Source organism: Papio anubis, chromosome 12, assembly GCF_008728515.1.
Source record: "Papio anubis isolate 15944 chromosome 12, Panubis1.0, whole genome shotgun sequence".
NCBI classification, from domain to species: Eukaryota; Metazoa; Chordata; class Mammalia; order Primates; family Cercopithecidae; genus Papio; species Papio anubis.
The window spans coordinates 18,392,772-18,464,860 of NC_044987.1; the positions used below are offsets into that span (position 1 = coordinate 18,392,772).

General features: G+C 43.8%; 1 long non-coding RNA gene across 7 annotated transcripts; it reads left to right on the forward strand.

The window, feature by feature from the left end:
• The first annotated feature begins 12,708 nt into the window (after nucleotides 1-12,708).
• On the forward strand, nucleotides 12,709-60,125 carry LOC103877933. 7 transcript variants are annotated; one of them, XR_004177340.1, is made up of 7 exons: nucleotides 12,709-15,523; nucleotides 37,670-37,752; nucleotides 51,811-52,512; nucleotides 55,174-56,395; nucleotides 57,597-57,690; nucleotides 59,566-59,717; nucleotides 60,058-60,125. It is a non-coding gene; the product is annotated as an uncharacterized LOC103877933 (long non-coding RNA). The 7 variants fall into 7 exon arrangements; XR_004177341.1 differs by lacking the exon at nucleotides 12,709-15,523 and adding an exon at nucleotides 33,278-33,460; XR_002517232.2 differs by lacking the exon at nucleotides 12,709-15,523 and having other exon boundaries at nucleotides 34,927-37,752; nucleotides 55,174-55,247; nucleotides 56,277-56,395.
• Nucleotides 60,126-72,089: the final 11,964 nt, after the last annotated feature.

A 72,089-nucleotide genomic window follows, 5' to 3' on the forward strand; every position in this document is an offset into this window, starting at 1 on the left:
TAACCTCGTGATCCACCCGCCTTGGCCTCCCAAAGTGCTGAGATTACAGGTGTGAGCCACCATGCCCAGACAACCTATTTCTTCTTTAGTGAGAGTTGGTAATTTGAATTTTTTAGTTTATCAATTTTATCTAAATTCCTAAATTTATTTGCATGTATTGGCATATTGTTTATAATATGCCTTCATTACTCTGTAACAAGTGTGGAATTTGTACAGTTGCAATGTCTCTCGTTATTTATATTGTTAATCTGTCTAATCTCTAGTTTTATTAATCAGCCTGGTTAAATTTTATCAATTTTATTGATGTTCTTAAATAAGCAGATCTTGATTTTATTGATTCTCTCTACCATTTTTCTGTTTTCTATTTCATTGATTTCTAATTTTTATTAATAGTTTTTTTCTACTGCTTACTTTGGGTTGAATGTACTCTTTGTTTTTAAGTTTCTTAAGGTGAAAGCTAAGTTCTCTGATTAGATACTTTCCTTTTTCCTTCTTTCCTAATGTAGACATTTATTGCTGTAAATATTATACCTTCCCCCTCCACTACCACCAAGTATTGCTTTAATAGCTTCCCACAGTTTGGTTAGATTGCATTTTACTTTTATTCAGTTCAAAATATTTTCTAATTTCCTTCTTAAGTTACCTGTAACTCACAGGTTATGTAGAAGTATGTTATTTAGTTTATAAATATTTGGGGGACATTCTAGAGATATTTCTGTTATTAATTTTTAATTTAATCCAATTAAATTGATAACACATATTTTGTATGACTTGAGCTCCTTTATATTTATTGATCTTTGTTTGTGGTACAGAATACGTTCCATCTGAAACAATCTTGCACTTGAAAAAAATTGCCTTCTACTGTATTTAGGTAAGTATTCCTATATAGCGTTAATTGGAGTCCAGTTTGTTTGAGAGTAATGCTTCTCTCAAATGTCTATACCACCTTTTGCTTATGACTTTCTGTCTACTTTTTCTTTTCCTTTCTTTCTTTGCTTTTTTTTTTTTTTTTTTTTTTGGGATGGGTCTCACTCTGTCCTTGGGCTGGATTGATGTGCAGTCTCGGTTTTGCACTGCAACCTCTCTTGCCTCCTGGGACAGGTGATTCTCCTGCCTCAGCCTCCTGGGGTAGCTGGGATTGTAGAGGCGTGTGCCACCCAGCCCGGTGGAACCCACAGCATCTGCCTAAATAAAGGCGGGGTTTCCTATATGCATAAGATAGTCTCCTCCTGACCTTGATCCGCCCGCCTCAGCCTCCCCAAAGTCTTTTAGGATTACAGGAATTATAAGCCACGGGCCCAGCCAGCTATATCCTACTTCCTTCCAGATGCTGGGAAAGTGTTGGATCGATATAAATTATGAATATGCCCAGTACTTCTTGTAGTTTTATCAGTGAACATGTCCATGGGGCACATTTTCTTAGTACATAAACATTTAGGATTATTAGGTTATCTTAATGAATTGACCCGCTTTCCATTATGAAATATACTTAAAGGAAAATAGCCCTGGTAATATTTTTTGCACTGAAATTTACTTTGTCTAATATAATACAATCACTCCAGCTTTCGTTCTTTTTCACAGCTTTATAGAGACATGTTATACAGCATAAATTCACACACTTCAAGTGTACAATTCAATATTTAATATATTTACAGAGTTGTGTAGCCATCGCCATTATCTAATATTAGGACATTTTCATTATCCCCCAAAGACACCTAGTACTCATCTAGCAGCCACCCATATTCACTTCTCTTCCCACCCTCAGCCTTAGGCAACCATTTCCAATTTATATAATTTGCCTATTTGGGACATTTCATATACATAGAATCATACAATATATGGTCTTTGTATTTGGGGTTTTAAACATTGTTTTTTAATTAAAATTTTTATTTTGGGCCGGGCGCGGTGGCTCAAGCCTGTAATCCCAGCACTTTGGGAGGCCGAGACGGGCGGATCACAAGGTCAGGAGATCGAGACCATCCTGGCTAACCCGGTGAAACCCCGTCTCTACTAAAAAATACAAAAAACTAGCCGGGCGAGGTGGCGGGCGCCTGTAGTCCCAGCTACTCTGGAGGCTGAGGCAGGAGAATGGCGTGAACCCGGGAGGCGGAGCTTGCAGTGAGCTGAGATCCGGCCACTGCACTCCAGCCTGGGCGACAGAGCGAGACTCCGTCTCAAAAAAAAAAAAAAAAAAAAAAAAAAAAAATTTTTATTTTGATATAATTGTAGATTCACATGTATTTGTAAGAAATAGTACAGACAGATCACAGGTACCCTTTAACCAGTTTCCCCCAGTGATAATATCTTGCAAAACATTAGTACACTATCACAATCAGACTGTGTACATTGATATAATCAACATACAGAAATTTTCATCACCAAAAGGATACTTTGTGTTGCCCTTTTGTGGCCATGTCCAACTCTATCCCCACCTCACCTTAACCTTTGGCAACCACAAATCTCTTCTCCATTTCAATAATTCTATCATTTCAATAATATTATATGAATGAAATTATGCAATGTGTAACCTTTTATGATTAGAATTTTTTTTCACTCACCGTAATTCTTTGGAGATACATGCAGGTTGTTGCATGTAGGAATAGTCTTGTTTTTTTAAAATTCCAGAGTAATATTCTATGATACAGATGTACCACCGTTTAACTATGTAACCATTGAGGGACATCTTGGTTCATTCTGATTTGGGGCTATTATGAATAAGGTTGCTATACACATTCATGTATAGGTTTTTGTGTGAGCATAACTCTTAATTTCTCTGCGATAAATATTCAGAAGGTCCAGTTGCTGGGTTGTGTGGTAATTGTCAGTTAGTTTTTCAAAAAACTGCTAAAGAGCTTTCCTGAGTGTCGGTGCCTTTTTACATACACACCGATAATGTACAAGTGATCTGGTATTTCTACATTCTCATCAGCATTTGATGTTGTATTAGTCCATTTGCATTAATGTAAAGGAATACCAAAGATTGAGTAATTTATGAAGAAAAGAGGTTTAATTGGTTGTCTGTTCTGCAGAGTGTACAGGAAGTGTGATGTCAGCATCTGCATCTGCTGAGGGCCTCAGGAAGCTTACAGTCATGTAAGGGAAAGGGCAGGAAGTCCAGGCTTTTAAACAACCAGATCTCTCATGAGCTAATAGAGTGAGAACTCACTTATGCTCAAGGAGATGGTATTAAATCATTCATATGGGGTCCACCCCCATGATCCAATCACATCCCACCAGATTCTACCTCCAACATTGGGAATCACATTTCAACATGAGATCTGGAGGGTCGGACATTCAAATCATATGGAATTTTGTCATTATTTTTAAAATTTAATCCATTTTGATGGATATGTAGTGATTATTTCACTGTAGTTTTAATTTGCATTTCCCCAAAGATTAATGATGTTGATTATCTTTTCACGTGTTTAATTTCTATCTGTATATCACCATTGGTGAAATGTCTCTCTAGGTCTTTTGCCCATTTGCTAATTGAATTTTTTTTTTTTCACTATTGAGCTTTTAGAGTTCTTTATATATTCTAAATGTAGTCCTTTATTGCGTATGTGGTTTGCAAATATTTTCTCTCACTTTGTAGCTTGTCTTAACTTTTTCACAAGATCTTTTACAGAGCAAAAGTTTTTGATTTTCATGAAATTCAGTTTGTCATTTTTTTTTCTTTTTTACTCTTGCTCTGATATCAGGTCTAAGAACTCTTTTCCTAGCTCTAGGTTTTCTCGTATTTTTTTCTAAATGTCTTATGGTTTTGCATTTTACAGTTAATTCTCTGATCCATTTAGGTTGCTTTTTGTATAGGTGTGAGATTTAGGTTGAGTTTCTTTTCTTTTGTCTATGGATGTCCAATTGCTCCAACACAATTTGTTGAAAAGGCAAATTTTCTTCCATTGAATTGCTTTTGCACCTTTGTCATAAATCAATTTGGCATATTTGTGTGGGTTTGTTTCTGGATTCTCTATTCTGTTCCATTTATCTTTGTGTCTATCTCTCTTCCATTACGACACAGTCTTGATTATTGTAGCTATGTAAGTCTTAAAATCAAGTAGGCTTATTCCTTCCACTTTATTTTTTTTTTTCAAAATTATTTCAGCTATTCTAGTTTCTTAACATTTCCACATAAATTTTACAATAATCTTATCAATATCTACAAAAATATGGCTAGGATTTTGATAGGAATTTATACCATTAAAACTGTATATTAATTTGGGGAGAATTAACATCTTTACTCATCTTTGTCGAGTCTTCCAATCCATGAACACTGATGTCTCCTCATGTATTTAGATCTTATTGAGTTCTTTCATCAACATTGTGTAGCTTTTGGCATACAAGCACCATACATGTATTGTTAGGTTTACATCTAAGAATTTTTTTTCATGAGTGATTGTAAATGATATTTTAATTATTTGATTTCTATGTGTTCATTTCTAGAATATAGAAATATTCTTGATTTGTGTATGTTTATCTTGTGTCCTACTACCTTGCTGAACTTATTAGTTCTAGAAGTTTTTTGTAAATTCCTTGAGATTTCTACGTAGGCAATCATGTCATCTACAAATATGGGCAGTTTTCTTTCTTTCTTTTCCAACTGTGTGCATTTTATTTCCTTTTCTTGCCTTATTACACTGGCTAGAACATCTAGCACTTTGTTAAATAAGAGTAGTGAGAGTAGATAGTCTTCCCTTGTATAGGGAGAAAACATTCAGTAGCATATCATTTAGTATAGTGGCAGCTGGTTAGCTGTAGGGTTTTTTGTATTCTTTATCTAGTTGAAGAAGTTCTCTATTCCTATTTCTCAGAGTTTTTATTATGAAAGGACATTGAATTTTGTCAAATGCTTTTTCTGCATTGATTAACATGATCATATGACTTCTTCTTTAGCCTGTTAATATGGTAGATTACACTGATTAATTTCTGATTATAGAACCAATCTTGCATTTCCACTTGATCATGGTGCATAATTATTTTAATATGTGGTTGAATTTTATCTGCTAATATTTTTAAAGGAATTTTGTGTTTATATTCTTAGGAAATGTTGGTCTATAATTTTCTTTTTTGTACCATCTTGATCTGCTTTGGTATCAGAGTAATTGCATAAAATGTATTAAAAAGTGTTGTCTCCTTTTCTGTTTTCTGAATGAGATTGTGTAAATTAATGTTAATTCTATTTGACAAAATTCTCCAGTGAAACCATTTAGGCCTGAAGATTTTTTAGAAAACTTTTTATTACAAGTTCAATTTTATTAATAATTATGGGGCTATTCAAAAGATCTATTTTGTATTAGATGAGTGTGGTACTCTGTAATTTCCTAGAAATTGGTTCACTTTGTATAAGTTATAACATGTATGTGTGGAGAGTTGTTTACAGCATTTCCTTATTATATTTTTAATGTTTTCAGAGTTTGCAGTGGAATCCTCTGTTTCATTCCTATTGTAGGTGATTTGAGTCTTTTATACTTTGTTAGTCTTGGTAGAAATTTGTTGCTTATATTGATCTTTCCAAATAAACCAGCTACTCATTTTGTTATTCTGCTTTTAATTTCCTTTATTTCTCCTCTTATCTTTACTATTTTTTCCCTCTGTTTTCTTTAAGTTTAATTTGTGCTTCCTTTTTTAGGTTCTTGAGGTGGAAACTTAGATTATTAATTTGAGACTTTTCTTCTTTTCTAATGTATGTATTTAGTGCTGTAAGTTTCCCTACCAACAGTGCTTTAGCTATGTCTCACAAATTTTATCTTATATTTTTATTTTTACCCAGTTTAACAGACTTTTTAAAGATCTCACTTGAGACTTCCTCTTTGACTCACAGATTATTTAGAAATGTCTTATTTGTTTCCAAATGTGTAGTGCTTTTTATATTTCTGGTGTACACACACATATACCACACACACCCAGATTACCTATATCTATATCTATATGTATGTCTATATCTATTAATCATCTATCTACATAAAATATCAGATAAAGTATACTTCAGAGCAAAGTATATGTATGTGTGTCTGTGTATGTACATGTGTATATTTATATTTTTGATATATACCAGTTTAAATATTTGTCTGTTTCTGTTATTGATTTTTAATTTGATTTCATTGTGGTCAGAGATCACAGTTTGTGCAACATGAATTATTTTAAATTTGTTGAGGTTTTTTTTTGTGACCCAGGACATGGTCTATTTTCATATATGTTCTATGGACACATGGAAAGAATATATATTCTGCTGTTGTTGGGTGGAGTGTCCTATAAATACCAATTAGATCCTGTTGTTTGATGTTGTTGTTCAGTTTTCCTATATTCTTGCTGGTTTTCTAGCTATTGTTCTACCGATTGCTGAGAGTGGAATGTTGAAGTCCTCAAATACAATGAAATATAATGGTGTTTTTTCCCATTTCTCCTTCTAGCACTACTAATTTGGCTTCATGTTTTTTTTGTTGTTGTTTGTTTGCTCTTTTGTTTGGGTCATACCCTTTCAGGATTGCTATATGTCTTCTCAGTAAACTAATTCTGCTATCACTACATAATGCCTCTTTATGTCTCTGATAATATTCTTTGCTCTGAAATATACTTTATTTAATATTAGTATAGCTCCTTTCTTAGCCAAGTGTGGTGGGACACATCTATAGTCTCAGCTACTTGAGAAGCTAAGGCAGGAGGATCCTTGAACCCAAGAGTATGAGGCTGCAGGCGGTACACCCAGGTGGCACAATTACAGCCTGAGTAACAGAGTAAAACCCCGTCTCTAAAAAATAACCAAAAACAAAATATAGCTGCTTCTGCTTTCAATGGATTGTTTGTTTATATATCATTTTTCATTCCTTTACTTTCAATTGCCATATAATTATATTTAAAATGAGTTTCTTGAAGATAGCATATAGTTAGGTCCTGTTTTTTAATCCATTTTTTTTGTGTGCTTATATACCATTTATATTTAATGTGATTATTAATATGTCAAGGTTTAAGTGTGCTACTTTATTTTTATTTTCTGTTTGGTCTCTTTGTTTTTTCTTGCCCTGTTTTCCTTTTCCTGCTTTCATTTGGATGACTTGAATTTTTTTTGAGAATTCTACTTTTATTTATTAATAGTGTTTTTAGTGTATCTGTTTGCGTAGCTTTTCAAGTGATTGTTCTAGGTATTATATCATCTATACATAACATAGTGCCTACTGATATTGAAATGAGAAAGGTTCCCTTGTCCTCCTCACAAGGCGTGAGACAGGGGGTGTGGCTCACTTCTTCAGGGCCCTGCTGCTCAAACCTCTAGGGGAGCATATAGATGGGCAGACTGTGGGGCTCCGACCCTACAGCAGTGTCTGGGGGTGGATGTTTACAGCTCCGGAAGACCCAGAGGGCATGTGCTACTGTATGCTCTTTTAGTTTTGCCATCTGTAGGTGGCTTGTGTTAATCAGCTCAATTAGACCCTCTACTTTGTCGCAAGGACACAGGGTTTTCTGTATCCCGGGTTCTTGCCTTGGTGCACTTGAAGAATCGGATCACACTTGGGCTTGGAGAATGAGTGCAAGGTTTTATTGAGTAGAGGCAGCTCTCAGCAGATGGGGGAAGCCAGAAGGGGATGGAGTGGGAAGGTTTTCCCCTGCAGTTGGGCCACTCAGTGGCCTGGGCTCTCCCTACGACTGCCCCTTGATATCCTCTTAACGTTCAGCCGTTTGCGTCTTCTTCCACTGATGTGTTCCTCTTGATGTCCAATCACCTGTGTGTTCCTCCACTGATGTGCACCTCTTCACATCCAGCCACCTGTGTGTCTGCCTGCTAGGGTGTTTGGGGTTTTTATAGGCACAGGATGGGGGTGTGGCAGGCCAGGCTGGTCTTGGGAAATGCACCATTTGGACAGGACAACAAAAATGCCTGTTCTCACCTAGGTCCGTGGGCACAGGCCTGGGGATGGAGCCCTAGCCAGGGTCCATGCCCTTCCCTTCCCCAATTCCGTATCATTTAAAGGAGCCATGCCCTTCCCTTTCCAGCACTTGTGTATCATTTCCCCCCTCTGAAGAGGTACATCTAGCTACTGTTAGAATATGGGTTAGCTGCTTCCTGCTGACAGAGGATGTTGTTTCGGGGAAAATGGCAGTCAGATTCCTCTCAGAAATCTATCTAAGGGTTCCCAGCAAGAGGGAGCCATCGTCTGAGGCTCTGGTTGCCTGGCCTTTTGGAGTTTGATGGCTTCTAGGTGTGCGAGGAAAAAAACAAGTTTTATAAGGTTAAGTATGCATGGGTTAAACGTGTGTACTATACAAGAAATAATTTAGTGCCAAAGGTTACCGAGATAATAAGTGAAATATAGTAACAACCACATTGTACCCTGAGCTGTTTCACCCTGGTGAAAGGAATTAAACCTTTTATGGGAGCAGATAAACGTTAGAAGAGAGATGACTCTTCTTGCCATATCCTTAGAAGTTAACAGTTGTACCCTGGGAATTCTGGGGTTTGTGGGCTTGCTCAGTGACCATTAAAGCTTTTGCCTCTTTCCTGTATTTCCTTTCTCTTTCCTGGGCCTCTTGTCTCTGTTATAAAACACCGAGGTGGCCACTTTCAGGAGGTCCTTCAATGTACTATCTGGTCCCAGGGCCTGTTTCTTCAACTTCCTCCTGATGTCAGGAGCTGCCTGAGTAATAAGTTTATCCTCTAGGATTCATTGTCCCTCAACTGAAACAGGAGATGGAAAGGTGTGCTTTACCAAGGCCTCTCTTAGCCTTTCTAGGAAAGCAGAGGGATTTTCATCCAATCCCTGGTCGATCATGTACAACGTAGTATAATTCAGAGGCTTGGTCTTAGTCCTATGTAAGTCCTCCATTATGCACACCTGAGTGTCTCCTTTTCCAGGCTTCCATCTCATCACTGGGATCCCACTTAGGGTCATTTACTGGTACTGCTTCTGTTCCAGTTGGATAATATTTGCCCCTTTCCCTGACGCTATATGTGATGCAAAGCTCATCCCCAAATCTCTCTGCTGCTTACAGAGCAGCCTGTTTCTCACTGTCCATCAGGGTCTGATTCAAAACTAACATAACATCTCTCCAGGACATTTCAAATATTTGAGTGAAATTCTGGAAAGCCTCTACATATCAGGGTCATCGGAAAACTTGCCAAGATCCCTCTTAATTTGCTTTAAGTTCTGTAGGGAGAAGGGGACCTGGACCTTACTGGTCCCAAATTCACTGGTCATCTGTTGGAGGGGCAAGAGTGAGACTGGGGCTTGTTTAGGGTGAGGATTTCTAGGATGGAGCAAGTGAGAGGCTGAAGCTGGATAGGGAGGTCAGGGAGGACCTGGAGGAGCAGGGCTGGAGGGAGTTGGCTCCTCTGCTGGGGGTGCCTTTGGGACTTGCATCTTTAATTCCCTGGGCTTACCCTTTGCAGCCTTCCCTGAGATGGCAAACAGGAGGGCTGAATCCATCCTACATTGTCGGCAAAGGTCTGGATTGCCTTGCAAGGTATAGAAAGCCTGCACATATGGGGCCTCAGACCATCTATCCTCACATCTACAGACAAGTTCCAACTGCCAGATGGTATCAAAATGAATGGTTCCTTCCTGTAAATCAGAAAGCCCTTCATGTAAATCATGATTTGGCCAAACCTTTGTGCAGAGGACTATGAGGTGCTTTTCCTCCAGATTCGGAGGGTCAAAGTAGTCCTAGATACACTCCAGAACAATGATTCTAGATACACTGCAGAACAATGATTCTAGATACACTCCAGAACAATGATTCTAGATACACTCCAGAGGAGTATAGCTGAGAATGGTGAAGAGAACTGGTTGCCCATTCTGAAAGACAGGGAATAGAGGCATCCCTCATCTCCTTCCTTCTTTCAGCAAAAATTCAGGCTGTGATGGAGAGAGAAAGTGAGCATCCTCCCTTCACTCTCCACCTCTTGTGCCTGAGTCCTGGAGACCTTGCCAGGTGCCAGACCTGGGTACCAATGTGGTATGTACCTATGAAGCAGGGAAATCCTGGAGAATAGGAGTTTAATCGCCCTCAGGTCCCCTGGGCCTGTTTATGCCATGAAGCATGCTCCTTCCGTTGGAGGGGAGGGGAGTCAGTCGTCAGGAATTGGTCCTGCCCACTTACATTGTGCTTGTTGCCTGGCTTTGGATCCCGCAGACCTGATTTTTCTTTCTAGGGCCTCAGCCTGAAGCTTATAATCGAGTTTGGGGCTGAAAAGATATTTTAGAGGCTGTTTGTGTCTGTTTAGAGTGTCTCAAATGTGCCCTGCTGAATTTGCAGTTCTCAGCCAGCAGGGATTGTTCCTCTGTTAACTTCTCTATCAGAGACAGAACTGGGAGGGGGAACCCTCTCACTTAGAAAAGGAAAAAAAAAAAAAAAAAAAAAAGATAAAAACAGTTAAAGGGGCAAAAAAGCTCCTGGACTAGCCCCGAATTGAAACGGGAAAAGTTCCCTTTTTCCCCTCACAGGGTGTGCGATGGGGGTGTGGCTCACTTCTTCAGTGCCCCGCTGCTCAAACCTCTAGCGGAGGATGCGGATGGGCAGGCTGTGGGGCTCTGACCTCACCGCAGTGTCTAGGGGTGAATGTTGACAGCCGAAGCCCTAGTGGGTGTGTGTTATAGGGTGCTCTTTTAGCTTTGTGGTCTGTAGGCAGCTTGTGTTAGTCAGCTCATTTAGACTCCTGCCTTATTGAAAGGACAGAGGGCTTTTTGTATCCCAGGATTATTGCCTTGGTGTACCGGAAGAACTGGATCACACATGGGCTTGGAGAATGACTGCAAGGTTTTATTGAGTGGAAGTAGCTCTCAGCAGATGGAGGAAGCCAGAAGGGAGATGGCTTTCCCCTGGAGTCAGGCTGCTCGGCAGCCCGGGCTCTCCTCCTACTGCCCCAGACAAACTCCGCCTCGTTCTGCAGGTTGGAGGCCTGCTGGATCCCAGTGCCTGTCGGTGTGTTCTGTCCAGCTGCCTGTGTGTTCCCGCGCTGATTTGCTCCTCTCAACGTCCAGCCAGCTGTGTGTCTGCCTGCTAGGGTCTTGGAGTTTTTATAGGCACAGGATGGGGGCGTGGCAGGCCAGGGTGGAGATGCACCATTTGGGCAGGAAAACAAAAATGCCTGTCCTCACCAAGGTCCATGGGCACAGGCCAGGAGGTGGAGCCCTAGCCAGGGACCACGCCTTCCTCTACCCAGCACTTCCCTTCTCGGTTCCGTATCATTTAAGAGGATCATGCCCTTCCCCTCCCAGCACTTTCCTTCCCCTGTTCTGTATCATTATGCTACCAGTTTCAGTGAAGTATAGAAAACTTAACTCTCTTTACACTTCATCTTTCCCTATTTGTAAAATAATTACCTCATATAGTTCTCCTACATTTATTCAGAACATCAAGCAATATAATAATTTTTGCTTCAACTGTTAAACGTAATTTAGAACAGAAGAGAAGGAAAGCCCATTGAATTAATCTATGTTTTTGCTTACTGTGTTCCTTTTTTATTTCCTGATATTCCAAGGTTCCTTCATTTTATCATTTCTTTTCTGTTTAGAGGGCTTTCTTTAGTTGCTGTTTTAGGTCTGCTGGCTGGGCACGGTGACTCATGCCTGTAATCCCAGCACTTTGGGAGGCTGAGGCAGGCAGATCACCTGAGGTCAGGAGTTCAAGACCAGCCTGACCATCATGGAGAAACCCCATCACTACTAAAAATACAAAATTAGTTGGGCGTGATGGCACATGCCTGTAGTCCCAGCTACTCTGGAGGCTGAGGCAGGAGAATTACTTGAACCCGGGAGGTGGAGGTTGCAGTGCGCCGAGATGGAGCCATTGCACTCCAGCCTGGGCAGTAAGAGCGAAACTCTGTCTCAACAAACAAACAAACAAACCAACCCGAGGTTTTCTTAGTTTTATTTTTTCTTAAAATACCTTTATTTCCTTTTCAAGCCCGAAAGATGATTTTGCCAGATATAGGGTATATATTGCTGGGCAATAGGATTTGGAGGATGGTGAAAATACATTTCACCCAGCACTTGAAATATATTGTGCCATTTCCATCTGGCCTGCATGGTTTCTGATGAAAAACAAAACAAAACAAACAAACAAAAAACCTTGCTATAATTTGAATTGTTTCTCTACCATAGGTAAGGTGACATTTTCTTTGACTGCTTTCAATAATTTTCTTTTGTCTTTACTTTTCAGAAGTTTAATTATGGTGTGTCTTGGCATGAATTTCTTTCTTTTTTTTTTTTTTTTTTTGGATTTTCTCAGCTTCTTGAGTCTATAGGTTTATGTCTGCTGACAAATTTGACAAGTTTTCAGTCATTATTTCTCGGAGTGTTTTTTCACCCTTCCCACCTCTACTTCTGAGACTCTGATAATACAAATATTAGATCTGTTGTTATAGTTCCACAAGTCTCTAAGGCTCTGTTTATTTTTTTCGGTCTATTTTATTGAGTATATTTTTTGTAATTCAGTTTTATCATCTTATCAGAGAAACCTTTATTTATTTATTTATTTATTTGTTTATTTATTTATTTATTTTTGAGACAGCGTCTCACTCTGTCACCCAGGCTGGAGTGCAGTGGTGCGATCTCAGCTCACTGCAACCTCCGCCACCCAGGTTCAAGCAATTCTCCTGCTTCAGTCTCCCGAGTAGCTGGTACTACTTGGTGCATACTGCTATGCCCAGCTAATTTGTTGTATTTTAGTAGAGATGGGGTTTCACCATGTTGCCCATGCTGGTCTTGAGCTCCTGAGCTCAGGCAATCCGCCCGCCTTGGCCTCCCAAAGTGCTAGGATTACAGGCATGAGTCACTGCTCCAGGCTATTTTATTTTTTATTGGTTACTTTAGGATTTCTGATACCCTTACGTCACCATAGGTTACTTTTAAAGGCCATTACACCACTTAAAATACAGTATAAGAACCTAACAACAGTATACTTCCACTTTGTCCTTCTACTTTTTGTACCATTATTGTCACACATTTTACCTATGTTATAAATCCTATACTTGATCACTATTATTTTTGTTTAGTCAATTACTGCATAAAGATATTTAAACAATAAGAAAATACTCACATATCTACCTACATAGTTATTATTTCTGATGGTTTTCATTTCTTTGTGCAGATCCACATTTCCTTCTGATATCAGTTTCCTTCCACCTAAAGCCTGTCCTTGCATATTTCTTGTAGTGTGGATCTGCTACTCACAAATTATTTTAGCTTCTTTATGTCTAATAAGTCTTTATAGTGCCTTTGCTTTTGAAAGATATTTTTTCTAGGTACAGAATCTGGGTTCAACATTTTTTCTTTCAGTACTTTAATGATGTTGCTCCAGTCTTCTCACTTGCCTTGTTTCTAGAGAGAAATCTACTGTCATCCTTATCTTTGCTCCTTTGTACATAAAATAACTTTTTTTTTCCTGACTGCTATTGATTTTTCTCTTTGTCACTGATTGTGAGCAGTTTGATTTTGATGTGACCTGCTGTCATTTAAAAAAATGTTTCTTACACTTGGGGTTCATTGAGCTTCTTGGATCTGTCAATGTATAGTTTTCATCAAATTTGGAAAATTGTCCGTTGTTCAGATATGTTTTTCTGTTTCTTTTCCCAGAGACACCAATTACACATATATTAGGGTATTGGAAGTTGTCTCACAGCTTACTGATGCTCTGTACATTAAAACAGTTACCTTTTCTTTCTGTGTTTCATTTTGGTTTGTTTTTATTGCTATGGCTTCAAGTTCTCTAATCTTCTCTTTTGCAATGTCTAATCTGCCATCAATCGTATTTTGTGTATGTTTCAATGTACTTACTGAAATTTTTAAATCTACTACTTCAGTTTAAATCTTTTATTTTGGAACTTCTACATCTCTGTTTAGTTTTTCAACATATAAAAAACAGTGATAATAACTGGCTTAATATTGTATGCTAATTCTGATATCCGTGTTAGTTCTGAGTTGACTGTAGTGGATTGCTTTTGCTCCTCCTTATGGGTTGTGTTTTCCTGATCTTTTGCATTCAGAGTTTTATTGGATTCCAGGTTAAGAATTTTTCCTGTTGACTATTGGATATTTTTGTATCCATTCCTAGTTACTTCATCTTGGCTAGAAGAGGAGGTCCCACTTTATCCTTTGAGATGCCACCAGCAGTTGGGCCTTCAGGAGGGGCAGAGCTGGGCATTAGGCATCTTCTCAGGTTACAGTAGGGGAGTGTGTTGGGCTGGTCCTCTGAGGATGCTCAGGGTTTATTCTGCAGTGCTGCAAGATGGCTTGCTCCCTCCCAGAATTCTCTTTCTCTGTCACACTCCATTGTCAGGACCATGTTTTCTATGGCATAATGGCATCTTGTTTGGGGGATAAGGAAAGCAAAGAAACTTGAACTGATCTGCTCTATTTGCCTTAATTAATGACAGAGGCAAGAACCATTATTTTCTTCTTTACCAAATGTATTTTGCTCTCTTCTTTCTTCATTCTTTTGTTCTTTTATAATGTTTATGCACTGATAATTGCATAATAAATAAGATAGGTAAATTTTTATAATCTCCTGCAGCTTATTTTGTAGTGAAGTCTGAATAGATGTCCACGTTCTAATCCCCAGAACCTATTAATTTGCTATCTCACATGGCCAAAGGGACTTTGTAGATGCAATTGAGTATCCTGAGATGGTGACATTATTCTCGATTGTCCAGGTGGGCCCAGTGTAATCACAAGGGTACTTATAAGAGGGAGGCCAGAAGCAGAGGTAGAGGTGATGCAACAATGGAAGCAAGGGGCAGAGTTGGTTGGGGGGGGTGGCGGTTTAAAGATGCTGTACTGTTGGCTTGACGATAGAGGATGGGACCATGAGCCAAGGAATGTAGGCAGCATCTAGAAGGTGGAAAAGGCAAGGAAACAAATATTCCCTAGCACTCCCGGAAGGATTATAGGCCTTGATTTTGGCACAACAAAATTGGTTTCAGACTTCTGATCTTCAAGACCCCAATGTAATACATTTATGTTGTTTTAAACCACTAAGTTTATGGTAATTTGTTATAGCAACAATAGAAAACCAATATGGAGTCAAATATTAAACAAATAAATAAGTAATAAATTACAGGTAGTGCTTATTGCTGCAGAGAAAATCAATAGAGTATGAATGATGCAGTCATTGAGAATAATGGGTGTATCTGACAGTGCTGAGGGACCCAGTTTGGATTGAGTGGTCAGGAAAGGACTTTCTGCAGAGGTGACTAATCTGTGTCCTGAAGGATGAAAGAAGCCAGGTATGTTAAGCTCCCTTCTCTTTCTTTTCTGGTCCAGTTCAAACTCCCTACTTTCATTCTTGCCAAAAACACTAGAATAAGAGATAATACAATTACAGTTTGCTTTTAACCTAGAGATTAACAGAAAAAAAGTGAATTTAATTTTCAGGGGGAAGTGTTCCAGTTCAGAAAGACTTTCTGGCTGAAGCTGATCGAACAAACGCCCTGATATTCTTTGTACACCAGCATCACTCACCCTTGAACTTGGAAGACAGCTCACAGGGCAGTCAGTACAGCCTTGCAGCTTGCAGAGAAGAAGGAATCTTGGTAAGAAAATTAACTTGTCCACAGTTGCTCAGCTAGTTATCAGCAGAACAGGGCCTGGAGCTTAGAGCTGGTATCCCAGTTCTGTGCTTTCCTCTTTGCAAAACCAATATTAGTTTCAAATTGTTGGGTTGGGCTCCTGAAACCAATCATCTGACCAAGTCCTCCAAATGGCTTTGGGCATAAACAGCTTCATGGAGAAGGGAGAGAGGCAGGCCTGAGCTCAGAACTTTTGTAGAACCCAGGAGAAGGAGCTCAGGGCTGATAGCAAGGCTATCTGACAAGTGAGATGTTTGGTGAGTGCCTGAGCACCAATGCCACAATCCCACAGAAGGGGTAGAGCTGCTCCTACTGGCTCCAGGCCAGAGAGGCTGATGATGACAGCAAGGGTCCAGCCAAGATGGCCCATCACTGCCTTCCTGTAGCCACCTCCTGTCCTATGACTACAGATCAGTCAGTGAGTGGAAATGACCATCGAGAAGGAGAACTGGGTCAGGACTTCCAGTGCCTCTCCTGCCACCACCAGTGTCAACATGGAATGAGTGCCCTGAGCTGTTCTAAGAATGCAAACCCACTTCCATGAAGGTGACAGATATCCATTGAACTTTGTTCTGTACACAAGTATGCTAGGTCTAGCAGGTGGGAAAGGGAATGGGGTGGCAAAGGGATGAAAAGGAGGGTGGGATGTGGTAAGTACCAGGGCTTATGAGTTTTCTGCTGCCCTTTAGACCATAGGGGCTGTGTGGATTCTCAGAGAATGCTGGTTAGGGAAATTCACTAATTTAGTCACTGGATGCTTATCAATTGGCTTTGGTACCTGGGACTATGCTACACACATTCATAAACCTTAGCTTACTTAATATCTGTAACATTTCCTGCCAGATTTGTCCTTCTTGTCTATATCCTACACATGAGGCAACTGCAGTCTGGTGTGACTTGCTCAAGATAGTGAGATGCAGGTCTAGGTCCTCTGTAATCATTGCTACTCGCACAGAATAAGTGAGCGAATGAGTGAAGGAATGAATGGGAGACAGATATCCATGACAGCTAGCTTAGTGTCCAAATGAGCAGTGAGGGCTGAGGAAGGAAAGATGCCCATGGACGGGGTTGTCAGGAGAACGTTGGCAGGGAAGAGAGCGATCGGCCCCTGCTCGTGCCAGGCTGATAATTTACTTGGCGAGAGAAGACATCCATGAAAAATGATGGAATAATTTATACCAATAAATACGTCAGGAAATGTGAATAGAACCACACACAAATTCTAGTAGGGGAAGAGAGAAAGATCCAACTTTAGGAGGTAATGATAGCCAGGGTTTCAGGAGGAGATCCTTAGGGAAGGGAGGATGTCTGTCGGGAGGAGAATGTGTGACATGTTTCCTGAAGGGGCAGGCAGGGGAGCACATTCTGTGAGGGAATGTTGTGTATAAAGCCAGGCCCTGGCATGGGGTGGGGATGTCGGGGCACAGCGCTGGGCATTGCACATCTGAACGGAGGGGTTGGAGGAGGAGGTGGCAGCTGGAGGGGGCACCATCAGGCAAAAGGGACTAAAGCTTGCAGGGATTTGAGAGAGAACTGAATTGGTTGAAGCTGCCCAGAGAGCTTGTCCCTTTCCTGAAGCTCAGAGCTAGTGCCAACCCAGATTAGGCTGCCTAGACCCCAAGTGAATAAGATCCCTGTCTTGCAAGGAATCATATTTCTGAAGCACCATATTTTTTCCTGAGCATCTTTTATGGCTCCCAGCTCCCAGAAGCTGTGGTCCTCAGTTCTTAACTCGGCATTTCTGTTCCCTAGGCTCAGGTCACAGTACACATCAAAGCTTTGCCTTCTGCTCTCACTCATTCACATTCTCTGATGCAGGTGCTCCAGCCTTTACTGGCTTCCTGGGTATGCGGAGCCTTCCTCCTGGGGAATCACTGCTTGACCCACCCTTTGCCCCCAACCCTCATCCCATGTCTATTTCCATCTGTCTTTCTGAATTCTACTCATTCTTTGAGATCTAACTCAAGGCCTGTCTCCTCTAGAAAGCCTACTCTGGCTTCCCTAGTTCAGAGTGGCCTCTACCTTCCTTGAATTCCCATAGAATTTGTTGTCCATGTAGCACCCTACTCTTGGGTTGTTCATTGTACTGCTGTGGGGAAAAGGTTACTGGGCTGGTAAGATCTGGCTTCAGAGCCCATGTGACTTTCAGTATCTTAGTAAACCTTTTTGTGCTATGATTCCTTTTTTGTAAAATAAGTGTAAATGGTGATTGTGTCATAAATCTGTTGTGAGGGTTAAGACAACCTAGTACGTGAGATATGGCTGTTCAGTACTTGGTGACCAATAAATGTTTGTAGAATAAATGTGTGCTTTTCTCCTCTCATCAGTGCCTCCCAAGTAAGGGGTTTCAGAGTATAAGGGGTCAGGCACTTCTTTGCATGCCATAGGGACCCGAAAGCCCAAACTGGGCCCAAAGGAGATGGGAGAGAGATCACTAGCTGACTTCCTTTAGTGTGCAGGCCAACAGGGCCCCACAATTTCCAGCCTACTGTCCCTGCTTTCCCTGACTCCAGCACAGGCACAGGCACAGGCACAGCACAGGTTCTAGGCTCACTGCAGAGTGCTGAAAAGCTGAAGATCACAGCCAGGGATAATTACTAAGCTCCTTGGTGCTTTTGGTCCCAAAGAATCTGTCTACTGTCTTTCTCAGAGTTTCAAATAGTTTCTCAAGGATGCCCCTACCCCCAGGGATTTGTTCCCCTCTTTTGTTGGTCACAAACAGCCCTACTTTCCTAATGAGCTGCTAAGGAACTGTCAATTATGCATGCAAATAGAGAGGCCGGAAATTATTACTAGCCCAGAAATGAACGGAAGGAGGCAGCTTCCCTTAAACCTTCTGGGCTGGCCCCTGCCCTTTCCTGAGAAAGCTGGGCCAGGGGCAGGGCAGGAAGGCTGGCCTGCCTGTCCCCACAGCTAACAGCATTCAGGCTTTCTTCTTCCCACGCAGCCCTGTCTATTCCGAAGGTTGCCCCCAAGAAACAGGTCAAAACTGGAGGGGATTGTCCATATATATACATACTTTATTGTTTCTATGATATATTTCACAATTTCTCACACACACAAAGAAAAATGAATTAGCAGCTATTGAACATATGTGGTAGGCATAATTTCTTTTTCTAAAAAATAATTCTTCTTCTTAACCTTTCTTTTACTTTATATGACTATATATTTGTGTCTCTCCAAAAATCAAGGGCAGTTGTTGCTCAATAAACCTTCACTTCATTCAACTGGGAAAAGAAAGAATATAACAGCCCACTGGGCTGGGCCAAGCAGAGCCAGGAGGTAGGCCTGGGATAGCTCATCTTCCCGTCCCACACCTCCCAGCACTTTCTCTCCTCAACCAAGCCCCCTTTCCTGCTTCCCAGGGACCACCTGTTTTTCACATTCTAAAACATGCAAAGTGTTTCAGTAAAATATTTGACCAGGACACCCTGTGAAGTAAAGGTTAGGAGTGTGGGTTTTCAGTATCAGACTGCTTGGGTTTAAATACTATCTCCCCCTCCTATTTGATAAAGTAGCTCTACCTCTCCATGTGGCAGTTTCCATTTTTGTAATAGGCAGATGTAGGGGAAAGAAAGAACTTTTCTTTCTATTTCAGGTTCATGGCTGAGGCTCCTATAACAAAAGACAGATTAATACATGAAAGGCATACAAATTTGTTTAATATAAGTTTTACATGACATAGGAGCCTTCAGAAATGAAGACTAAAAGAAATAAAGAAACCTGTGTATTTTTATGCTAAGTTTGATGAAGAAGTAGATCGTTGTGGAGAAGTAGGACTGGACAAAGGTGGTGTGAGCTGAGGATAATAAATTGGAACTTAGCAAGGCTTGTGGTGTTCAAATTCTTCTGCATGTTCTTTGCATTTTAATGGTCTCTGTGTCATCAGAGTTAAGGATCTTCCTTTTCTTTGGGTGTAGAGTGGACACCTCTCACATGAGGGTTTTATGGCCTACTTCAGGGGAAGGTCAGGAAATTATTTCTAGGTTTTTATGGCCTGCTTCAAGGAAGAAAGGCAGTGGTAGGGGAAGCAGGTGTTTGACAGTGATATTCCTGCTTCTGCTGTTTTCTGAATTGCCAAGGTGCTATATTTTGAGGTAGTGTGTCTTGAGTCCCATCATAGACAATTGTAGCCCTACTTGGAGCTAATGGTACCTAGCACATAGTAAGCTCTCAATCAATGCCACAATGATTCAGTCACCTCCGATGGCAATCACAGCAACAGAACTTCACAATGAGCAAAGGCGCTCTCTTAACCCTCACAAAGACCCTGTGAGGGGAGATCTGTTGTTCCCATTTTTCCAGTGAAGAAACTGAGGCTCAAAGAAATTAGCCTGAGGCCACCAGGTAAAAGTCAAACTATCATTATTTGAGTCTAGAAATCCTGTTCTTTGCGTTAGAGGTGCTGACTACTAAACATTATTGTGTTGGCTCTGCCAAGGGATTTGGATTTTCATGGTGGCCAGAGGTCCTACGTTAATGGACAAAACTATGGATACCTAATCATAGAATCTTAAAATGTCACCTATGGGGATAGGTGAAAATGGGCAATGGCAGGTATTAAGTTGGAGAAGAGGAAATAATTTTGTTTTCTTTTATGAATAGCAGGGAGGAAAAAAGACAATTTTCCCTGCTTTTGCAGTCATGATACACAGGCATAAACTCTTTTTGTTCTAAACTGATCCACAAAGGAAGAAATCTCAATCAGGAAAAAGGAGGGCTGAGGAGGTGGGACTTCAGGCCTGCAGGGTTCTAGTAAACCATTGCTCTTGGGTCTTTGGAATTTGGAGAAGCTTTAGGTAGTCTGCAGGTCTAGGGAGGAGCCTGAGAGGCGATTCTAAGCTGGAACCAACATCTACAGAGGAAGCCTTAAGGATCTGCCAGAAAGCTGAAGGCTGAAGGATGAGTCAGTCAAAGTCTTCAGCTACAGATACCCATGGCCAAATGCAAGAGGAAATGGGCTGAAGCAATTGCAAAGGGAATCCAGTTAGGATCAGTAGCTGAGAAGCCCTGGGCTGGCACTGGCTTTAAGCAAAGCTAGATTCAGGGGCTCAAATGGTGTCAAGTCTCAGTCCTTTTCCATTCCTCAGCTCTGCCTTCCAGAACTTGTTCTCAGACTCCTCAGGATGCCTCCCAGCAGGACCACCATAAGATTTTCCCTGATGCTAGCAGTCCTGGTAATAGCAGAAGATAACTCCTAAACGTATCATCAAGGTTCGGTGAGGAGACCAAAAGCCACTTTAGGTATCTGGAAGACAAATGAATTCAATACAGGAAGTTAAACTTACACAACCATTGGAAGGGCTGGAGGAGCAAACACCAAAAAGGCAGCTGCTAACCTCCAGGAAATCTGGATGCAGGAATCTCACTGAGGCTGCCACTAGTGATCTCAGGTGCCTGTAGTGCCCGAGTGAGTGATTCACAGGAGAATGCCTGGAAGCCTGCAAATCTTCATGTAGCTGAAGAAAAAAATGGCTTATTCTTTTCTTCTATCTTTTACATCTTGAACAAGAGCATCTCCTTGGTGGACCCTTACAGGGACCAGTGTGTCAAGGGCATCTGGGAAAGATAATGTACTGGCTGTCTGCCCTGCATACCAGGAAAGAACTGACAATGGTGGGGACAGTACTGAGTATCAACAAATAGTCCCTCTCTCACCAGTTCTCTTGCAAAGGGTTGGTTGTGTTTTCTTGGCTTTGCCTGGATTAGGTGACGATCCCTGAACAAAGCTCTGGGCTAGGACTAAGCTTTCACATGTTTTAGAGGTTTACCAAGTCTCAAGACCCCTTGAAGCTGGGAACCGAGTCAATTGCATTTGAAGCACTAGAACTGAGAGCAGGGAAAGGTGTCTCCAGAAAGGAAATTTCGGGTATTGTTACTAAAAGAAGCAGGAACTAATACTCAGGAGCCAGGAAAACATTCACATTATAATTCGTGTCTTGAACAGACAATTCAAAAACTAACTTCAGGGCCAAATGGATACTGGTTCAAATACCCGTATGTTGTGGGCAAATGTCTTAAACTTCTTGGAGCTTAATTTCTTCCTGAGAGTAACGAGATGCTATCTACTTAATAGAATCAGTGTAAGACTCATGAGTAATAACTGCCTATGCTACTACCTGGTACAGAATATGTGAAAAAAAATGTTCGTCTATCTTCTTTATCTTTCCTTTCTGTTTATTTACTAATTGATTCAATAAATATTAACTAGGAACCTACCATATCTATTAGCACTATGCTAGATGCTGAGAATCAAACATGAATATGATACAGTTTCTGATCTTTACTAGACCAGAGTCTAGGGGATCACATAGTTATAACGAATACCAAAAAGTGTGTTAAGTGGAGTAATGCATTATAACATAAAGTCTCTCTATTCTGATGCAAGGAGATGTGCATTAAATGACATTTCACTAATATCTAATATCACCATTACATGCAACCAAGGCTATCTTGGGAAAAGTGGAGTTGCTGTCATTGCTCCGGCTTCCTCCTTATCCCTATCATGGCCCAGAGCTGCCTACAGGCAGCCAAGTGGATGGCTCAGTTCATTGTGATCCCTTCTTCTTTCTCCACAGCACACAGCATGGTGCTCTTTTCCACAAATAAGAAATGCAAGGCTGAGGATTCCTGAAAATCAGATAACTACCCGCAAGATAAACCAAGCTGGTTGTTCTTTTACCTCTCTGATTCTCTCCTCTGCTTGGTTCCCTCTCCCTTGGTTTGGACTATGCCTGGCTCCCAGGGATCTGGGAGGGTATGAGGTCAGGGAGGTTGCTGGGCTTAGTTCTTCCCTTGCAAGATAATTCTTAAGGCCTACGAGGAACAAATTTCAGGGTTTTAAGCAACTTGGTCAATTAGGGGTTAAGCTCCCAAGGAAAAGGTTCCTGGAGGCCCTGGCTGGCCTGTCTCTTCACTTAACAATGGCAAAGCTTCTTCTCTGCAGTAACCTTTGCTCTAATTGCACACTCGCCATCATTCAACTGGACTCACAATTCTTTGCCGTATAGGGAAATGACAAGAGACTGAAGGGCTGTGAAAGTTCAGCTCTTGGCTTCGTGGCTTTTTGCTGCAAATGCCACTCAGGCCCCTGCAGTAGCAACATGCCACCATCGCTCCAAAGTCTAAATGCCCTGATAGCAGGAGTGCTGGGGGGTCAGAACTGTGGCAATGATGGGGAAGGATGGAAGAGAGCGGCAGGGGGGACCCTCTGAGGTCGTGGTTCCAATGCTCAGCTGTCACAGAGATGGCACTGAGAAGGGCATCAGAACCCAAACAGCACCTAGGCTGTGTCCAGATGCGGTGCTGCATTCACCCAAAGGTCTGACTGTGGGCAGGTCAGAGAGGGTGAAGGACCTGAAGCAGGTCCAGATAAGAGGAAGCAAAGTGAGGAGTGGATGGAAGGTGCCGGGCTGTCTCTTGAGTCTTAGGTGAAAATACCAAGGCTGGCAGATGGCAGGGTCTCCATTAGATCATCCTGGGGAAGAGGCTGAGCTAGAAACATCACAGGGAGAATGGAACAGCCAGTCCCAACATCCACTGGAGCTCCAATGTAGGGCCTGCTCCTGCCTTTGCTCAGGCCTTCAGGACCTCCCGCTGAGGTGACTGGGCCCGCTCACAGGCTTGCAGTCTGGGCTCTCTGCTTCTGCCCTCGCTGCTGTCAGGGTAAGCTTCAAAAAATACAAGCAGAGCCATTCACCTTCCCCTAAATCTTTCAACAACTCTCAAAGGCCTAAAGGATAAGTTCAAACTCTTTGGAATGACCTTCTCGGGTCATCTCAGAATTGGCCTCAACCTAACTTTCAAGTCTCAGATTCTATAACATCCCTCTGCATGCCTTGGGCTCTGTGCAGCCCACTGAATTCTCCCTTACCTGAGCATGCCAGGCACTGTCCTTTGCTGGCATGGCCTTGTCTGTATCTGATTATCTTCTCTTTTTTGCCCATGGGCATTTAACCTACGTTTCAAGTGCCTCTGAAAAGCCATCAGTAATCTCAGGTGAGAATTTTTGGCTTCTTGCACCTCCTGATTTGACTCTAACTGGAGATAGGCCCACCTCTTTGAAGTTGTAAGTGGATTGAGGTCAATGACTATGTAAAAATCATTTGGTGCTGTCTACTGTGCCCAGCTCAGTGCCAGGCTTATAGCGAGTGCCCAGTGGATGGTGAAGAAATGAACCAGAAGCCCTTGCTCGAGGTGAGTGGTAATGAACCACAGAGGTACTTCCAGGAAAGGCAAGGTAGTAAAAAAGCTGTGAAGAGTTGCGTGTCCCTTTTCTTTAACTATCATTATTCATTTGCCAGGCTGAGCTCAGCAGCCCTGCCACAGAGGGATATAGAGTTGGAAGCCTGGAGGCCTGTTCCAAATGGGCCCAGCTATTCTTGGGAGCTTTTTGTGTAATAAAGAGAGTCCCCCGACTGGCCCACTGACCTTTCCCCAGGCCTCCTGAAGGCTGAGTTATCGCCTTGTGGTGCATAGCAGAAGAGCCGCTTCCCTCCCCAGAGAAAGAAGTAAAAGCATGCGGGAGGGAGGGTAATAATAGCTTCCACTTATGGAGCATTTACAATGTGCCAGGCACTCTGCTAAGCATTTTTTGATATATTCTCCTGTTTCATTCTTAGGACGCCTTGGTGAGTTAGGAATGATAAGAATGTGAGGCTCAGAATGCTTAGGTCACTTGCCTGAGATCACACAGTGAGGAACTGGTGGAGCTGGACTCTGGACCCTGGTCTTTCTGACTCCAGAAGTCCACATTCTCATTAACTGCATTTTACAGTCAAGGGTTGGGACAGGGCATCTGCGGCTCTCCCGCTTTTTGGGAGGACCTCTGTCACCCAGAGGTTGGTTCCAGGGCTGTGGTTGGGCAGTTGGTTTGTGAGGGCCACTCTCTCCCCTGGGGGATCTGAGGAAGAGAGAGAGTGAGAGAGAAGCGTGGGGGAGGGAGAGAGCCAGAGGGAGAGGACAGAATTTATTCCGCTGATTATGCTGCTCATTCTGTTGGGGGCAGCCTGGGTGACAGAAACATAGCATGCCAATAAAGAGTGTCTTTATGGCCCCACCGACCACAGGGGCTAGAGAATCTCTAGCTGGAGATAAAGTCAGGAGAGATGGATTAGACCCTGTCAGGATCTCGGGCAGCAGAGAAAGGAAGAGGCAGGAAGTTCAGATGGAGCCTGCGGAACTTGGGGGCTGTGGCCCATCATGGCGGCCGCTACTCATCATACGGGAGGCGGCCGCTCTTCCTGTGTGCGAATTCCTGTCTGCTAAGCCTCTGCTTGCCTCTTTCTAAGAAAACTCTAATGTGGTACGAAGCGCATTCAAATCACCACATCTAATTACAAAAAAGAGAGTAAATCACCAAACAAAATTAGTTTTCAGAGTCCTAATTATCACCAGAAAGAGTAATTAATAAGCAAAACAGGAAATGACCCAGCCAAGTCCTATAGCCTGCAAAGATGCGCTTCGCTCCTTGGTACACGTTTAAGTGAGGAGTGGGCGGGATCTGCAGCACCAAAACTTCAGAGCCCCAGAGGGCATTAAACATTACCTAGGGCTGCACACATTCTCAGAAGTTTGCATGCCTTTCAAACTTGGTTTGCAAAGTTTCTAGGTCATTCCTTCTAGGCCCCTTTCTTTCCCAGGCCTTGAGGCCAGAGTAAGGCAGCAGAATTAGAATAAATAGACAGACCGTCCTCTCCTTTTCTCTCCCCCAGTGTAACAGGCTCTGGGCCAGAAACTCTCAAACCAATTGATAATAACAAGCTCAAGTTCAATGCCATTGGCTGTCTGGTGAGACCTCCCTGGCTTTTCTTGTCTCTGCTCTTCGGTTTGTATTTCTTTCTTTATTTATTCATTTTAATAGTAGCATCATATAAATAAAACACCATTACAAAAATGTCGCAGAAAGTTCAAAACTATTCATTATCCATTTCATACAGATTAAAATTGCCATCAAGGCTGTTTGGATTTGACTTGCGTTCTTTTCCTTCTAATGAGCCGGATAGAGAAGGCAAAAGATGCTAATTCATCCTTACATCTCTATCATATCTTGGCTTTTACTATATAAAGCATCAAGGTCGCATTCTGGGGAAATGTCTTTTTACCAAAGGTGCTATAATAATAATGAAGAAGCAATTTGTTTCAGCAAACTGCCTGCAGTAATGAGGCTTAATTATAACCATGTTATTAATACCGCTGCTTAAGGTAATTCACTTCTGAGCAGGGTGCAGAACAGTAAACTATAATTTAAACAAGAATCGAGACCTAATTTAAATCATCGGATCTACTGCGGAAAAAGGCAAACAGAGCGACTATATTCTGCACGTGATTTAGAGCTTCCCTTCAGTGCCATTTCCGGGCGACCTAGGTGACTGTCAGAGGAGCAGGGAACTGGGACCTGGGTCTGGGTCCTTCCACTCTTTCAAGAGGCTTGGTATGTGATGCAATTGCTGGACCTGTATCCAGGTGCCTGCTGCCTCTTGATCTTCATCCCCATACACGTAGAGGAGGTTGAGAGGCCAGGAGGAAGGTCCTCTTCATCTCAAGGACATCCCCAATGTGCTCTTGCACACATTTAAATTCCCCCACTAATACCCAGGCCAGACAGGATGAATGCCTCACCTAAGAACACACAGTTGGCTGCCAGGTGTGAACCAACATCTTCTGCTTCCCACCCCAGTGCTTTTGCAGCAATATCAGCATCAGCTAGTGGTCTAAATGTCACTAGGCTGCTCTAACATGGCACCCAGGACATCTAACCCAACAATTCCAAGACCTCAGGTTGTTCCTCAGAATTTCCTGAGATGCCTGGTAGAAAATATAAGTCTGTGGGTCCTACCCCACCACCTAGATACTGATTTTTTTTTTTTTTAAGTTTGGCTTTGGACCTGGGGATCCATGTGTTTATCAAGAACCCTGGTTTTCCAGATGCAGCTGGTCTAAGGGCCCAAGCATATATTTCATTCATCTGCCCAGCAGCACCAGTACATTTAAAATATACACAAAAGTGTGTGTGTGTTGTGTTTTCTTGATTACCTCCTCTGAATTACATTTATTCATCCATCTATTCAACATTTGTAGGGTACCAATTATGTGCAAACCACAGTTTATGCACATCAGCTCTTGCTATTCGACTATGCTTTAATCCCTGCTGCTGTAGTTTCAATGAATTTTCCTCTTCTTAATGCAGAACTATATTCCATGTTTCTCTAAATAAAAAGAAACCGGAAATTGAGAACAGTCTTAAGTAGTGGTAGATATTATTAAAGACCATGTCTAGCTCTATGTTTTTTACCAATGCTCCATGCATGTTCAGTGTTACCAAGGTAAAGAGCTGTCCTTTCTAAGAGTCCTCATCAATACTGGCTAACTAAGGCCTAAGAATTCCTTGGGCAGTAAAGGCCAAGTTAATGAGGCAGTTATGAATACTCTATCTCTGAGAATTTACAAAGGAAGGAGAAATTTCTGGAGTGGGGGCAATGAAGACACTATTTGTAGTTTTAACTCCATGATAAATCATAGGGGCCTCTGCACCCAGTCAGTGGTCTTTGACTGATTATCTAATTCCTGCCTATCCATTCTCCATCCAACCAGTCAATCAGCCAATCTCTTCCATTGTTCTAACTCAAGCCACTGTCCTTGGAGCTAGGAGGATGCAGGGCATGGTGAGCTATGAAGTGGAGAGAGAAGCCAGTAGCCTGAAACCCAGAGCTCACCAAGAAGTCATACCTTTAAAGACTATGGTCTGCCTTCAGAGCATGGAGCTCCTCATACTTTGCACTCTCAGCTCTTTCAAGCCCCATGCACAGAGGCAGGTACAAAGCAAAGCTAAATGTGGAACTGATCACATTCAAATTGGACATCTTCTCCGAGTCAATTCTCCCCAGCAACCTTTCTCCTAAGTTCTGGATAACTTTTTTTTTTTTTTTTTTTGAGATGGAGTCTCGCTCTGCCGCCCAGGCTGGAGTGCAGTGGCCGGATCTCAGCTCACTGCAAGCTCCGCCTCCCGAGTTCACGCCATTCTCCTGCCTCAGCCTCCCAAGTAGCTGGGGCTACAGGCGCCCGCCACCTCGCCCGGCTAGTTTTTTGTATTTTTTAGTAGAGACGGGGTTTCACCGTGTTCGCCAGGATGGTCTTGATCTCCTGGCCTCGTGATCCACCCGTCTCGGCCTCCCCTGGATAACTTTTTTAAAAGGTTCACTGTTTTGTGAAACGTTAAGTGAGAAGGTAGGATTTCAAATGGGTCAAAGACAATAGAAATTCTCCTTTATTTTAAAGAAGGTAAAGGCCTTACTTTTTCCTAAGGTCAGCCTCCTCCCCAAACCAACCCACTGAGGCCTGCCTCAGTTTACCTGCAGTATCACCCACACACAGTTCTTTGTCTCTGCTTGGGAAACCTACCATCACTCCCCTCCCTCTGCCCCCTCTGTTTTTTGTTTCTCTCTCACTTTTGTTCTTTTTAGAAGACAACTCTACCCTCCTGGGTTTCCTCACTGGCACAGGAGCTCTGCAGAGCCAAATGACACCAAATGATGTCTCCAGCTGATGGTAATGATTGGGCTCTGGCTGAACCGCAAAAATAAGGCATAGAGCTGCAAGGCAGAGCCCAGACAGCACTCTACTGGAAGCCATGCGCGCTCTCTCTCTCTCTCTCTCTCTCTCTCTCTCTCTCTCTCTCTTTCTCTCTCTCTCACACACACACACTGCATGACACACATTTACATGCATGCACACATACAAATTCACAAACACAGACATTGATGCTGGTTTGTGTGTGCAAAGACATATACCCGTGTGTTAATACATACAGACTCAGACATAACTTCATGCAGCAACGACCCTTACTTTCCCCTTAATTAACCCCTCCTTCCTTCCCAAAGTGCTGGATTCACCCCACCAGTTATGTGGGCAGGTGTCTGGGGATGTAGTCCATTTCAATCCTGGAGACATAGTGAACCCATCCAGATAAAAATGTCTGGAGAGTAGCTGATGGCCGTGGAGTGGGGGAGAGCAGGAAGGCATGGTGTCTGCAGCATTTCCCTTAGTCGGGGGAAATAAAACCCCCCTCCGCCAGTGTTCCATTTCCTTGCAACCTCCCGCAGGCTGTTTCATCTCATATTGTGTGAGCTCTGAGGGGGTGTCCAATTTGAGGAACAATAACTATAAAGTCATTTGCAGTGTCCTGCTGTGGCACAGTGTCTGACTGACCTGGCTGAACACAACGCTAGCTCTGCAGAGCTGCCCCTCACTGTGGGCCTTGCATACAGCCATTCCCCCAGTGCCCCCAGTCCCCAATCCCATGTCACTGGGGCCCAGACTCAAGTCCCTCAGAACCTTTCGTTGTGACTTGGGAATTTCAGAGGAAGACCAGGATGGGCTCACCCTGCACAAGGTACTAACAGGGCCAGGCAGCAGGTGGTGGGACACCCTGGGGTGGATGGGAGAAGGTACTTAGAGAAGCCCCTTCTCATAGCTTGAGTCTGGAGGCTGACTGTCCTACAGAAACCCATGACTTTTTGCTAGGAACTTCAGGGCTGCATTTAAAAACTCTGGAAATTGGAATCCCTTTTAAAAAGTCATGCTGAATAGTGTCACCTTCACAGATCAATTGGCCCATCACCTGGTCTTAAGATAAAATTGCCCCTCCCTGGGACAGAGTTCCTAGGAGGGTCTCTGCTCTTTGAAAGGACCACTCAGCCTTCCTGGGTCACTATTCTGATAAAAAATATATATATCTATCTCTTTCATCTTATACGTTTCAAAGCACTCTCACATCCATTAGCCCATTAATTGATTCATTCATTGTACACATTTATTGAACACACAAGGCACTTCAAATCTTTTTAGAACAAGGCAGGATCTAGATAAATATATGCATACATATTGAGTATCCACAAAGTGAAAGTTGCTCTGATGGGCACTGCGGGGAGTGAGGAGGGTTTTATAGAGATAAAGGAAGCATAGCCTGCCAGGAGAGTCCCCCTCCTCAGATCTGTAAGTCAGAGGCACATCTACTATGCCGATTTCCCAGCTGTGTAAACCGAGGACCAGAGAGGTTAAAGGACTTGCTTATGGTCTCAAAATTAGAGGTAGATCTAGAATGCACCTCCTGATTCAAATCGGATACGCTCTCTGTTTATGCTCTCTCTCTTTTTTGCTTTCCAGAAAGTTCCAAGTTCCAATCTCTCCTTCCCTTCCTCTTTCCTTGACTTCTCTGGAACAAGCTATCTAAAAGAAGAAATAGTCACATTACAATTTTTTTTTTTTTTTTCCTGGGCTCATGTGAATATTGCTCCAGGGACAAGAAGAAAAAAAAATGTCTTCTCTATTTCCTTAAGAAGGTCAGCAAGACAGAGCAGTTATATTTCATATGCAGCCTCTCCAAGGACATTCATTTTCTCCACCAGAGCCCCAAGGTGGGCAAGGAGGGCCAGTTTTATGCAGCGTCTGTTGTGTACAGCATTCAGGACAACGTCCACTTGGATCCCGGGCTCTCCTCACAGATGGAGGAGATAAAGGAAGGTCCCTCTCCTGGTCTCCCTGCCAGGGAGGCTGTTGCTGACAGAGGGTAAGGGGCCTCCCAGAGTCCTCCTCAGGTTGGGGCAGAAGGTTGGTATTGCTGACCTCGCATAAGCTTTTACCTGAACTTGGGCTCTTGCCTGTCTTTGTTCTGAGGTAAGATGGTGTGTGTGCACGCGTGTGTGCGTGTGTGGGTTTGGAGGATGTATGAGGCAAGTTCAAGGTTGCAGGCAGGAAGCGCTATAGCTATTTTATCTCTGTACATGTCATCTTGTCAAAAAATTCTGAGACTCTTCAAGTCCCAGGACCCTCACAAGTGAGGTCTCAATGTCAACCCACCAGCAGCTTGACTAGCTACGGGAATGGGAATGGAGTTGCCTGGGCAGCTGAGTGAAGTGCTGGCCTCCGGTGCCCATACCTGCTTGCCTGTGCCCAGGGGTAGAGCCTGGCTGTCAGGAGGGCTGCTGTGGGGGAGGCCTGGCACCTCAGGAGCCTCCTCTGTCACCTGCTTGCTCAGATCCTAGGGACAGGATGTCTTGGCCTCCTGTTCCTTGGAGTAGAGGGCAAGTTCTTGGTTGCAAACAAGAGGAAATTGTTCTGGGTGGAATAAATGGAAAGAAAATTTGTAGAGGGCCATCAGGGCCAAGGGATGTTCAGGTGGTCTGGGAGAGTAAAAGACAGGGAGGACAATTATTGATTTTTAGCAGATGTCTGGCCAGGACATCACCCCTCTGCTACATGGGGCTGTCCTGCCTCTCCCAGCTATTCCCTATGGCCCCTGCTACTGGACACCATTTCCCTGTGTTCTCATCTCCAGGGCCAAGGGTCCTTGAGTGCCACTCTCTCTGTCTCTTACCCACCCAGAACCAGAGGCCCACGTGGGAGCAGGGGATGGGTTGGGCCCAGCCCACATACCAGGGCTGGGGCGTGGTAGGGTCTGTTTTTTGTTTTTGTTTTGTTTTGTTTGTTTGTTTGTTTTTTAGGGGAGTTTGGACAGGGAAAAAAGGCATATGTTCATCAGAGGAATGCTGAAGAATCTGGCACATCTTTTGTGGGGGAATTAATCAGAGTAACAAGGCTTAATCATGTTTTTCAAATAACAGGTTTTTTCCCCCTTTTTCCTTCCAGAATGTGATGGACAGATGGCAGATGGAGAATGAATGGGCTTAAATTACTGCAGGAGGGTGGAGAGAAGATGTGTGAAGGAGTTTCCTGATGGTGGTGGGTGGGCTCTGGGCCCCAGGGTGGGGTGACTCTGCAGCTGGTAGGCCCTCCCTGTGAAGAGAAAAGGGGATCTCCCCAGTGACTCCTTTTCCTATTGCTTCTTCTTGGAGACCTGGAGGCCCCTTAACTCTAGGAGGATTGGGGCAGCATCCTCTCCTGAGATACATGGAGGGGCATAATGATGGGAGCAGGTAGCAGAGGCTGAGCCTGGGGCTCTTCATCTGTGATTGTGCAGGAAGACACTAATGGGGCCTTTCCCTATTAGCCCTAAGGAATTAGACTGAAAGGAAACTCCTGATCTGAAATGGTGGCATTTGCTAAGTTAGAAAATGGAAGTACCACCCAGTCTGGGGGATCCCATAGGCACCCAAGAGTGCACCAAGCCACTAGGACTGAGTTCACCTGAGAGTCCCACCCTGCTCGGAATATGCAGACTTGGTGTCCTGTCCCTTTAGAGCACTCCATGCCTGGAAGTGCCACGGCCCACATGGAATGGGCCCAGCCAACAACTCTCAAGGAGCCCCAGCAACGAATGATGAGCATCTCCCCTGAACCCATCTCCCCCCATCTCCCCATGCCCGGTGTTTAAAGTGAATTGTAACAAATATCTGATAAATGAATAAACCTGTAAATGGAATCAAAAACCTTATGAACTTGAAGGAGAAGTAGGAGTCCCAGGTCTGTTAAGTCTAAATTGCATAAATCTGATCAACTCCCTGACAGTTTCTGCCAATGGCTTTTGAAGAGGAAGAAAAGGGGTGAGCAGAGAAATTGGGCAGAGGAGGGGGAAGAGCGAGGGGCAGGGGAGGCAGGCATGACTCAGTAATTAAGCTATCACCAGGAGTCCCCAGTGTTCCTTAGCTGGACTAATAAATGGATGACAATAGGAGTTCCTTGCAAATCTGTCTGCTCCTATGTGTCTGCCCAGAGGACACCTTTAGAGAATGAGAGATTTGCATAAAATGGGGCCAAAGTCTCCTTTTGGGCCTTTCTGGACAAGGAGCTGAGGAAGAACTGTGGCATCCTGGAATCAGCTACTGGGCCTAGATGAGTTCAGCTGCTAGGATGGAGTCCATCTGGTTGGGTAGCTGGAGCTGGCGGCAGGGAGGTCACATTCAGGATGCGCTCAAGGGCTCTCGATTTGGCCTCTGCCACTTTTTGTTCTGTTGGGCAAATTACTTCCTGCAGTGGTTTTAAACATGGCCACAGACTTCTTTAACACTCATCCTAGTGAGAGGTGGTGGTGGTGGATCTGTGTCCTCTTCTCTTGAATCTAGGTGGCTTTGTGACTCCACTAATACAGAACAGTGGCATTGATGCTGTCTGACTTTTCAGGCTGGGCTGCAAAAGGTTGTGCAACTTCTGCCTGAGTTTCTTGGGACACTGTCGTTGGGGGAAAACAGGCCCTATTTAGGAAATCCAATTGCCCAGAGAGTGCCATGCTGGAGAGGTGTTCCTGTTCAAGGCCATGCCCCACTGAGCTCCCGGCCAGTGGCCAACATCAATGGCCAGCCGTGGGAATGAACCTCGTGAGCCACCGAGTCTCGCCCAGCCTTTAGATGACCGCAGTTCCAGCCCGTGTGCGACTGCAGCAGCTAAGTCACAGCTGCCTAATCAAACTCTCCCCAAATTTCTGACCTGCAAAATTACAAACACTGTAAAATTATTGTTTTAAGCTGCTAATTCAGGAGTAACTTGTCAATAGCAACCAAAACACGCCCCCTCTTGGGTTTCAGTTTTTTTTCCTGAACCATGAAGGGTTACACTAGATCATTTTTAAAACCGTATTTTGAAAGTTTTAAATAGTAGATGAACTTTTTTCAGTTGTTTTTATTGTAGTAAAATATACATAAAATTTACCATCTTAAACATTTTTAAGTGTACAGTTCAGTGGTATTGAATATATTCACAATGTTGTGTAACCATCATCACCATCCATCTCCATAACTCATTTCATCCTGCAAAACTGAAGCTCTGTACACATTAAATAATAACTCCCTCTTTCCCTTTCTCCTCCAGCCCCTGACATCCACCATTCTACTTTCTGCCTCTATGATTTAGACTACAGGTATCTCGCATAAGTGGAATCATACAATGTTTGCCTTTTGGGGCTGGTTTATTTCACTCAGCATGATGCTTTCATGGTTCATCCAGGTTGTAGTAAGTACCAGGATTTCCTTCCTTTTTAAGACTGGATAATATTTCATTGTATGATATACCACATTTTGCTTATCCATTCATTTGTTGATAGACACTTTTGTGTCTTCCGTGTTTTAGCTATTGTGCATTAATGCTGGTGTGAACAGGAGTGTACAATGGAAAGAACCTGCTTCCAATTATGTCAAATAGATACCCTGAAGTGGAATTGCTGGTTTGCATGGTAATTTTATTTTTAATTTTCTGAGAAACCACCACACTGTTTTTCACAGTGGCTGTCCCATTTTGCATTCCTGGTACCAGCGTATGAGGATTCCAGTTCTCCACACCCTCACCAACACTTGCGCGCTCTCTCTCTCTCTCTCTCTATTTTTTACAATAGCCATGATAATGGATATGAAGAGGTGTCCCATTGTTGCTTTGATTCACATTTCTCTAATGATTAGTGATGTTGGACATCTTTTCAAAGCATTTTTTTTTTAAAGGAGTTCAAATGCATGAAAGGATAACGGAAATTAAACAATTTTCTTCCCTATTCTTGAGTTCTTCTCACCACTGAGAGGTAACTAACAACATATGACTGATTCTTCCAGAAATGTTTGATGTGATTACAACATAATTATATCTTTATAAAATTACACATAGAATTATATCATAGTTAATTTTTATAATTTCCTTTTTTCACTTACTAATACAGATTGGAGATATTTCCATACCAGTATACATAGGTCTACTTCATTCTTAATGTCTGCATAATTCCATGGCATGGCTGGGTCAACATTTACTTCTCTAGTCACTGTTGACTTTTCGGTTGCTTCTAGGTTGTTTGGTTGGTATTTTTTGCTATTGTAATACTACATTGACTATTATTGTGCACTTGTTTATGCTTTTGTAGGTCAAATTCCTAGAAGTACAGTTTCTGGGTCAAAGGATATATGCATTTACAATTTTGATAATTATTGCCAAATTTGTCTTTTAAAGAGGTGGTACACATTTATACCTTCACAGTGAGGGAGCTAGTATCCTGCTACCTTTATTATCTTTCAAGTTTTGTCAATCTGCTGGAAGAAAATAGTGTTCTGTTTTCAAGTATTCATTTCTTTAATTGTGAAGTTGAGCATTTTTATATGCACTTTGATGATTTTTTATGCAAAATTTCAATCATATGCAAAAGTAGAGAGACTATATCATGAACTCCCATAAGTAGATCACTCCAAATCAACAGTCATTACGGGTTTACCCCTTGTTTCAGGATTGATGATTTTTAATTTCTGTTTTTCTTTGAATAGCTAATTCATATCCTTTGCCAATTCCATAGGGCTGTTCATATTTTGTTTTTTAAAAAAATGGTTTGTAAGAGCTTTTCTTATAACAAATTAACTTTTTGCCATTATATGTTACAAATATTTTTCCTATTAAACTTGTGTTTTGGTATTAGTTTCTTTTGGTATACAAACAATTTTACTTTTTATATCAAATTTATCAATCTTTTAAAAAGATTTGTAGTTTTGTGTTTTCAATGATCTTCTCTATTCCAGGAATATAAAATAAAATAATAAAATACATCATCTGTATTTTCTTTCAGGATATCATATTTTACATTAAAATCATTGATGTATTTGGATTTTATTTTTGGTATAAGGAGTGAGATAGGGATCTAATTTTACTTTTTACATATGGTTAGACTACTGCTATCCAATAGAAATATGATGTAAGCCACACATATAATTTAAAATTTTCTATTAGCCGCATTAAAAAAGTAAAAAGAAACAGGCAGAAGTAATTATAAGATATATTATTTAACCCACTATATGCAAAATATCAGATCAACACGTTAGCTATATACAAATTATTAATGAGCTATTTTACGTTTTTTCATACCAACTCTTCAAAATGGAGTGTATATTTTGGACTGGTGGCATTTCAAGTGCACAGCAGCCACATATGGCCAGTGGTTACTGTACTAGACAGCACAGAATTAGACAATTCCCCCAAATAATGCTGATCAAGTCCTTTTTCTCCATTGATCTGAAATACCACCTCTATCATAGGCTAAATTATGTTTTATGTTTAGGCCTATTTCTGGTTTCTATTTTTTCCATTGAGCTGTCTCTCCCTTCCCACGCCAATAATAGACTATTTTAACTATGATGGTTTTAAACTATTTTTAATTCCATGTGGAGCAGTTTCTTTCTCTTATTTTTGTTTAGGGTTTCTGTGGCTCTTCCAGTTTAGTCCTTTCTCTAGATAGGCATTAATATCTAACATTAGATATTATCTAATACTATAATATAGATACTGTACTATAGATACTATCTATACTATAGTCTATATACTAAACTATAGTATATGATACAATAATATAGATATTAATATTAGTATCTATACTATCTACTATGCTAATTAGTATAAACTATTAGTAGATACTATACTAGTGTTTATTAGTAACTATATTATGGTATCATATATCATACTATAGTATAGATAGTCAACCAACCAACCAACCAATGTAGAAGCAACTGAAATAATGTTAGGCATTAATATCCAAAAATATATTAGTTCGAACAGCAAACAAACTGTATTATGGGCATTGGTACGGGGATTGCAATGAATTCGGAGCCCAGGTGATTAATAAGGGTCCTTCCACTCTAAATCTCAGTGGCTGCACTTTGCTGCCGGCAGATGGAATGTGGGGGCTGGAAACAGTCCCATCCTGTGTGACTAGTGTGGTGGGCTCGTCTGTGCTGTGTGGCACGCGTGTCCCCACCAACCGCAAGACCTTCCAGCAGGTCCTTAATCCCCCATGCGTGGTGTGAGATGTGTGTTTAGAAATTATCCAGTGGTGATGGTTTAGAAAGTCCGACACTAAAACTGTTTTGCCGCTGGCTGGGAAGAGGAACTTGGGCTGCCTTCTGGAGGTAATTGTCTTGGAAGACAAAAAACTGAGGAGATGTGGGTAGGGAAGGAAAAAGGAGTGACAGGCTAAGATTGGAGAAGGAGTAGATAGGTGAGAAAAATCAGGGAGAAGGGAAGGAAAGAGGGAAGGTGAAGGATTGGAAGGAGAGGGAGGAAAGGAGGTGGGAAGAGAGGTAGAGGGTGGGGAGGTTTTCAGGACAGTAAGCTGGAAGAGATGGGGGCTGGGGGTACCCCGGGAAGGAAGAGAGAGCAGTCACTGGAGAGAAAAATGCTCAGTCTCCGGAGAGCACTGACAGGCAGGCTAGGGAGGTCTAGAGCGCCGACCCGTTCTCAGCACCAGCACCTCTTTTCAAGGCAGCCTCATGGCCATGATGGATCAGTTGACAGTAGGAACAAGGGCTCTGATCTACAGGAGGCTGCAGTGTCCCTAAGAGACAGGGTTAATGGTATGGGGCAGCGTGAGCACAGGCATGATTATCAGAATCCATTGTGCCTGGGGAGCTGGGCCAGGAGCTCAGGGCAAAGGCTGGCAATTCCCAGCTTTCAACAATGTCCACGGCTAGGGTATAGAGATTCTTTACCCTTGAGACTTGACTGAACTGGGTGTGAGGGAAATAAGGATGAGGGATGGTGAAGTTGCATGAACACTGAGGAATAAGAGAGGAAGGACTCATCCAAGACGCTGGGTCCCTAGATGCCACTTGAGGCAAATGTCTTAGTGGTTGAAGGCACTGGGCTTCTTTCAGGAGGAGGGGAATGGCCTCACCCTCAAATAACCCTCTTGACTTTCAGAGTCACCTCTCTTGTTATGACTCTCACACCAAAGCGGGGAGTAAGGAAGGAGGGGCAGATTACCCAGGGAAGCTGAGGCCCAGAGGTACAATCCCACTTGTCCAGGGCCACCCAGGGGGCTGGTGGCAGGCCCTCTCCCATCATGGCTGAATGCCCTTGCCAGGTTTTTCTTGTCCCCGCTCTGTCTGGAGAAGCAGAAAAAAGGAATGTCAGGCGTTGACTCAAGAGCCACTGGATTTTCAAGGAGTCAGAGGGTCACAGTGAGTCGGAAACAAAAGGGGAAAAAAACCCCACCTTCACAGCTGCCAGGATGCGCAGCCTGTCTCCCTAGACTGCTTGCTCCTCATCACAACAGCGACAAAATGCTATTTTCCTTTCAGTGGTGTGCACAGGTGCCAATCCAAATGAGTATTATTCACACACTTCAGTCCAAACACTGTGAAGTCTTCAAAGGTTGATTAAACCTCTGACATTGTTGCTTTACTTCCCCTCACTCCCCGCCAGGTGAAGACCTCCTTCCTGTGACCTCAGCCCTCCTCCTTCCCTGTGCTTCTCCACACCGCCTGCCTTCGCACACAGGAATCCAGGTATCCTAGGAGAGGGTATGTCCAGTCTCGTTGGGAGGGGAAAGGGGAATGGTGGGGAGCCTGGCTTGGACTTTGGTTTGCTGAGGACTCAGGGAACAGGGCACAGTGAAGTCACCTTGCGTGTGATGGGGGCCAGTGGCAGGGGCACTTAGGGGTGGGAAAAGTGAGGGATTTGACTTTGATTACCCAGCAAAAATCCATTTCCTGCTAGTAATGACTGGCTGGTGCATATTGGAAATCACAGCCTCCCGCTCTACTCTCCCCGCATCATTAGTCCCCAGTGGAGCGATGTCTCATTGGAAATCACACCTGGTGAAATGAGGCATGATGTGAAACTCTATGGACCTGCCTTCCCTGGGTAGCCTAATGGTGGCAACTCGGAGGCACCCAACACTGGCCAGGGTCCCTTGATAAGCCAGGAGATTCAGTCATGCTGTGGCATTCTTCAACTTTCCTTCATCTTATCTGTCATCGAGGCAGGCTGTGTACAAAATCTTAAAGCAGTCTGTACCACCTGCAATGCTTTACATAGTGCCTGGTGTCCAGAAGCACCCCACAGTTAAGCTAGCACAGGAGAATGACAACTTCAAAGATCAAGGGGCCCAATGGTCATGGAGTCTAAGTAGTATTTGTTTTGTTTGGCCCAGCATCCATTTCCCTTTCTTTTGGTAACAGCATCCCAAGTTTCCTTGAAGAACTACCCCTTTTCCATTCCAGTCCAGAGGTTTGGGTGGGATTCTCTGCATCCTTCGCCCCACCCTCGGGGGTGGGCATGTGACCAAACACTGGCCATTCAGCATTTGACCCTAGGGACTGATGCAAGACTGCTATAGAAAGCCAAGTGCAATGCTGGGACTACTGATGAGAAAGAGGTGTGCCTTTCACCTGGAGCTGCTAAGGTGATTAGATGTAAGCCCAGGGTTACAGAGGACAATCTTGCCAGCACACAAAGTGACCACTTCAGTGGCTAATGTAAGACGAAAGAAAATGGGGACATATGTACAATCACATGATTTACAACAAATATTCCACCATCCTTCAGGAGGGGAAGAGTTGTACTTTTTAATTGATGGTGTGGGTTAATTGGATATTCATACAGAAAAAAATGAACCTTGATCTCTATCTGACATCATTCCCAAAAATTAATGCATGAAGGATCATAGCTCTAAATGTGAAAGCTAAAACAATTAAATTTATAGAAGAAAACAAGGGAGAACATATTCCTGACTTTGGAGTCATCTGAGTTTTCTTTAATAGGATATACATGAATATGTACACACACAACAGTAAACACAAAATAAATGTTAAGTTGGACTTTAGTCAATTAAGGGCTTCTTTTCATAAAACTACACCATTAAGAGAGAGAAGAAGCAAGCTACAGATTAGGACGAGATATTTTTAACTTATGTATCAGACAAAGGACTGTAATATTCAGAATATATGAAGAACTCCTAGAAATCAGTAAGCAAAAGATATAAAGTCCAATTTAAAAATGCTAATGGGAGTATAACTAGTGATCACTGCTTCAGAAAACTCTTTGAAAGTTCCACAAAGGCTAAACATATATAGGCTCTGTTTTTCAGCAACTCTACTCCTAGGTACCCAACAGAAATGAGTGGTTTTCTTGACCCAAAGACATGCACATAGCAACTTTGCTCATAAGAGCCAAAATTGAAAACAGTCTATGTGTTTATGAACAATAATTTGTGATGTGTGCATATAATGGAATGGTACACAGCAATGAAAAGAACAAACATCAGAGGCACACATTTCACAATCATGATTTTGACTGAGCAAAGTCAGCCATATAAGAATACTACCTTATGATCACATTTATATGAAACCAGGGACAGGAAAGACTAAACAATGGTGACAGGAGTTAGCATAGTGGCTACCCTTAAGCAGTTGTTGTCTATGGTGAGGTAAAGAGAAACCTTATGGGATGTTGGAAATTCTGTAGCTTGATCTGGGTAGTAATTTTTTGTGTAGAAATTCATTGAAATGTACACTTAAGATCTGTACATTTTGCTGTGTGTAAGTTATGCTCCAATTTTAAAAAAGGATAGTGAAGAGAGGGAAGGTGATTGATCTTGAGAATATATCATCAGAGCACCTGGATCCAGCCATACCTGAAGACAAACACCCCTGGACCCTTTAAGAGATCCCTTAATAGCCAATTAGTTCTCATCTCTTTTTTTGTATGAGTCAGCTTGTGCCGAGTTTCTCTCACTTGCTGGTAAAGTTGTCCTCAAAACTACCATCTCGCTGCTTCTAGGCCAGAGCTTTCCTCCTTCAGCAGTCAGTTCCCTTGTGGAGTCTCAGATACCTTTGATCATAGTCTCTGGCCCTCATTTGATTGATGTTTGTGTTATGACTGCCACGGGGACAGGGATTGTTTCTGTTTTTCTCACCACCATATCTCTAGTGTCAAGGCCACCAGGAGGATATGTAGAGTCCTGGGCACATTTTTTTCCCCCTGTGGGACCTCTGTCTATATAAGCAATTTGAGTGAGGAAGCCAGAACCATCCTAGTGGCAATATTTCATGGAACCCCATGGAAGAAATACTGTCAGTCAGAGGGAGCAATGTACTCACCAGTCCAGTCTCCTAGAATTGCTTCAGAGCATCTGGTCAACCGTGTGTGTGTGTGTGTGTGGAGGGCGGGGGCTGGGGGGCGGGGAGAGGAGTGGGGTTGGGTGTGTGTGGCGGGGAGAGGAAGGAAGAAACAGGAACAGGGCTCACACAGGGCTCAGGAGTCCCTACCTGGTCAGCACTGGCAGCATCAATAGGTACCAGGCACCAGAGAAGGGCCTGGAAAATTACCAGGAATGTGCTTCGAAGCATGAAGCCCTGAGGTGAGGGTCCCTTTCACCCAAGTCTAAGGCTCAGACCGCCTGGAGCTGTGTAGTGTTTGGCACCTCAGAAGTACTCAATTCATGCCTGTTTGGAGGAATGAGTAAATGAAAGGTTTCACCAGGATTATATAACACATGGTAAGTGGTCAATGATGTAGGGTAGTTGTATTACTATTCCTGAGAGGCAGGAACCCTCCTTGCTCCCATGCCCCCCAGAGCAAAAGAGTTGGGCAACAGGGTCTTGTGACTCTGTCTTGAGTGCGTCAGCATCTCACAGGGTCAGGTTTGGGAATAGTCCCCATTGTGGCCCTGTCATAGAGGACAGGTTCCCAAGGAGGAACAAAGGGGCCTGAAAATCAGGCCAGGGAGAAAAAGACCATTTGGGGATTATTTAGCGCTTATTAATTGGTCACCTCGTTAGCAGCCCATCTGCAGTCTGACTCCAGCAAGTGAGTGGGTGAAAGGGAGGGGCCGCCTTGACCAAGACTGGCTTCACAGATTCAATAATAAGGACAGAGCAATTACCGGAACTTCTAGAGCCAATTCCCGTTAGGAGCATGCCAGGCCGGGCTTTGTCCTACGGAGAAGAGGAAAAGGTCAGTGTGCTCTGTAGGAGAAGAAAAAAAGAGCCCTTCACAGGGAAAGAGCCTGCCCGAGGGAGGGAGACAAAGAAAAGGAGGGCTCTGTGGAGGTGAAAAACTAAAGAAAGAATGACATTTGGAAGTTTCTCAGAATGAGGAGAGGAGAATAATGAAATAAAAATTACAAGGGAGAAGGCACCAGTGAACAAACCAGGAGAGACCAAGGGAAAGGGCGCTGGAGGATCACTACTGCCCTGGAAAACAGCTGGCAGAGGCAGCCTGGCAGGGGCTTGTAACCAAGCTAATCACAACCTGCTTGGCCTCAGTTTCTCCATCTATAAATCGAGGGCCATGTAGACTGGGTACCCACTGGACCTCTGGTCCTGTCCTGTTCTGGTGTGTAGAGGAGAGGAAGGTGAGGCTCAAAGGCACTACTAGGAATGCTAATTTGCTCCAGCCCATTTGACATGGTCTGGGGCATAAATAGTGCTGCTTCCCAAATGTTCCCCCACGTGTCCCAGCCCCCTCATACTAAGGTGGAGCCATGGAACTAGGTCTTGTCCATGAGCAGCTCATGTCATTTCTAGGCTGAAGCATACAAGAGCCAACAAATGGCCCTCCAGCTGTCTTCTCTTGGCCATAGTAAATTCCAAAGCCTGGATCCCTGAGTGACCAAGTGGAGCAGAGGCCTCTGCTGACCTATACGGACATGTATCATTAATGGAAATAGGCCTTTGCTGTTTGTAAGACACTGAGATTTGGGCTTGTTCTGAAGAGAAACATGTGAGGGTCATGAGCCACCCTATTTGCAGAGGACAAGTGGCTGAAGTGTGGACTTGACGAGTGGAGGTCAAAGGCTGGACAATGTGTCTGAAACAAGCATGGTCTCCCCAGAGCCTGGCTGTCTATGCAGTTACTGGGAGTCCCTCTGCTTCCCTGACATCTACCTATAGTTGTTGGACAAACCCCCATTCACTGAGATGAAAGGATGTCTCTCTCCTTGATTGACTGGAAACTGAGGAACTGAAAGAGACACAGCCATCTTTGTTAGATCTGCTTGTGGATCAGCCCTCTGGGCCTGAGCCCATGGGATGGGGGAAGAGAGGAGTCTTTCCAAATCCAGGCATAAGTCACATCTAAGGATCTTTCTTTCATAGTGTGTGGTCTGCTTGACCAGAGCTAGACCTGAAGGGGATACATGGAAATCATAAAACCAGCATTCTCCCTTCCTCAGTGCTTCAGAATGTCATGGGCGGGGGGTCCTTGATTGGTTGCAATGATTTTCTCCGCACATCTTGGCCACCCCACGAAGCCAAAGTGCAAGATTAGGCTTCCATGTACTCACCCTCCCCTTCCCTGGGAAGAAGCAAGACATCAACAACAGTAAACTCAGGGCCTGTGCAGACAGGCATTGGCTTTAGTCTTTGTGGGGAGGAAGTTTCTCCTACCTCCCCTCTGACTTTGTTTCACAAGCCATTTGTCATTGCTTCCCAGGGTACTAGGAATGGAAGTGAGTGGGTGTGGGGGATGGGAGGGCATTTCTGCAGGACAACAGGAGCGGTGAGTGCAGTGTGGAGCCCAGCACACTCTCTTCTTCACCCTAGCTTTCCTGCTGGCATTGCCATATCCCTCCGTCTGTTTCTTTCCGAACCAACTAAGTCTTTCCCTGGGCTCTGAGCATGGATCCAGGATCCTCTGCTTCTTTTTTGCCTCACTCCCCTCCACCCTCATCACCCACAGCAGTGGGTATTCATTATTTAAACAACCCATGCCTCTGAAGTCTTATTTATCCAACATCTTTCCACAGCATATGTCAAAATTTACGGTAAGAGCATTCATCCCATAATAAACATTTGGCTTTGCTGGTCTACCAGCGGCAGGGCTAATTAGGGAGAGGGATTCCCTTGTTATCTGAAGGGAGGTCAGATACAGCAATTAGCATTGTTGCACAGCTTTAATTGTGACTTGGAGGCTAGGCCCTTTGGTGCCAGGTGGGGTGGAGAAATTGGCAGGGAGGAAAGGGGAGCCTTCCCCGGCAAGTTCTGGGAAGCCACAGCTATGCTATGAAAGGCAGCTCAGCTAGTTGGTTTCCTGGACTCCTAAGTCTCTGTATGCAATCTGAGCTCCCTGCAGGCTTTTCATCTTTCAAGCAGGGCCCGATCATGGAATATTCTCCCACCGACCTCTATCTCCCCAGCCATCTCTGTGAGCATTCAAGAGGACGCTTCCACTTGAAAATCCTGTCATTATCTCAAACTCAAAATATCCAAACTAAATGGACACATCCAGGAATCAGAACCGTAGGATTTGAGAAGAAGCTTAAAGATCATTGGGTTCATCATTCACCCCTTCTTCTGGATGTCTCCAGGTCAGGCAGTTGTTCAGCTTTGGTGGGTCACTCTCTGGACCCCTTTCCCTGGGGAGGAAAGAGATAAGTGCTCTGGTTTGGGCTGGGATTCTCTAGGAGCAAGGGCTGGCCATGGGCCTGGCTAGGCTGATTGCTGGATACTAGGTGTGCCATCCCACAATGCAATGCAAATTTAAAGGCAGAGAGGTCCAAGAGGCAGGTACAAGGAAATAGGCAGAGAGCCAGGCTCAGCTCTGAAGCAGAAGGGGATAAGATGGAACAGGCAAGAGCAATGGGGGTCAAGAAGACTGCCATTCAGGGGTCCCCAAAACCACTCTTAGCTTTAATAATTCACCAGAAGTACTCATGGAATTCAGCAAAACTGTTAGACTCACAGCTACAGTTTATTAGCAAAAGGTTACAGGTGAAAATCAGCAATGGAAAAAGGTGCAGAGGCATAGTCCAGTAGAACTCCAGGTGTGGACTTCCCTTATCCTCTCCCAGTGGAGTCAGCAGACAGCTCCTAATTCCCTCACAAATGATGTTGGCAACACACACAAAGCGTTGCCAACCAGGGAAGCTCAACTGAGCCTTGGTGTCCAGTTTTTATCAAGGGTTGCTCATGTAGGCATGGAGCTCCCGCATGACTTACCTCAATCTCCTGCCCTTCCAGAAGTCAGTCTGAGACTGAGACCAAGGACCTTAGGTAAAAACGAAGGTGCTCTTACTGGGCAGATATTCCAAGGGCTGAGAGGCTAATTCTCAGGAGCTGGGCAAGGGCCGAACTTCTCTGTGCGAGGTGAATCCCTACACTCCCTGGGAAGCTATCAGAGGGAGGAGGCAAGGCCATGTTGGAAGAGTGGGCTCCAAGTGGCACAGAGGTCTAGGCCTGCTCCAGAAGCAACCCCCTGCCTCTCCACCCCAATTGCCTGGGGGATGGGTCAAAGAGACACCAGCATCAAGTACAGAGGAGTGCTTCTCCACCTGGGAATGGGCTGGTCTCTGAAGAGGAAGTCTGAGGGAGGAGGCTGTTTACAATGTGAGAGCAACACAACACCAGGATGAGGAGTGAGAGGATGAGGAGCATGAGGCCATCAGATACACACTCCCAGGGTCTGAACTTTGTTGTTGAGGGGCAGCAATTATGGTGAGGGGCAGCAATTACGGTGAGGTGGGGTTTAAAGCTTGTGTTTTGCACTTACCAGCTTTGTCACTTGGGGCATATTACACAGCCTCCTGGAGACTCATTTTTTCCACCTGTAAAATGGGGATGGTAACAGTTCCTGTGTAACCAGGCCGCAGTGAGGGTTGCATAAGGTGAACATGAGATAAATGGTAGCTATCTTTATCCTCACCATTAATACCTTTCCATGAGACCAAGTGCTTCTTGAGATATTCTTGGCCTCTGTAGAGTTCTTTCTCATATCGAGATGAAAACTGCTTTTATACAACTTTCTGTTACACTGTTCTGGCCCTCCTTCCTGATCTTCCATTTCTGTCAGTGGTATCACCATTTTTGTTCTCTGGGACCACCAGTTCTTTATTCTTTCATTTATTCCTTCACTCATACATTCAATACATGTTTATTGATATTTTTGTCTATTGATATTGATACCGTGCTTAACGCTGGGTATAGAAGAGAAAATAAGATATTCCTAACTCTCAAAGGACTCATGGTTAAATGAGATAGCAAATAACTGTATAAAATAAGCAGTTAAAATGTTTTGGTTGGCAAGTGCATTGAGTACTTGGGGCATAAAGGAGGCAGTGATCTGTTTTATCTGCTCCTTCACCTCCCTAAGGCACCTTCACACTTGTCTTTATTCCCCCCATGAGATAACTTCCAAATTTTCTCTTTCTTTTTTATTCTTGTTGCTATGGGTTCAAGAATTGTAAATGAATTGATTCTCAGGTTGGAACTCACAATAACTGCTAGTGATATCCTAGAGGATTCCAGCGCTGCGTTTTGGCCAGTGAGACCAGATAAGACAGTCTATCAGAAAAGAATTAGAAAGCTGTGATCATGGAGAATACATTCTGGTGTCCTATAGCATTGTAGAATGACTAGAGTTAACAATAATACATAGTTCCAGATAGCTAAAAGGAGGATATTAAGTGATCCCAACACAAATAAATGCTAAATGTCTGAGATGATGATATGCTAATTACCCTGATCTGATCACTATACATCATGTGTATTGAAACATTGCTGTGTACCCCATGAATATGTACAATTATTATTTGTCCATTAAAAAATAAAATTAAAGAAAAAAAGCTGTAATCATGATACAATTCAGCCTTCTGCCATTTGTGCACACCCAAGGCTCAGATTAGGCAGACACCCTGGCTACATACAAGCCCCTTAAAGTGCTACCCACTTGCATGCCCCCACTCCCTGTTAAGCACCACACCTACTTCATGACTCACCACCTCATCTCAAGCACACCCCATGACTCACAGTGGTCTCTCCCTTCCTGGAATAATGCCCACAGCAGGACTCGCTGCCTCACGTCTGCTGTGTTGTCTTCATTTTGGATAATATTTTCCTTGGGTGGGACTTACCCATTTTATATCATTGGTGTCTCTTTCACCCATTCCCACCCCCAGCCTAGTGTAGGTCTGGGCTCCGGATGGGTGCTGACTGATTGATAGATAGCCATTCCAGGTGATTGTGAAGGCCTCTGCCTCCACCACACCTTCCATGTTGGAAATGCCTTGGCTACGTTGCCTCCAGATAAGGCACTTGCCTTAGTATCTCTGAAGGGACAATATGATGTTAAGAAGAAAATGCCTATTCTCCATCTCTCCGTTGCTTGCACTCAGTCCTTTGTTGCTGCAACGTCTCTCTGCTACTTCCCTCCACATAACCCGAGAAAAAATGTCCAAGTGGATCTGGAAGCACTCCTAGCCTGCATGGTGCTCACCCTGTCAAGGCTGCCTTCATAGAGATGACAGCTCAGAAAAGAGTGGGGAGGGAAGTTTGGGGGCTCCTGCAGGGAGGTGGGAACTCCATGGAGAAGCCAATATTCCACATATGTGACCTTCCATAATGCAAACATAGGAGGATGGGAAGGTTTCCTGGGACAGGACAGTGCAGCCCATGGGGAGCTGATCCTGGTGAGAGGGGCTGTGGCTCTCCACTCCTTATGAAAGCGGGAAGGGATGAAGATGACTGGGAGGGCCTAACTATTAAAATCTGGAACTAAGGTGCTCAGAACAGTGACAAAGTGAATCCAAAGTTTTGGAAGCTATCCTTCAGCAAATGTTTACTAAGCAGGGTTCAAGGAGGCATAAGAGAACCGCTGTTAAAAATCATCCATGCACCCATCCATCATTCATTTCTTCAGTAACATGTTCTGAACAGCTACCATGAGCCAAGAAAGGTGTTAGGCACCAGCACCACGAAGAGAAATACCATAGAGTCCTTGTTGAGGAGGCTGAGAGTCCATCAGGGATTCTGAAGCACAGGAGACAGGCAGGGAAGGAAGGAATGAACTTGGAGAGATTAACTGGAAGCAGGCAACCAAGTGCTTGGAATAGTAAGCTGGAGAATGTGGTCTTAGTTGCAGCTGGGGAGGCCCTGAGGCATTTAAGCGAGGGAAGGAAGGGTATGTTTAGAAAGGCTGCAGTGGCAACAGCATGGTGGATTGCTTGCAAGGGAGCAAGCTGAAGTCAGGAAAGTCAACAAGAAGAGAGGAGGAATCTAAAAGACTTTTGCAGTTAGAATTTATTTGAGGAATATATACAACGCTATCCACAAGAAACTGTGAGCACTGAAGGAAACCACTCGGTTTCAGCATGGTATGGAAGCAAGACAAACTAGCAAAGAAGAATTGTGATCCCAAATGCCAGATGGAAGGAGGAGAAAATGCACTCACCTACTGTGAAAATTCACTTACATTGAGACACAGGAGAGAAAAGTGATACTAACACCAGCTTTGAGGTCAGATAGAAAATAACTTGACACTAGTTGTGCAGATTTGACACACCAGTTGACCTCTCTAAGATTCAGTTTCTTTGTCTTTAAAATGGGTTCAAACTGTTTTGAGGATGAAATAAAGTCGTGTGTGTAACATTTAGCATAATGCCTAGAGTGAAGCAAGTTCTCAATAAAAGTCAATTGTATTTATTGTTAGGAATTAGTTGACAACAACAACATTTATTGTCATGGAGTGTCCTTTTTCTCAGAAGGCTGGAGAAGGAAAAGGGGAGTAGAGGGCCCTGTAAACAGCCTGGCTAATTGTAGGTTAGCCTGCTTAGCAGTCATAAGACAGTATTCATATTTTGGAGCTGAGCACCGCTAAATAGGGAAGCAACTCCTGAAGAATTAAGACACAACTGTGGAGTCTGACCTGGGTGCCTTTGTTTTGTGTTGCAGATTTTTCTGTCTCGACTTCTCTGACAGAAGATTGCAGTGTCTCCTGGCACACCAGGGGGAATGTGGCAGAACAGGAGGGGTGAACTTCAGTACTGTAACCAGGCTGGTACTCTAACACCAGCTTTGCACCTTGGTGGCAGCATGAGCACTTTAGTTAGAGTCCCAAGTTAGACTCTAGTTAGATGTCTCAGCCATCCCCCCCTCTCTCTGTCACATGGTGGCTGTCTTTATTGAGGGGTGAAGGGAAATTCTCCTAAGAAATATAAAGCTCTTCTGGGGTCACCTTCTAAAAACCATCCAGAAGTGGGTGAGCCTATCCTTGGGACTTCTTTCTTCACTCAGTTGGCTCCTGCTCCTTCAAGAACTTTTGGGGACAGGATGAAAGAACTCAAGGCTCCGGGCTTACCCACCACAACTTTGTAACCTCGCTTTTGCCATAATGGTCTCCTTATGCCTCCACTATGAAATGACCAGGACTCTTATGTTTTTTTCTCCTCTCATTCCTCCTTTTTTCTCTTCAGTATAATCTCTCTTTATTGAGAACTTACTGTATGCTAGGAACTATGCTATATACCCATACTACATCTCATTTAATTCTTACATATCCCTGTGAAAGAGGTAGTCATATGAATACCATTTTATATGTGAGAAAACCAAGGCATAGAATAGTTAAATAAATTGTCCAGGATCTTCTAGTTAAAAACTGGCAGAGTCAAGATTCAGTCTCAGGTCTTTTTGATGCCCAAACATATATACTTTACCTTTAAAAGTGTGGCTCATGGATGCCTGGAGTTTCCTAGGTCCTTTACAGGGTTCTGTGAGATCAAAACCATTTTCATGATGCTATTTGCCTTTTTCACTGTGTTGACATTTACACTGAAGGCACAGCATCAACGATGGGTAAAACTGTAGGCTGCTTAGCCCAAATCAAGGCCGTAGCACCAAACTGTAATACTAAACATTATATGTTTTACTAGAACGCACTTGCAGAATAAAAAAAATCACTTTTACTCAAGAATGTCCTGATGTGGCAGGAAATATTAAGTTTCTTAAATGTTGACCTTTGAGTACGTGCCTATTTAATATTCTGTGTAGTAAAATGGGAAGTATGCAAAAACAATTTGTGCTCAATATGTTCGTCTTGAGAAAAAGTACATGTGCATTTGAGTTGCAAGCTGAACTAGCCACTTTCTTAATAAAATACCTGTTTACTTGAAAGAATGAGTGACAATTTATGACTAACCAGACTTCAGTATTTGGAAAATATTTTCTTACAGATGAACAAAGTGAGACTGTCATTTCAAGGAAAATGACTGACAGTATTTGTTGCCATAGATAAGACTGAAGTTTTTAAGCATATTAGAATTTGTGAAAATTTGTATTCATATTGTATCAGTCACGGTCTAGTCAGGAGAGAAAAACCACCTTGCATTTAAATAGGGAAAGTTTAACATAAAGAATGAGCTATTTGTAAGAACAAAAGAGAATTCTAAAGAATACCCTAAGACTAAGGGAGAGTTCCAATAAAGGAAGAAATTTGAGTAAGGGCTGGGAATTAGACTTCATTGGAGTTGGTATCATGGTAGCCCCCTGCATGACGGGAAGCTACTCTGGGCCAAAGCCCATCCACAGTGAGTAGGCCAGGCCTGGCAGACGGGAAACTGCTTGTGATGGTCAATGGAATTTGCTGGAAGCTGTCATGGAGGCTGGTGAACATGCTGGGAAGCCCAGCTGTGGCACACACAGCGTTTACCAAGAAGCCCTTCTGTGGTCCTAAGAGGCTGCCCCCAGGGAGGAGCTGCAATGGTGGGTGAACTTTCCATAAAGCCACTCTCCATGGTGCCAAGGAAAGCTGGTAATGGGGAGATGCCAACTCCAATGAACATGACATTACTTAGTATCCCATGCACTGCTGGGTACCATGCACCAAGGAGCAAGCTGAGAAGATCACTGGAAGCAGGAAGAAAAGCCCTTTCCTCCTCCAGTGTTCTTCCAGTGCTGTCTACTGACAAAAGTTCCAACTGGCCAGTAAGAAACATTCCAGTATTACAAGCAGGAATGAAAGTAGCCTTGGAGCTGAGCAGCAATAATTTGATGGCTGGCATAGTCCACCCTTTTGTTTACACAACTTCTGCACACACTTGAACTTCTGTTTGACACTGAAACAACTGTCTTTCTACCTAATGAGTTATAGCTATCCTTTGAACTAGTGAAATGCTCATCCTTTTCCTAAACAGATGTATAGTCTCAAGAGTTATTGTATCCATTGCTGGGTATATTAACATCTCCTTAAATTTAGCCATGGTACTACTAAATAACACCTAAACAGAACATTATAAAGTTTAATCTTCAACAACTTGTGTGTAAAATGATGATGAGGGGCCTGGCAGCCTGGCACCTCTTCCAAGGTGGTTTCCCTTGGTTTCCCAGAGGAAGGCTTCCCAGGGAGCTCTCCTACACGGTGTAGCATTTCTTTATGGGCAGTCTTACAGGAGGCACCTTCCTGGGGAGTTCCACAGGTTCCCTAGCTGGCTTACCAGTTAGCTCAACGACATTTCTGAAGAAGGCTTCCCTGTAAGTTTCATTAGGTGCCCTGGCAGGGGTTTCCCGTTTTCCAGTTCCTGTTTCCCAGCCTCAGCTCACTGACTATGGTCCAGCTTGGATCCAGGCAACCCAGAGAACTTCTCTGCCTTCCTGCAGGCTGTAATCGCACCTTCTCCAACGAGGTCTGAATCCCAGTGGCCCTTGCACTGGTAACTTCCAAATAGTTAAAGACTTTTCTGACGCAATCTGAGGTGATATGGACAAATGTGGATTTCCAATATTGCATCGTGAAATGTATCAACATTTGCAAGATCTGCATAACTCAGTGAACCAATATTTTCAGATGATCAATCCATGCTGCAAAATTCCATTTCAAGTGTAAGATAGATCAATGGATTTTAATGTAACATTATACGAAAAGGGTTCTCATTCCAAGCTGTAACCTTTAAGAAAGCACCATTTTTTGAGTTTTGATGTAATTTCCATAAATATCCACAATTATCAGAAAAGATTATTAAGCTATTCCTCCCCTTTCCAAATACATATCTGTGTTAGGCTGTATTTTTTTCATATGCTTCAACAAAACAGCCTATCACAACAGGGTGTGTTCAGAAGCAGGTACGCGAATCCAGCTGGTTTCTATTAAGGCTGCCAATAAAGAGATTTGTGAATATAAAACAAGGCCACTGTTCTCACCAATTTTGTTTTGGAAAATTAAAAAACTCTTGTATATATTTACGTATAATAGATATGTTATTTTTAAATGAATTAATAAATATTTTATAATTTTCTCTGTCTCTCAGGCTGGAGTGCAGTGGTGTGATCTGGGCTCACTGCAACCTCCATCTCCAGGGTTCAAGTGATTCTCCTGCCTCAACCTCCTGAGTAGTGGGGATTACAGGTGTCTGCCACCACACCCGGCTAATTTTTGTGTTTTTAGAAGAGGCAGGGTTTCATCATGTTGCCCAGGCTGGTCTCGAACTCCTGGCCTCAAGTGATCTGCCCACCTTGGCCTCCTAAAGTGCCGGGATTACAGGGGTAAGCACCACACCCAGCCACTTTTCTCAGTTTCAATATCCAGTACATTAAATATCAATAGACAAAACCTACACAAACTTGAGGTCTTGGGGCCTCAGTGTGAAGAAGTTCTGAGACTAAGATTCCCGGGAGCTGCTGTTCTGGACTAGAGTAACTTTCCTTCCAAAAGTGAGTCCTGTGAGCTTGAATGTGGACAGCAGCTAAGGGCTGTGGCACATCAGCCACAGGGGTGCCTCTGCATTTGGGGCTTGAAAATTCAAAGATATTTACATCCAGATGCCTAGAGAAGCTTCAACTCCCATCTCATTTTTACAGCACTGCACGTGCTCCCTGGCCTTCTGCCTTCTTTGATGTCATTACCTGCCTGAGCCTTTGCTGAACCTGAGCGCCGGTGATGGAGAAGTGCCTTTTGTTTTGAAGAAGCCCACCCTGAGAGAGAGATATCATTGACTTTGTAAGAAGGGGCTTGGGTTGGATTTGGGGAGCCACTCGAAGGACACCCTACGTGAGCACTGGGACAAGCTGCTGCTCTGGGCAACATATCTCCCCCTTGCCACTCTGGGCTGCCCATCTATTGAACAGAGCCTGCTGCTGCTTCTCTGTTCTCCCATCTCTCTTAAATTGTACGGTTTTCACTTTCCCCTGGTGGAGTGGAGTATCTCTGTATCTTGTCTGATTTCTTCATGCTAGACGTTGGGCAGGAGGCACACGTGAAATGAATAAAGACTGGTCACCCAGAGCTTTCAGGGAGGTGCTCACTACCCTGAGATGCCAGGAGCTCCCGAGAAGAGTGGATAGGTCTGAGAATGAACTCTCTGAATTGGAAATAAAGTACAGCAGCAGGCTGGCTTGTTATATCCAGGGGCAGGAGTGGCCCTAGGGAGGGTGCTTCCTGACTTTGGTGTAACTGTTTGAAACATGCCTTGTTGAGCAATGTTGGAGATGCTCACAGTCTGGCTCTCAGGACTGGGAAGACATAACAGAATCACTGAAATCTCCCAAGATTGTGCAGACCAGGTAGGTCACTGTCTTTTCTACTCGTCTCAGGCTCTTTAAGGGCAAGAGCTACCTGGAAAAAGAGGTACAGGGAAGTGCATCCAAGCATCTGCAAGAGGGTGTCCTACTCAAACGATAAGGAGGAAGCAGTTTCGTGCACCCATACATTACTCAAACAACAGATGCCCTTCAATGTCTGGTGGGAAATGTCACTAAGAGGAGCCCTACTCTGTGCCTTCTGTCCCAGGTCCCAAGTTCCTTGTGAGCTCTGCCTCTGTGCCCCAGGGGAGGCTTCAGGCTGACCAGCTCAGCAGAGAGGTGAAAAGAAGAGGGAAGCCTCCTCAGTCACCTCTGAGATAAAAAGAAGAAAGAAAAAAATAAAAGAGAGGGGGAGAAAGAGAGAGAAAAGAAAAAAAATCAAAGACTAATCCTAAAAATTCTCCTTTAATCTTAGAGCTTCCAGACCTAGTTTCTCTTTCATCTAGGACTTCGAAGTTATCTAGTTATTTTATGGGTAGTGAAACCACAAGGCGAAGAGAGGGTGGTGGGGGGGGAGATTAAATTAATGAGCAGGTAAGCAGGTTTATTATTTCGTCTGATCCTTCCTTCCTTCCTGCTAATTTCTCTGAGCCAATTTGGGAGGCAGAGCCTATCATGTTAACTCAGAGACAGAGTATTGTATCCATGTTCTTTCTGAAGTCATTTATCTGAAGGATATTAAAGATCCAATTTACATAGACATTATGGCATTGTGAGGAGGGTGTGTGCATGTGCGCAAATGAAAGCGAGTGAGCGAGTGAGAGAGAGAGAGCGCGCACGCTAAGGTATCCATCCAAGTGGGCCCGTGTTTGTGTACATACTCAACCTCCAATGAGTGCCATCTCTCATGAGGCTCTCAGAGAAGTTTGCAATCACTCAGCAAGTTAGTTCAAGAAGTCATTGGGCCTTGACAGAAATCAGGCTCCAGGCAACAGCAGAAATGTTTATTAAATTTGTGCTTCAACCCTCAGGCTCCTGCATTTCCTTATCGTTGCTCCTAGGTTCACAGTAGAGGAAATAGGGCCCTCTTGAGCTTGATATCTGCTTAATTAAACGCCTGATCGTATTGACCCAGCCCATGCATGTGCCTGTGTAATGAGGCACGGGGTAGGATAGATGCAGAAAAGAGGTCAGTTTCCCAGGTTAACCCTCAGCTCCCAGGTTAACCCAATCCAGTAAACAGAGAGCCCTCGATTCCCCACAAGAAAACTGGGTGACCTGGGACATTCTATGTAATCTGGCAGCTGGGTCTGTCATTTTAATCCCTCATGAAACATAGATAAAAAACACCTATTCTTCCTATGATTCTTCTTTGTTAAAAGCACAGAATGAAGAGATATGCATAATAGCACGCTACAGAGAATTTAGCAAGAATGAGGGGATATGAAGCAAGTATAGTGGTTTGTTGTGAAGATTCTTTCAGCAATAGCCGATGTCCCTTTGCTGATGTTGGGCTAACCAAGGAGCCTTGTGATGGATAATCTGGCCTCCTAAGCAGACTTTCTCACCAGCCCATGCCAATGGCTAGTGCCAGCGGTCCTGTAAGGGATGTTGCCATTGTGAATGAGTGTGTTGTCATTCACCTCCAATGCTTCCATTCATTTATTGTGTATTAGTCTGTTTTCATGCTGCTAATAAAGACCTACCTGAGTCTGGGTCATTTATAAAGAAAAGAGATTTAATTGACTCACAGTTGCACATGGCTGAGGAGGCTTCACAATCATGGTGGAAGACGGATGAGGAGAAAAATCATGTCTTACATGGCAGAAGGCAAGAGAGCATGTGTAAGGGAACTCCCATTTATAAAACCATCAGATCTCATGAGACTTATTCACTACCATGAGAACAGTAAGGGGGAAACGGCCCCATCATTCAATTATCTCCACCTGGCCCTGCCCTTGACATGTGGGGATTATTACAATTCAAGGTGAAATTTGGGTGAGGACTCAGCCAAACCATACCACATTAGTTCTTCCATTGTTCGACTGCCATTCATTGATGATCTGGTACAATTGTTCATAGCCGTGAGTTTACTTTAGATCACCTGTGAAGTTATAACACTCATGCCTGGGCCTATTCCCAGACCAATTAATTCAGAGGCTCTGAGAGTGGCTCCTAGCCACTGGTATTTTAGTAAAGCATCCTAGGCTGTTCTAATGAGCAGACAGGGCTAAAATCATTGACCTGGTATATGCCATACATTGTGCTTGTCCCAGAAGATACACAGATGAATAAGATGCTCTTAGCTCAATGCAAACCATCCCCCTAGTACTGATCACCCCTGGGAACATGGGGTGATTATATTAATATTTCTGATTTTGAAAAGCTGAGGATCAGGATGAGACCTAAACTTTCTGATGACCCCTCTAGATGATCTTCTCCATCTGCCTTTACTCATGAGCCCAGCTTGCTGGCCTCACCCCTGCTCTTCAGAATGAGAAGCACTGCCTAAGTCCCAGGTATCCCAGTGTGGCCTCTCTCCTGGTCCGGGCATCTCCCAGGTCACTGCCTGCAGCACAGTTGGTGAAGTTGGTTTGGTGATGGTTGGTCTGTTTTCCACCCAGGTTCTGGGCCAGGTCTTCCTGGAATCCGTGAGGAGACAATACTCTCAACAGTCATCTGCCTCATTTTTCTTTCCTCCAGTTGCTCCCAGAAGACTGGCTGTTTTCTTCCCTCTTGAAGCCTGGATTCTTGTTGGACCTGCAGTGAAGTTTATGGTTTGTTTCTGAAACAACTAAGCTCATTTGAAAAGGTGAAAAGCTGGCTATTCTTCTGTAGATGGATCCAGATCAAGTGATGAGCCGTGTCCTCTTCAGGATTTTATTATTTGGTCAGGTGACACCTCCTTCAGGCAGTAATCTTTCAAAGGAGGCCATTTTCCCACAAGATGCCTTTGTCCTGAAGTCTTCCAAGCCTTGGTTATGTTTGCCTCCTCAGTAGTCCTGCCCTGAGCAGCTTGCACCCTGCATTTTTAGTTCTGTGCCTGTCACAAGTCAGAGAAGTGGTAGTAGCTTAGGTCAAGGAACAGGCTTATAGCTGAGATGAAAGTCAGTCTTCCCAATCAATTGTTTCTTCTGTGACTCCCTCTTCAGAGCTGGCTGCTACAATCGGATGAGGTTATGATGTTTTATCATTCAAGTCTGTTAAGGATCTGTTTCTTTCTGCAATCAAAACTTCGTTCCCGTCTTCTCGGGGACTTAAAATACTGTCCTTGAACCGAGACGGGGCCCTTGCGCATTAAACACACTCGCAACTTCAAAGCTATGCATGTGTTGCCACAGAGGGTCCCAGGGGAGCGTCAATAAGAGACATGCGTTTGCTGTAGTACAAAGAGAAGCCTCGCTTCTTGATGGAGTTGATCTGAGGGGTGGGGGTGCCAGAGGGGTTTGTTGTTTGTCTCCAAAGGAAGAGAGGATTAAGGGAGGAGAGGCCTAAACTCCAGGAGCTGCTGGCTACCTTCCCAAGGAGGCTCATGGTCTCCTACTGGGGTGGCAGTGAGGATGATGCCAAGACCCCTGAGGCGCTACCATGCCAGCTGTTTCTGTCCTTTGAATAATCCTAAAAACACTACCATTTGTATAGCATTTTTCCATGTGCTACCTCACTTGATGCTCACACTAGCTCTGTGAGTAGGCAATGCTATTATTTTAGGTGTCAAATGAAGAAATGGAGGCTCGAGAGGTCAAATTGCATGCCAGTGTTTGCCCAGCTAATATTAGACCTATGTTCTTTCTTCTTTCAAAAAGGTGGCAAGTGGATTTCAATACCTGATTGATTGATAGCTGTTGCCTAGAAGGAAGGCTGCGTGGAAAAGGATTTTCAGGTTGCACCTGGGCTCAGTGGGAAAGAAGGCTGCGGTTGATTGGTAAGGTCAAATTCCATTTTATCATTCAACTGGGCCAGTTTTGAGAGTGAGAGGAACTGGATTAATCATGATGCCTGAATATCTAGTATAAACTTGAACTGTCCTGGACAAACTAGGATGTTTGACACCTCATTAAGTAATCATGTGTGGTCAGGGTATTGGGCTGGGGTGGTGGGCAGGGACCACAGTGAACATGTCAGCTCTGTCTTGTTTCTATGACTTCTATGAGGACTGCTCTTCTCATCCCATTCTCAAGGGGACTGGTTCCAGCCTTTTATTTCCTGAAAAAGTGGAGGGGAGAGGTCACAGAGCAGAGATCATTTGATATGACCACAATCTAGACCATAACATGTCCTTCCCACTTATGCTCTCAAATCCCCACTCCCCTCATCTCCTGTGTGCATAAGGTGAATAGCTCATTTCATCAGCAGTGCTACCACCATCTTTAACCACTCCCTACCCACCAGCTTGAAGATGGCTCAGAATCTCTCAAAACCCCCTCTTGTGCTTATTTGACAACCGTTTGTTCACTGGTGGAATTCACTGCCAGACCCATATCGATACTTGCTCTGACTAGTTCAACAGCCTCCTCACTCCTAACTGCCTCCTATCTTGTTTTCTCCATTTCATTATGGTATTTCCAAAATTCTTAATCTAACTGTACTGATTCCTAAAAATTGTCTTTGATTTTTCACATCTAAAACCATTAGGCTCACATTTCCAGCCTTCCAGGATCACCTTCCATTATTTCCCCACGCAGACCATATTCTGACTTTCCCAGATTATTCCCCATTTTTTGAATGCATACATGAAACAATTTTCAAGCCTCTATTCCAGTGTACTATTCCTGCTGTAGTCTCTTCTCTTACCTCTTCTTCTGCCTGATTAATATCTATCTACTTAACCCTTAAAAGCCCACAACTCCTGTTATACCCTCCCCCATCCCCAACCCCAAGCAGGACTAATTTCTGCATTCACATAGCATGTTTTCACTTACAGTATAGATACTGGCTTGCAGCTTTATTTCTCCTACTCAAAGGAGTTGCATGTTGTTTATTTCTAGCATGGTGCCTGGCACAGTAGCCACCTAAATACTGTTTGAGTAAATGAAGAGGTGAATGATGCTAGACCCCTGGACAGAACTTCTTTCTTCTAAAATGTTGAGGCCATCATGGAATTGCTCTTATGGTTTGGGTTCTAGGGACTGCTCTCACTAAAGGGACCAAGGAAGATGAGGAGGATGGTGGAATGAGTGGAGTAGACCAGCTTTGCCTGCTGTCCTCTGTGGACTCAAGGTAGAGGCCAGAGGGCAACGGGGTTGGAGAATGGTGGAGAGGGGGTGTGCATGGCCCACATAACTTGCCAAGAACTCTCTGCTCTCTGCAGAGAAGTAGAAAGTGGGGAACAGAGAATGGAGAATAAGCTGGAAAAACAAGCTCCTTTCTTTACCTTCATGTACCCTGTACCTTACCTTAAGCTTTCTCTTCTGCCCAAAAGCTGTGAGTGACCTTCTTTGCCTGACCCTAGTAGCATTCATCCTGCCTCTCCCCTTCTTCTGTGGCACTGGCCTTGCCATCTGGACGGTGCAGGAGCCTGCTCTCCCTGACCTTCCCTTCTCAGCTCCTTCCTGGAACACCAAGCTTAGTAATGTACCTCCCTTGTTTCCACCAGCAATCTCCCCCACAGTGATGTTGCAGAGGAATGGAGTGGGGATGGGATTGGGGGAGGAGGGTCGCCTGGACCTCAGCCTGAAATAGCAAGTTCAAGGGCTCACGGCCCCTGTGAGCTGCCCCAGCCGCATTCTGAAACCCACTTAATCCCAGCCTCTTGCTGGGTGGAGGGGCTCTGCTGCAGCTTTGCCCTGGCCTCACCATTGACCCCTTGCTACGAAACTGTTTATCTGCCTTTCTCCTCTTTGCCTCGGCACATTTTGGCAGCCCAATTAGTGCCTTGCAGATAGTTTCTTGAGTCTGAGCAATCCTCCTACCCAACCTTTCCCCTGCCGACTTCCCTTTCCTGCCCTTGTAGGGAGATGTTTGACAAGCTCTTTTCCATTTCATCTTCAAGCAGGCTGACACGCTCAGAAGCTCTGCTGCTGGCTTCCAAATGAAAAGCGGGTTAATGAAGGCGTATTTTCCAGCTTGTTTTTAAAAGGGAAAACAAAAGAGAGAGAATAGGTATCCTAGTTAATGGTTCCTAATTGCTTCTTTTCCGAAAAGAGTTCAGCGTAAAACAGCCTAATTGAGAACTTCCTAATCTTGTGCTGGAGAGGAAGCAAGGCTGTGCCTTGCACCTTGTAACTCCCACTCATCCTTCAGACCCCGCTGGCTGCCATCTCCTCACAGGAACCTTCCCTTCCCCTTAGACGAAGTCAGGTGATTATACTGGACACTGTGCGGCGCAGCCTAGAACATTCTGAGGGACAGAAGTGTGTATTCTGCCAGCTGCTGGAAGGGTTGTCTGCAGACAGCCCTCACCTGTCAGCCCTCTTCAGGAGTTGTCCTCATTGAAGGGCCACCTTGTCCGAGGTCATCCCTCTTTCCTGGGGCAGCTTGCATCCAATGATTGGCCTATGCAAGGACATGAAGGCCTGGACCACTCATTTCAGCTTGGCACAACTCTGAAATGCTATTCCGGCTTGTGGTGGCATCAGCTGAGGCTGTTAATGAGACTGCATCTCAGCCCAACTTCTCCCTCTGCCCATTCTAGCTTCCTTCCTTCACACTCATCTCCAACTCAGGGTCTGCTCCCTGAGGAACCTGACCTGTAACAGTAATCCTCCTTGGCATTGTCGTACATCCTTCCTAATCCTCCTCATCAGTGTGCAGTCATATGTTGGGTGCCCAAAAAGGCATTTTAGGAGGGGCGTAATGCAATGAGGCCATTTATGTCTTTCAATTTAGCAGAGATAGATGGATTTGATCTTTGCAGACTTCTCATGCCCTATTAATTCCTACAAAACATGATCTACCTGTCTACCTACCTATCTATTGTCATCTGTCTACCTATCATCTGTCTGTCTACCCATGCATCCATCCATCCATCCATCCCTTCCTCCCTCCGTCCATCATACACCTATCTGTACTAGAAGCTGTAGGTGCCCCACCAAGACTCCCTTTACTGGCTGATGACCCCATGTCCCAGCTGCTGTAACTATTGGTGCATAACAGTTCACAGGTGCACGCTTTTCTGGAGCGCCGTCCTTGGCCAAATGGGAGCTGCTTCCCCATGGAGACTGTGCTCTCACCTCTCCTTCCCCAGTGGCAGACCTCAGCTGATGACTGACGAGCGTGGGGTAAAAGGGCAATTCTCTTGCTTCAAGGTGAGACAAGCTCTGAGGAATTCGCACTGCAGCGCTACCTGCCCATGAGATCAGATTGGAGCTAGTTGTCAGCCAAGGGCACATTCCTCATTAGCTTTTCTTTTAGTGCTGTTTTGCTTCTAATATGGTTTGGCTGTGTCCCCACCCAAATCTCATCTTGAATTTTAGCTCCCATAATTCCCATGTGTTGTGGAAGGGACCCTGTGGGAGATAACTGAATCGTGGGGGTGGTTTTCCCCCATACTGTTCTCGTGGTAGTGAATAAGTCTCATGAGATCTGATGGTTTTATCAAGGGAAACCCCCTTCACTTGGCTCTTATTCTCTCCTTGCCTGCTACAGCGTAAGACGTGGCTCTGCTCCTCCTCGTCTTCTGCCAAGATTGTGAGGCCTCCCCAGCCACGTGAACTGTGAGTCCATTAAACCTCTTTTTCTTTATAAACTACGCAGTATCAAGTATGTGTTTATCAGCAACGTGAGAACAGACTCATACAGCTTCCCTCAACCCCCCTCTTCAAGTATACCACCCTAAAAAAAAGCTTTAACAAGGGTCCTCATATCAGGCTCTGTTTTTTGAGGAGCCTGACCTGAGACATTTGGTATTGAGCATGGTCCTAAAAAGCAAACAAACAAACAAAACAGAACAAAAAAAAAGCAGAAAAGCAAAAAAAAAAAAAAAAAAAAAAAAAAGCAGACACCAAGTGTGGGTTTCTAGAACTGGATTGCAATGACGCGGGTAAAGTGCTGATGGTTCCTGGCAGGCTATAGCAGTGGGATTGCTAACATCTTTACCTAGGAGAACTGGAAAGGGGCTGTACCAGCTGGCCCAGTGTCTTGGGAATTGGGAAGATGTCTGCTAGGGCTGCCGTAATATCACAGATTAGGTGGCTTAAAAAACAGAAATGTGTTTTCCCATAGTTTTGGAGGATGGAAGTTTGAAAACAAGGTATCGGCAGGTTTGGTTTCTCCTGAGGCTTTCTCCTTGGCTTGCAGATGGCCGCCTTCTCACCGTGCCTCCAGATGACCTTTCCTCTGTGCATACATCCCTGGTGTCTCTTCCTCTTCTTGCAAGCACACCAGTCATATTGGATTAGCGTCCAACCCTTATGACTTCATTTAAACTTAGGGCCTTTAGAGAGGTGATTAGCTCTAAATACAGTCACATTGGAGGTTAGGGTTTCAACATATGGATTAGGGTAGCAGGGTACAATTCAGTCCATAATAGGAGCTTAGGGAAATATCACTATACAGACCGTGGAACTGGGTGGGTTTTGCTAAGCACCACTGATTTGTTGAAGAGAGAAAATGGCAGGCTCAAATCTACTAATTAACAATTTAAAGCCAAGTACTAGGCGTTTAAAAAGACCTTCCATTCCTACAGACAGGGGCAGGCAGAGCTAGAAACCAGGCTCAGGGTGTAACTGTAGAAGTGGCAGAACTTCAAAGAAGACTGAATTCTCAGCCTAGGTGAGTCACCTGTGCTGACAGCGGGGCTGTGACACAGAAGGTGTGGGACACTGACACTTGGGATGGGAATATCTGGATAGCTGTGCTTGAGAACTGAATCCTCAGAGTTTCCTGGACCTTTTGGGCCTGCATAAATGGCCCACTGCCATTTCAAGCAAGCAGAGGACTCTGCTTGCTTGAAAATGATGCAGAGACCTTACATGAGGCCTTCTAACAGGCCAGTGCTTGCTTTCCTCTGGATTTGCCCCCATCTCCCCACCTGGCCACCAGATCACAAATTGGAGTCAAATCTCAGCATAGACAGACTGGGGAAGGGCCTGCTGAGGGATTAGAGGATTCTCTCCGAAGCTGCAGGACCTGGCTACAATACAGTGGGGCCAGGAACGAGGGGTGGATCCAAAGGACCTAGATTGGGGAGGGGGCCAGAATATAAAGTTGGATAGGGAGAGTTTTCATGGCAGGGCACTCTCCCATGACACAGGATAGAACATCCTGGTGAGGGCCCCAAGTTCTGCTTCTAATGCACTGCTGAGACGGCCCTTGGAAGCTTGGAGAAAACATTGGCCCACATTAAACAAAACAGAGTTGCTGGAACTGCCATGGTCAACTGGGCAGAAAGAGACTAAAAGGCTCAGAGAAATGGGCATGCTAGAGTGGGCCTGTTATCTAATACTAGGAAATCTACTCTCAAACTGTTTCTCAGGAAGGCCTGGAGATCACTCAGTTTACTAGGGTGATTAGGAATGTGTCAGTGAGGGACACCAGTGTCAGCAGAGAGGTTTGGGTAGGATTGAAGAGATTGTATTTCAGAATTTCTACTAGGCTCCCTAGTAGAAATGGTAAAAATCCCAGCACAGAAGAGGCCAGGTGGTAGCATCTAACTGTCAGAAGCACGGTGGGTATAATTACTGTAAGGGGCAGCAAGGTTGCAGCGGCAGCTAGGAGAGCCCAGACTAAGAGATTTCTGGAAATAGTACATAAATCATGGTGTTCCTAGAGGTAAAATAGATGGGCAGCTAGCAAAGATACTTGTGTGTGTGTGTGTGTGTGTGTGTGTGTGTGTGTAAACTCATAAGAGATCAAGAATGAATGAACATAAGACCGTCTTCAACCTTTCTAACAGAAAGTCAAGCTGCCTTGCTAGTTTCCAGAACTGAGCCAGTTCTCAAACCCAGCGCTCATTGACCATTGATTAAAGGGGAGGCCAAGTTCCCACAAAGACAAACCCTGCAGTGCCATACTAAGTGGGCACAGTAGTGATTCCCCCAGTTCTATAGGTCCCCAAATGACCTATAGTTGTTTACTCACATAACCAGGCACTGCAAAGAGGAAATACCCAGAGCCTTTTGAGGTCTGTTGGAAAAAAGTTCTGAGTTGATGCTGATATTTGGGGACACAAGCACAATTATGACACTCCTGTTAGAGAGGTCAGAGGGGACCTGGCGATAGATGGAGTTCTGGCCCTGGCATGTCTCAAAATGGTCCACCTAGTGGTCATTTCTCTGGTTCCTGAAATATAATTGGATTGGACATGTTTAGCAAGAGATACAACCTTTACATTAGTTCTTTGACCTGTAGAATCAGAACTATTGAATAGGAAAGGCCAGTAGAATGTACTGAAAGTTTCCTCTCTTCACCAGGATAGTAAATCAAAAACCATGTCACATTGCAGGGAGGATGGCAAAGATTAGTGCTTCCCTAACTGGTTTAAAAGATACTGAGGAGGTGGTTCCTGTCATTGTATGGGACAGGGTTGGTGATAAACCCCAGAGACTTAGGGTACTGCCACATCATTGAAGTTTTTAAGGAACTAATAGCCTAGGGATAGCCCCTCCCCAGGACAAGTTATTACTCCTTGTACCTCCTATCATTAAGAAATAAGCATAACACTTAGTTGGCTTCTCTGTGTTCTGGAGGCAGTATATTCCACTCTTAGAAATTCTGCTTCAATCCCTTTATCAGGTGACAATAGAAGTTCCCTTACATGGACAGTGCAAGCTAGGTCAACCCACCAGGCAAGTCCCTTAGACCAGTAGAAACGCTAGCTACATGTGAGGGGAATCTAGAATGGGTGGAGGTAGAAGATCATGAACAGCAGTCATAGCCTTGGGAACATGCAGCAGGGCTATGGTTTAATCTATTAACCTTTCTTTTGCACCAACCTAATATGTCTCCAAGGAGACTGTGATCTATCAGAATTCTGAGGATGCTGTGTCTGGGTGGCGTGAACTTAGTGAAAGAAGAAAGTAGATAGGAGCTGTGCAAAGGGTGAACTGCAGTAGACGCTATTGGTGCCCAACCCAGATGCTCTTCAGCCCCTGCAGATATTGGCCAGCTGGCTTGGGAGACCACAGTCCCTGGGAGTTTATCTCAGACAATGATTGACTGTCACATGCGGGACAAAGGTCCCCAAGGTGGGTCTAACTCTTGGGTGGGGGGCGGTGATTTAGAGTTCTTGGGTAGAGCTTGCCCATGGGATCAGAAGCAAGTCTAAAGCTACTTTTAGCTGAGACACATTTTCACTCAGCTCCCCGTCTCTCCTGCCTTCTCCTTCCCCCTCACTCCTAAGAGTACATCCTCCAATCAATCTTCCTCAATAAATCACTTGGGCAAGAATCCCTACTCAGGATTCACTTCTAGACAATATACACATGTGTGTGTGCATTTGTTATTTTTTATACATAATACCTCTTTCTTCAATGCCACCATCCGGTGTACACCTCACAAATCCAGTTGTCACATTTGCACTCCCTGAATCGTGTTCATTGACTACGTGACCCACAGATATCTAAGCCCAGTTTACTGTATGGTCTCTCATACCTCAGTTAACTAATTCCAATCTACATTTTTTGAAGGATGGAAAATTTTTCACTAGGAAGATTTTACCAGTTCAAACTGAGTCAGAGGAGTCACATCACATAAATGAACTTCAACTTCCTGAATTTCATCATAGAAAGTCAGAGAGAGAGAGAGGGAGAGAGCCTTTTATTTACCTATTGTCCTCTCTTCCACAGTTCAAAATCAAAGAGAAATAAAAGGAATTAATTTTTTGGGTTTTGAGCTTCTGAGAGCCCAGCTCTTGTAGATTTTTAAGGATTTTCAAGGAGAATTTTGACAATACCTCTTTTTCCCTTGCATGTTTGATTTTAAAGCAGGCTTTCCTGCTTAAGGTAAAACTCAACTGTGATAAACTATTGAATTATTCTATAACCTAGACTCTTCATTTCAGAGTAGGCTTCCCCACTTTGGTCTGGATTAGTGAAGTTTGACTACATGTGGACAGCAAATGAATTGCAAATCATATGTAAATGTGTATAAATTAGCACCAGTTATTAGAATAATTTGCATTTACAGCTCTGTAATTAGGCAGCAGCCTGGGAGAGAAGGGCAGTGGGCAAGGGACCCAGGAAGCTGGGAAGGCAGCCCAGAAGTCCTGGGGTCCCCACCTCTATGTTAATGAGGCTCAGTTTTCCCTTCCCTAGGCCCCTTAGCACAAGACCTTGGGGATCTAAAACCTGTACCTTGGCTTTTGGATTTCCGGTTCTTGCTAAGATTCTTCATCGCTGCTGCTCAGGGGCCTTGACTTCTCCGGCTCAGTGTAGCACAGTGAGAGGTCAGGGGATTTGAAGCATCGAAGTCTTAGATCTATTGCTTTCAGGGTAACTTTGGCCAAATTACTCTCTGATCCTTAGTTTGCTCATCTAACAATGGGGTTTATAACAAAAACTTGCCCCCATTCTATCACCCAGTACTATGGGGTTCATATGAGACTCTGTATGTGACCCTTACTAGCCTTTACATGCATTTGTTCTTATTATAACAGCTGAGTTCATCTAACTAACACATGGTGGATCCAGGATTTAAACAGATTTGTCTGGCTTCACATCACCTTTGTATCACTGTGTCCCATGGTCCCAGCAGGTAGCATGCATGAAGAACAGTTTATTCCCACACCATCCACTCTCCTGGCCCTGCCTGGCCTCCTGCCTCACTTGGGTGCAGATCTCTGGTGACCAGGGATGGGCCCTTAATGCCTTTTGCACTCTATCCTTAAAACACTTCCTGGTAGAATGTACTTTGGTGAGTACCCAGCTCTTGGAGCCCATGTGTGTCTATAAGTTTATCTTAAGCATTTCTCTCGCTTTCCCTTTAGCCTGGAACAAGAGAAACAGCATAAAGCCCTTACCCACTTCTCTGCAGCCGCCCTTGGATAACCCCCGCTTTAGTTGAATGAGGGTAGCTACAGAGGCACAGGGAGTTGGAAAGAATGTGTGATGAAAACATGATCACCTACTTGCCTGTGGAATGAATCAGATAATATTTTTAAAGAAAATTTGCCACTTATTGTTATGAAAACACATCTGTGCTCTGAACCCAGCCTGGAGGATGCTCAGACGGGGAAAGGTACTGAGGGCTGGGGGTCATCCCCAAGCAGATACTAGAGAAAGATCACAGGATCTAGGTTAAGAATCAAATACTGGTTCCTGCTCTGGGAACTTGTAAGCCTTCTGAGCCTTCTTGTACCCTTCACAGAGTGACTGTGAGGATGAAATGGGATTTTAGATGTAAAAGGAATTTGCTGTCATTTCATTATTATCAAGAACATGCATCACAGACCAATCAGATCTTCAGTTCCTGCCCATCCCTTCATCCCTCAACACATATGCCATGTGCCAGTGGTAGAGAACTGCTGGTCATTCCAATAATCTTTATTCATGCTGCCATCTTCCCTCAATGGCTTTTCCTGCTTCATTTGCTTGGCCAGTGTCTACTGATTAATTCATTCAATGGTTGGATGTTTATTGAGTACCTACTATATGTGAACCACTATGATGGACACAGGTGACACAAAGGTTAACTAAAGAAAAATGGTTCCTGTCCTCATGAAGCCTATATTTTCTGAACCATTTAATACTCAGCTTAAATATGAAAGCCCTTTCTTGACATCTGTTCTCCCTTAATAGTTTGAAGCACCCCTCCTTTTTGCCCTGCCAGTGTCTAAGGTTGTCTGTCCTAGTGCCTTTAACATTGCACTAACTCTTGCACATTCTACTCCCTCTCTCCTCTTGCCTTCTTCCTCTTCACTTTGCCTTATCTCTTTCCTTTCTTCTGCTGTCTCCTCCCTCCCTCCTACTGGTAGCCATCTTCTTTGTCCTTCCTTGGAATTTATGAGGCCAATCCTTGAAATGAGAAGGTGACTACTTTCAAACAGATAAAAGAAAGCCCTTCTTTTCCCAGCAGATAATTAATTTGTGTCACTTGCTGGTCGTGGAACATAATTGAGGCCAAGGGCTTAAGAAGGCCCTGAGAAGGAATTAGACACATAGTCACACCAGGGGGAACGTATCACTCACTCTGCTTCCCCATCCCTGGAGGGTGAGGTCAGCGAGCCCTGTCCTGAGCTAGGTAGCAAAGAGCTTCTCAGCCTATTAAGGGGCCTGGCCAGGCACAGTGTTCACTTACCACATAGTGAGCAGAGGTAGAGTTTTCTGGCACCAGAGATGTGTAGTCAAAGGAACTTGCCACATAGTGAGCAGAGATAGAGCTTTCTGGAACCAGAGGTATGTAGTCAAAGGATAGATGCAGAATAAGACTGAAGTCCCAAATTCAAGTCCCAGGTCTGTCATTTTGCTAGCTAAATGATTCAGACACATTTCTTCACCTCTCAAAGTCTCCAGTTCCTTGAAACCCAGGGCTCCTGTGTGCTGCTTCTCCCTGGGCTGCGAGAGGCTCAGGAACTGTAGTAAGCTTGGGAGGGTGAGAGAAGAAAAAAGGAAAGAGATAAGGCAAAGAAGGGAAGGAGAGGGCAAGAGAGGAGAGAGGGAGAAGAGTGTGCTAGAGTTAGTGCAATGTTGACAGCTCCGCAAGCTGTAGACATGAAGGACTGAGTGCTCTGTGGATACTCATGATATTTCATCTTTGGGCATAGTGAAAGGCTGGACACTGGAGAATAGAGAATGTGTCCCAGAAACTTAAAGTCTGACATTGGTCTTGGCTACATGAAGCATCTTGCAGGCATAGGGTAATCTCAGGTGAGATCCTGGGAGTGGAAGTGATCTCAGCATCCCCTAGTTCCATGCCTGCATCCAGCACTAACCAGCTATGAGGTCTTGGCAAGTGCTTTTTCCTTTCTTGACTCTCAGTTTCTTTATCTGCAAAATAGGCATTGGGGGTTGGAGCAAGGAAAATTGTACCTGATCATGATTTTGTAAAGCCTATTCCTCGGAACATCAGTGAAAAAATTTAGGGAAAAACAAATTCCAGGGGAAAAAAAGAATTCAACGAAAAATTTGAGAAATGCTCCATAATATATACAGATAATCAGAGTGCAGATTAGCATATTGCATCTCTTGAAAATCCTATAATAGGGAGAGCTGTTTTTATTTAACCTGGTTTGGTCCAAATTTTGCAGAGTCCTTTATTAACATCCTGTGGATATTGACACTACCAGGAACATGCCTTAGGAAACAATCTTTTGGGTTGTTATGCATCGAACATTTTGTGCCTCCACATAGCTCACAGGGCAATTCCATACAGACCGGGGAGGAAAGAGAGAGTTCAACTTCACACTAAAACTTGTCCAGTGGTTAGTGCTGTGCTGTTGTAGAATGTCCTACTGAATCTGTCTGTGAGCTTCATTCTCCTGATTATGTTTGACTATGTCAAGTGACATCCAGCCAGCTTTCCCTGAACAGGCAACATCAGACAGAGGGAGGGATGGTGGCAGGGGACCCAGCAGATAGGGATCCCCGAGTAGGTAATTGGGAGTGCATTGCATCTGCAGGCATGTTGCTCATATTGCAAACTAGACCCCCAAGGCATTACGTGAGCTGAGTCTTGGGGAACTGGTAGCAGGTGTGTTAACCTGATATTCTACCTGTAGAATGCCAGCAAGGAGAGTGAAACTGTGCAATGCTACTCAGCGTTTTCAAGAAAAATGCGTTGAGCACTTAAACTGTGCCCAGCACCTCATTGATTATTGGTGACAAAGAGGTGACTCAGACACAATCCCTGCCCATGAGGTACTCTCCAGCTGGGGGAGGTAGGGGGAATAGGCAGCAGCAAGTAAATAGGTAACAGCACCTATTCTCAAGCATTGGTGTGCGGTAATAGCCTGGGAAGTTTGTTAGAAATTCAGGCGCTTGGTCTCTGCTCCAGATCTTGAAGATCAGAATCTATATGGTGGAATCCAGGCATCTGTATATTATGATATGCGACTAAGGTTGGGGAATTACTGAATTACCTTGACAGGGTTAATGGAGAAAGCATGCACTTTGGAGTCAGAATGTCAGTGAGGTGACCCTGGACAAGTCCTGCTACCTCTCCAAGCCTGAGTTTCTTTATTGAAGATGCTTATGCATATGGAGGAGGATGACATTGGGACACCGTGTGTGAGGCACCTAGCACAGTGTCTAGCACCCCACAGTCAGGAAGTGGTGGCCATTCTTGGTACATTCTTGGTACATTTACTGAAGTACAGTAGAAACATTGAAAACAGAAAAATCACCCACTCAAGTCCACTTCGACAGGCCCTATCCCAAAAAGCAGGAAGGAGGCAGGCTGGGTTCTAGACATTTCTGGTACCAGCTGGAGCAGGGCACGCTGAGTGCTGCGCATTGCTATAAAGAGATACCATTTAATTGCGGAAGGTGACATTGGGCCCAACACTTCAGCGCTTTTTACAAGGGGGAGTTTGAGACTTCTGGAGTTCGGCAGAGCTGCATGGCTCTATTTAGCCAAGATCCAAATTCCCGTTACAGCAGCTCTTTTGGTCTGATTCACACATTTAGTAGCAAAGCATTCACTTCCTTACAGCATTATTAATTTCCTGTGGGCATGCCTTATTGCCTTTGCTAGGTCCTTATGGCCAAGGTCTGAACATTTGACACCTCTTCTATCCCTCACCTAGTGCTGTGCAAACAATAGATACTCAATAAAAATTTGTGCCTAATTGGTAATTAATCTGTTGCAGTGGGGAGGGCAGATGTCAGCTGTGGCTGTTTTGTCTTCAATTTGGGTTCATTTCCACCTTTAAAGAGCTTGTGCATTATTATATTATCATATTATGCAAACTAAATATTCTAAAAAGACTGATAGTTAACAAACAGACTAGTAGATTAGTGATTGCCTGTGGGATTCATCCTAATCAACCAGCCTACTTATCTGCCTGTGATCAGGGCCCCGAATCTTTATCATTCAGCTGACTGAAGCAACATACCAGGTTCCCAGAGGAGTAGAACGGGATTTCAATTACATATCCTTTTTTTTTTTATCACTTCACTGAAATAACATGGGCTCCCTGGCTCTAAATTGCTAAAAACCCATTTAAGTTAAGGAGACAAATAGACACTAATTACAGAGCAAAGAGGAGTCCAAAGCATCAAGGCGCTTGGCTGAGATGCCTTCCGTCACTTCCTCCAATGTGAAGCTGGAAGAAATTGAAGTCTCCTCCTCTCCTGCTTTCCCACTCTCAGGAACCCCTCCCCTCAAGGGGTAGGAGTTTGGGGGGCGGGGTACAAAAGAGCCATCTGTGGAGAGAAGTTTGGATGTTCCTCTTTTAGCCCTGGCAAGCTATTAACTTGAAGACCATGGCATCTGTTTCTTTTGTATAATAATCTGTGTCGTTGTCTACATACTTATCTATTTAGAGGCACCCTCAAATCCTAATCAGTACTGCAGCTTCCCAGTGAAAAGAGTAATAATACACAGGCATTAGGTGACCTGAATCCTGCCTGTTCCATGATCAAATGGTTATGTGACCTTCACCTTGGACAAGTCACTTCGCCGCTTGTGCTTCACTTTCCTCTTTTGTACACGACGTGCTGGTCAATATTTAAACAGCTCTCCAGGGGGGAGAAGCCCTTATTTGTAGTTTTGCCAATTTCCATGGTGTAAATACTCCCACCATAGCCAATTTCAAGCTGCCACCCTGAAGTTACTGAACCTGGAGTCGAGAAGAAAGGCACACAATCCACTCTTTGGGGGCTGGTGTGAGATGGCTTCTGCAACCACTGACTGAGATCTCTTCCAACTCTTACATCAAATGATGATGTGATGGCCATACAGAGCTCATTTAATCTCTCTCCCTCTCTAGATAGATACATATCTCCAGTTCTTGAAGGGGAAATTAATTGGTAGGTAACAAGAAAATAACCTAGCTTCTGTCCCTTTCAGACATGGGGGAAGAGTAAAGAAAGCAATATTTTCAACATGAGATTAAAAAATACAGGATTTCATTCATTATTTATATCAGTATTTAATGAATATTTAATAACATTTATTAATGTAATAATCATATTCAAACCTTCATTGAATGGAAAAAAACTCTGCTTTTGTGCCTTTGTGAAAGAGAAGGTGGAACATTTATTCCATACAAAAGGAGTTTGACGAAACACTTTCCCCCTCTCTATCACACTCAAGTCCATGTCAACAAATGCTTGGTGGCTGAGCGCTGACAAAACTCCTTGGCCACGGGGGTTTTCCCTTTTCACAAATGGCAGAGTTCTGGCAATGAGGCACTGAGTACTAACCTGGCCATTCAAGATTCTCCCAACACACACTGTGTTGCCTGTCCCTCCAAGTATTTGCCCATTTCAAATGCCTCATCCTCCAGCTTTACTGCAGGTCCTTCCCTACCTTCTAGAGCATCTTCCTGTGACCCACCGTGGCACTTTGACCTTTCTTATGGCACATGGCTTATCCTGCCTTGACTACAGTCATTAGTACACTTGTCTTATTGCTAACCAGATTGTGAGCATCTTGAAGGAAGAGGTTAGGTCTTATTAATCATTTTTTTAATTTCCTGCAGTGCGCTTAATAAATGCTTTTGGAATTTTAATTGAATTTGTATGACTAGAAGGTGATGTCGTTCCATAATCTAAAGAGTTCTTTAAAAAATGAGTTCTGAAGTTACATTCTATTGAAGAATATGCAGGATAACAGTAGCCAGAAATGTTGGTGTGCAGAGGAATAGCAGACAACAAAACTCCTAGGATGCTTTGTGGGATGCCAAAAAATACTCCCCACCTCACATGCAATGGTTTGTTTGACATCTGACATTACTTATTTCAAATAAGTATCCATCCATATACACATTTGTTAATCTTATAATTGAAATTAATTGAACAAGATATTTTCAACGTCATCTTCTCTAAGCACATATAACATTCTAGGTGGCATGGGAGATATGGAAGTGGTACAGTATAGTCTCTGCCCTCAGGGAGCTTGGAGCTGGGGAGGTGGGAAAGATCAATATCCTTGACATATAAGTAAGTGGTCCAGGGGTAGTTAGATAATAGTGCACTTAAACCTTGAAAGATGAAGTAGAATTTAAGCAAGAAGAGGGAAGAGAGAAGGAGATGGAAACAGAGAAGCATAGGAGAAGAAATAAAGGAAGGAAAATAAAGGAAGAAAAATAAAGGTATTTTAGGATATGAAGGGGAAGATGGGGAAGTGGTGGGGGTAGAGCATCATGGGGAGGGGTCTTGACTAGCTGGTGTTAGGTTTTCGTGTTGGGAGATAGTATCAGAGGTTTGCCTGAGAAATAAAAGATGTAAGTCCTTGAACCCCTGTTGAGCTTGGATTTTAAGAAGCACTGGGAAGCCACCACAAGCTTCAGGATGAGGAAGTAGCACCATAGGGACAGATGCTGGAGGCCAAGCACTGGAGCCAGACAGCTTTGGCCAGCTGGGGTCAGAAGCCTCCAGTGGGACTAGTTAGGAGAACTAGAGATTCCCAGCTTCATGATGGCAGTGAGGATGGAATGGAAGAGATGGGGGGAAGGAGGAAGAAGGAAGCATCAAGACACTTTGGGCACTGGTCAAGCTATTTGACAGTGCATCACAGAGTGGAGTAAAAGGTGATGAGTGGGTAGCTGTTAAAAAGATGCGTGGGGTGGGAGTTAGAAA